Source organism: Melozone crissalis, unplaced genomic scaffold (genome assembly GCF_028551555.1).
Source record: "Melozone crissalis strain CALT ecotype California unplaced genomic scaffold, PUWL_Pcris_2 ptg000081l_1, whole genome shotgun sequence".
Lineage (NCBI taxonomy): Eukaryota > Metazoa > Chordata > Aves > Passeriformes > Passerellidae > Melozone > Melozone crissalis.
The window spans coordinates 15,333,418-15,404,106 of record NW_026535858.1 but is presented as its reverse complement, the minus strand read 5'-3'; the positions used below and the strand labels follow the sequence as shown (position 1 = coordinate 15,404,106).

At 42.0% G+C, this 70,689-nt stretch overlaps 2 protein-coding genes across 6 annotated transcripts; both read left to right on the top strand.

The window, feature by feature from the left end:
* Positions 1-15,840: 15,840 nt before the first annotated feature.
* GPCPD1 (glycerophosphocholine phosphodiesterase 1) lies at positions 15,841-58,393 on the top strand. 4 transcript variants are annotated; one of them, XM_054290169.1, is made up of 21 exons: positions 15,841-16,020; positions 24,306-24,391; positions 27,864-27,948; positions 28,868-28,961; positions 35,314-35,389; positions 37,183-37,224; positions 38,214-38,337; positions 40,736-40,970; positions 42,009-42,171; positions 42,263-42,395; positions 42,612-42,666; positions 44,219-44,311; positions 45,383-45,460; positions 46,275-46,314; positions 47,096-47,157; positions 48,028-48,093; positions 48,933-49,069; positions 49,850-49,985; positions 50,291-50,451; positions 53,186-53,286; positions 56,770-56,842. In XM_054290169.1, exons 2-20 carry the CDS (start codon positions 24,343-24,345, stop codon positions 53,238-53,240), a joined length of 1,884 nt encoding a protein of 627 aa, XP_054146144.1. In that variant the 5' UTR covers positions 15,841-16,020; positions 24,306-24,342; the 3' UTR covers positions 53,241-53,286; positions 56,770-56,842. The 4 variants fall into 4 exon arrangements, with proteins under 4 accessions (XP_054146144.1, XP_054146140.1, XP_054146142.1 ...); XM_054290165.1 differs by lacking the exon at positions 53,186-53,286 and having other exon boundaries at positions 56,770-58,393; XM_054290167.1 differs by lacking the exons at positions 15,841-16,020; positions 53,186-53,286 and adding an exon at positions 17,208-17,261 and having other exon boundaries at positions 56,770-58,393.
* A 4,261-nt stretch (positions 58,394-62,654) lies between these two features.
* MAL (mal, T cell differentiation protein) lies at positions 62,655-68,327 on the top strand. Of its 2 annotated transcripts, XM_054290216.1 has the most exons (4): positions 62,655-63,421; positions 66,554-66,724; positions 66,840-66,974; positions 67,203-68,327. In XM_054290216.1, the coding sequence occupies exons 1-4, from the start codon at positions 63,335-63,337 to the stop codon at positions 67,275-67,277; spliced, it is 468 nt and encodes a 155-aa protein (XP_054146191.1). In that variant the 5' UTR covers positions 62,655-63,334; the 3' UTR covers positions 67,278-68,327. The 2 variants fall into 2 exon arrangements, with proteins under 2 accessions (XP_054146191.1, XP_054146190.1); XM_054290215.1 differs by lacking the exon at positions 62,655-63,421 and having other exon boundaries at positions 65,976-66,724.
* The last annotated feature ends 2,362 nt before the right edge of the window (positions 68,328-70,689 follow it).

Genomic DNA, 70,689 nt, shown 5'->3' with positions numbered 1-70,689 from the left:
TTACCCATCCAGTTGCCAAGGTGAAGGATTAATCTGAATTTACCCCTTCAAAACACTTTTTTGTGTTCTGTGAGCCTTTACAATTGCAGATAAGGTTCAATCTGTCTAAACCATGACTAGAATACAACTGCCATCTTGTAACACCTGCAGCCTCTGTAGTGCTCCAATTTCTTCCTCAAAGGCCTAGTGTGCTTTAAACTAAATTATTCCACTTCCCCTGCTCCCCACCACCCCACAAAATAATTGAGATATTGTTTACATGTTCTCTTGCTCATTTAGCTTTTAGGTTGTACGTGCTGTTTTCTTTCAATATTTCTCAAGACAGTAATTTGTACTTCCCTGCCAAGAAATAACTGATCACTGATTCATCACAATGGATGCCAGAGGCTAGCAATCTGAATATTTTTAAAAACACATTTGAATACATTTTTTGAGTAGTCCCTAAATACTGTGCTACATGCCTCTAGGGATGGCATCCCATTTCTGGAGGTAATACAGCTTCTCAGTTACTGCAGCCTTGAGCAGCTGTAGTACTTATTGTCACACCTCTGCACAAGCTTAAAGCAAGTACATCTGCATAAGTTCTGGGCAGAATTAGGTAAAGACAGAGAGAATATGGGTTTTAATCAACACTTGGGCTTTCACAATGATTTTTAACTAGCACAGAAAGTCAGACTCACTAGGTTCTTCAGCTCCATCCTCCCCCTGCCCCCCATGACAGCATTAGAAGTGGGCAAATGTCTGTCTGCTTATACCTTTAGTGGATCCCCTGCTTCAAGAAGTGCTTTCACACCACAGAACTGTCCTTGCAGCTGCCCTGTGTCTGGAGAAAGGCCAGAGGGGTCACTTGGTGGTGGAACAGCATGAGAGCTGCCCGGGAGCCAGCTGGTCACCTGCTGCCATTTGGAGTTTCCTTCCTCCCACTGCATGGTCAGACCTGCAGTTACAAATCCACAGGCTCTGCCCTGAATCTTCCCACAGCAAATGCCAACAGGGAGATTGTCATCCCATGAGCATTTGGCTGCAAGGGACCCTTGGAAGTCACTCTGGATCCCATCCTCCTGGGTGACTGCCAATGCTAAATTGGGTCTGCTGTGGCTTTGTCCAGCAGAAATTTGAACCCCCTTCAAGGGTGGAGGTTCTCCCAATCCCTCTGGTGATCTGCTCCAGGGCTGCACAGTTTCCCCATGATGAAGTTTTTCCCAAACCACAATTTATGGATTTTTGCCTCTTGTTACACCATCTCCCACCACCAAGGAGAGTTTGGCTCTGCCATCTTTTCAGCTGCCCTTCAAGAGACTGGTGGCTACTGTCACATTTACCTCCTGGTCATGCCAGTACTTTATTGCTGACACTAAAGATGTAGCACCATTCACAAAGGAGTCACCAAGAGGATCCTGCTGGAGGGTTGTGAGCACTCTTGGCACCTCTCAGCCGAAGTTGCCAGTATTTGCAAACAAGCCACGTAACATCCACGCCAGTGGGTGTGTTACACAATCATGTGCCTTGAGTCAGAGTGCCAAGGGCAAGATTCTGTGCCAGGAATCTCTAAGCAGCTGCTCCTTCAGTCCCCCTGCATCCCTCGTGGAGGGGAGGGATAGGAGATTGTACTGCCTTGAGCTCAGAGGTTCATCAAGCACCGCCATGTAAACAAAAAATACAAAACACGTAAAAAGGACAAGAAGGATGTTTATTTCCAGGACAAGGCCCAGCCATATTCATAGAAAACTTGTGCAAGGACATGCCAAAGGAGATTGCTGTAGAGCTAAGTCCAAACAAGCATCACAGCCAGTGTTCAGGAGGTGCCCATGTGGGCATAATCACCATCACTCAGTGCTGTCCAATTTTAGTGACAGAGCTCCATTCCAGTACATTCTACATTCAGTACAGAGGGGGAAAGGGAACCTCAGAAATATTTGAAATAAGAACAAAATAGATCACTGAAGGTGGGCAGCCCAGCTTCCCTACAAGCCAGCACCTAAGTCCTTCAGGCTCTTGTTTGAAAGCCATTGGTCCCTTATTTAGAACAAAATCACAGCAGCAAGAAGCTAAAGCTTCCGCCAGGCCAAAGCTGCACATGAACACCGATCAATTCCTAGTGACAGCCGTACCTGGCTCTCCCTTCTCTTGTATGTACAAACTGCCTCCCCAACCCAAATCAGATGCTGGAGGCAGGGCACAGTTCATTAATCCTTTCCAGCCCTGATGTTCCTTGAATGCCTTATTTACTTGTTCCTGCAGAAAAATGGGAGATTAGGTATTTGGTGAGTCCTTGAGAAAAAGAGGTTTTAATAGGATTCAGAAAAGTTTAAAGATATTCCCCATGCAGGACTGGATTGCATTTTATGGAGAAGTCAGATCCCAAGGGTGTGCATTTGTCTCAGGCTTCCAACAAAACATTACATTGTGATTTGCAGAGGGTGAATTTTATGGGATTTTAGTGAAGTGACCTAGAAAAGGCTGTGAGGCTCCACTTATCTCTGGATACCTAAACAGGGATGTAATGCTCAGCTGTCAGATAAGAGTTTGCTTCAGTGATTCATTGATTTGCAGTGACTTAAACAGAGCTGCTTGCTTTGTGAGTCAACATTTCACAATATTTGGGTGCAGAACCTAACTCCCAACCACCCTGATGAAGTCATTTATGGATAGGAAGAGATCCTTACAAGACTGGAGTTTACTTGATACACTAATATAAAAATAGTTTCTTTCTGTGACCTTCTAACTGCAGTAATCCTAATTGCACTTTGCCAGCTGGGAGATTGATGTCACAATGCTGACAAATGGGCAAAGGATGGGATGGTTTGACTGCACTGCTGTGATCTTGGTAAATTAATTGCAAGTCCTTGTGCCTTGTATTCCTGCTTGTGAAAGTGGAAGGAACTAAAACCTCATTTCTTCCCCAATGTGGTTATGCTGCCTGTTCAGATGATAACTTTTCAAGAGAGGACAATGCAAAGCAAAGCACAACCCATGAAGAATTATAAAGCAATAATCAATGTCATGCATTTTTTGGCATCGGTTTGCAAAAGTGATTTGGTGGTTATAAATTGCTGTGGGCCCATGGCAAGAATTGCAGAGAACTCTGGTTTTCAGAAATGAGGTAAAATCTGCTTTTATAGGAAGAATTTACAGATGATGAGTAAGTGAAATCATCTTTTACTTCCCAAAGAAACGGAAAGATTAAATAAAATCCTGAAGTGCCTTATTTTCAGTTATGGGAAAATAAATCAAAGTGAGAGTTAATAATTTGAGACATGTAGGATTAAAACAAATTTGTGAAGACAAAAGGAAGAAACACAGAGATAGTTATAGTTTGGTTAAAACAGCAGAGTTTGCGTTACCCATCACATGCCCTGAGCTGAGCAATAAACCAGGGGCTTGGTTTGAGAAAGAGGGACCTTTTCCTTTTCCAACTCAGGTGTGTTAATAAAGAAGAATATATGTTTGCCTTGGGAATTACTTATTTCTGCCATGCTCACTAAATTAGTTTAGGTTGCCAGTTGAAGTGCTGTGGATCACATGGGAAGACTCATTACTTGTCCGGTAAAAAGGATATGAAAAGATCCATAACTGATTGATGTCAGCTTCCCCCCAATTTCCACTTCAGCAACACTTTAAACTAGGTCAGAGCATTAATTAATCTTTGTATGAAATCTCTTCTCAGCCCACCCAGCCTCCCATTGGCTAGTTAATTAAAATCAGCACCATTATTTGGCTGCTACTTTGCAGCAAGAAAAAGAAAAAGCTAGTAATTATCCACTGGGGGAATAATTAATTAGGTTACTATGTGTTAATGCTCAGCAGCTCTCTTGTAGCTGGAAGCCAGAGTTCTTTCTGTCCTGCCTGGGTTTCTGGAAGGTAACTGGGTCACAGGAACATGTGCCTTGGCTTCAGCCTTCGCTGTACTTCCTTTTGACAAATCTTTGTTGAAGATAATCTCCTTAAAATAGAGGCTGTTTCTTCCTGCTTTTTGTTGGAAGTGGCTCCCTGAGCACCTTAGAAGGACCTTGGAAAAGTTGGACTTCATGCTGGCAATGAGCTGGGCTTTCCATTCACAGAGCAGCCTCCAGAGAGCCAGGCAGGGTTTCTCATGAGGCTTTGCTGGCCACCCACTGCAGGTTCTTGCACAGGTGTGCTCCAGATGCTGATCACTCCCAGGAATTGTCACATCCAGGTAACACCCACAATCACACCTGGCCTGTGTGGAGTGGTAAACATCTGTGCAACAATGTTTAGGCAAGGATCTGATTCCTGTTCTGGGATAGGTCTGTGCTGCTCAACTGGCAAAGTCCTGATGCTCACCAGTTCTTTAAAAGAGAATCCAACGCCAATAAAACGTCACTTATATCCTGCATGGTGAATTTATACTATAAAAATGCAATTTCATGCTTTGGATGTATGAGGAAGAGGTGAAGAGATCAAACAAGATAATTGCCAAGGTAGTAAAATCAGAGAGACCATGGCAAACAGATAGGCTGAACTAGGGATTAAAAGGATAGAGGTTCTCCCCTAGCTGGCCAGCAGAACAATTTCCCTGCAACAGAAGGAACTTGCCCGTGTTGCACCAGGAAACTCCTGATGTTTGAAGCTGTGCATTTTGTGCTGACAATACAGTTTTTAAAATGACAATACAGGTTTTGGTACAATACAGGTTTTAGTCCTAAAGCCAAGCACCATTTTCTCAGTTATTCACATTACACCAGCAGTATCCACAGGGATATGCCATTGTGCAGCACCTCTGGGACGAAATGCCACAAATTTGCCAGCAAATCCTGTATTTTTGTCTTTGCAAAACCTTTCTCTCTCATAACTGAATCCCTAATGCCAACATTCTTTCTCCCTTCTCTGGAGGGAAAACTGTTGGCAGTTTTTTTCAAGCCAGCCTTCATACCCCATGGCTCCTTTGCTATCTCTAAGATACTGCTGCTGTTAGAAGTGCCAGACATGGTGCAGTATTTTGTCTGGGAAAATAATAGAGTCATGCCTATTCTTTGCAATCTGAGTATGATAAAAGTCAAATTAGCCTCCTTCCAAACCCTCAGCTCTCATGAACTCTTCATCTGTCTTCCAATTTTGTCTTCCAGATTTTATCTGTATCTATCTAAAGTTTATGTGCAGTTTGTGCAAGATGCAATCACACCATGAGATAAAGAAGACACAATGATTACATACTTCAGAAGGAAAAAGCACAGCTGTAAAACACTGATTTATCCTAGAATTTGTTCTCTTAACACAACAGTTGAAAGGTAATGTCTGATGTAAACAATGACAATTACTTCCTCTTGCCTTTTGAATTCTGGCAATTGCAGTAAAAGAGGCTTTTTACTGCTCATAAAGTAGTAGTAGTTTACTGTTTATAAGGTAGCTGTGCACACTGAGATATAAAGCAGCCAAACATCAGAAAATAGAGTTAAGGTCTCAAACATTCTGAATTTGAAGTGTTACACACTCATACTGGCCCTGTAGGCTTTGCTGACCTGCAGTGAGGACTGGCTCCTTTCCTTCCCTCACACCAGTCTCTACAATGCTCCCAGCCCTTGCCCTCCTTTAGAGAGGCATTCAGTGGAGAAGTCACCAAGTCATTGATGGATACACATGCTGGATCAGGCCTTTAGCAAATAAAAAATCACTTCTTGGGCTGGGGACAGCTGAGTGGAGTGTAGGGGACTTATGGACATGCTTTCCAGCTAATAATTTATTCCCATGGATAATCTTCCATTGTGCAAACAGTCCCACTGAACACAGGAATTACAGATAAGGCAGCAGGATGAAATGCTCAGATGCAGAGTAAACAAAGTATGACATTAAAGCTATTAATGTGTGCTAATAGGCAGCTAATGAAGTCAGGATGGCCATGAGTCACGAAGCTTCACTGCTTCCTGAGCTTATCAGCAAAACTGTTCTCAGTGCAAAGCCAGAGTGCCATTTTTAAATATAGCTACTGTCCATAAGCTGAGGCTGTGACCTCTCTGTGACTGGGCAGCTAGAGGTGACAATGTCACCCTGGGCCTGAAGTTTCAACAGGAGTTCGGTGTTTTCTGTTAAAGTCATTCTCGCTATCCTCTCAGCTAGCAATAATTTTGCTTTATGTTTTTATCACATTTAATTTCTTTTGCCCTGTACCCTGAGAAAAGTCAAGGTTTACTTATCTAGGCAGTGTGTTTATGTTTTCCTATTTTCCAATACTTTCTGAATCCATACACTGGTTTAGGACTATATTGACAAAGGGGCAAGGCCATGGGAAAACACATCATGAGGCCATCCCATGGCCTTTGCAAGCCAGACTCCCAGCACCTGAAAGGATGCAGGACCTGCTGTCTATCTTTATTCCTATTTTCATTCTACTGTGTTACAATATCTGTTTTATCATGCCACTTGTTCTTGGGGTTTTCTTACTGAGATCTGGAAAAGCCATGCACCATCTTGCCCACTTACCTTCCCAGGGGTGCAGAGCAGGATCTTGGTCACATTGGACAGAGGGTGCACAGGCAGGACAGGAGAGGCAGAGCTCATGTGCCTCTTCTGAGGGAAAACCTGCCGAACAAAATTAGTCTTTAAAACACACAAGTGGGAAGGAGATGCTGACAAAATGTTTTCTACTCCAGAATCTGTAATATTTAATTTTAAAACATTTTGTGAAAGGTGCTGCAACTCAGTTGATAAATATAAAAACCATCTCTGAGTGGTGGAGGAGTTTTGTGCATCAGTTGGAAAAACAAGATATCTTTGTTTTATTTCTACAGTAGTTTGAAAAACACTTTTCTTGTTGAAACAAAAAAGATTTTCCAAATACTTATTTTTGTAGAAACATCTGCTGTGGGGGAAGTTATTTGACCAAGAAAACATACCTCTTTATTTATACTAGAAAGTTCTAAAAGTCTGGAGCATGTTGCAAAACAAAGCAAAGAGAAATAAACAGGAAATAAGGGACCAAGTAGTCACAACATTTTAAGGTCAGTTTCTGTTGCTTTGGATTTAAGTTGTACTCTTTCCCAATGTGTATTTTTTTCAAGGAATTTTCTCTCTGTTTGCCTTTTTTTTTTTTTTTTTTTTTCTCCTTTTCCTTTCCTGCTGTAATTCAATTACAGCAGGAAAGGTCCTCTAGAGGGTTTGAAAACAAATAAACTTGATTTCTACTTCACACTGGGTGTGACAATGCCTATGCACAAGTCACAAACTGCTTCACAATATGTCAAACCCTGGTTCATTCACTGTCTTTTCAATCCCTTTGATTTGATTCAGCCTGACCTTTGGTGTGCCTCAGGATCCTTTGCAGAAGATCTATTGGATAAAGGAATTGGAAAGATCACCTAACAGTTTGTTGAGACCAGGCAGTCTCCTGCCTCAGAATCAGCCTGTTCCATTCAAAATCCTCCCAGTAATTCCATCCCTGGGATTTTGCAGGTACCTCATTCACCCATTCCCTAGAAGAGTCCTCATTTCAGGCAGCATCTAAGAATCTCCACAGATTTTGACTGCATGCACACAGTCCTGAGATCTCCTAAAAAAAGAGGTTTCTGCTCTTGGATGCTCAGTATTCATTAGTCTGAAAGACATTATTGTGGCCTTTCAGTACTTGAAGGAGGCTTGTAAGAAACATGGAGAGAGATCTTTTACCAGGGCCTGAAATAACAGGGCACAGGGTGATGGTTTTCAGCTGAAGGAGGGTGGGTTTAGATTGGACATCAAGAATTAGTGAGGCACTGGAGCAAGCTGCCCAGAGAAGCTGTGAGTGCCCCATCCCTGGAAGGGCTCGAGGCCAAATTGGATGGAGCTTTGAGAACCCTGATCTAGTGCAAGGTGCCCCTGCCTGTGGCAGGATGAGATGGTCTTCAAAGGCCCTTTCTAACACAAACCATTCTGTGTTCTTTAAAGCTTCCTTCCAACCCAAACCATTCTGTGATTCTAGTTCCAGTGAACAAGGGTGAATATTCAGTCTCCAAAAAACATCCTTTGAGTTTCTTATCCTTTTACACCTGTTCTGATCCCACAGGGTACTGGAAATCTGGTTTAAAAATGTTAAAAATTGGTTCAGTTCTTGAGGGCTGCAACTATCTGTGGATCAATACTTTGAAGGAAAACAGCAGAAATAATTACAGCTGCATCTTGTTCTAGAGGAGAGCAGGAAAACACCAAAGGCATGCCATTAACACTGAGATCATTTCAATGCTCATTTTACTCCTCAATGCTACCCATTCATCTGTACTTTAGAAATGTGGAAGTTCTGTATAGTGCCTAACTGGCCATAGTTCAATACTATCAGAATTTAAAGACATACTATTTCACCTTGGGAATAGGTGGGTGCTGTTTCTGGGGCAGCCTCTCTCTGTAACACAGCCTGAGCCCAAGGCAATTGCTGACAAAATTAGTGAGTGCCTCAAACCACCTCCCTGCAAACCAGAGAAGTTTATTTGGCAGCCTAGAGAGCTGCAAGGTGCAACAAAAGGATACTTTCTGCCACCTCAAAACTGTGCCCCCTTTCCTGCCAGTAGCACCCCCAGGGAGCCTGCTGTGTTCTGTGCTGCTCTGGGTTCAGGATGACCCTGAACAGCCTGGGGCTGCAGCACTGCTCCTCCTCTCCAGGAGCCTTCCCCAGGAACTCTTTTAATCATTATTTCACCCCACAGGGTCAGGTCCCTGGAGGAAGAGCTGCAATACAGCACGGAGCTTTTGCTCATCTGCAGTTTTTCCAGCAAAAAGCAGTTTCCCTGGATTGTGAGCAGCAGCTGAGCTCTGCAGCTGCAATCTCACTGGCAGAGCTGCCAGCAGCACCAGGACAGAGGCTCACACACTTCAGTTAATCAGTCATTTATCTGTCTGGGGCATGTCTGTGCTTTATCTGTGCTGCCCATGCACACAGGCTTGGGACCAGGCCAGTACTCCAGCACACTTGGATGCCTTTTGCTCCCATGGCTGAGAGCAGCTGGGCAGGATTTTCAGTGCTTTTCTGTGGGCCTTTTTTTTCCACATAAAAGAGTGTTCACATCAACCAACAGGCTGGCTTTGAGTTCTCACTGCCTCACACCAGTTACAGCCTAGACTTTGCAGCTCTTACAGCTCTTACTTTGCTGCCTTTGGTCCTGATACTAATTTTTTTTTTTTTTTAGTGAGAATATCCATTGAACACTCCAATAGATTTTGCAGTTCCAAGAGTTTATCTATACTTGTCTGCAGTGAACCTGATAAACCAGTTTTTGCTGTGACACAAATGCTAGGCATTGTTCAGCTGCACAATGTGTCTTTTATCACTGATCTTGCATTTTAAGGCTTTGACTAAAAGGTAAATGGCAAACCTGTGAACAGCTTCACATGGAGAACTGTCAGACTCAGCAAAGGATGCTGACATCTTTAAAGTTACATATACCTGTATCTATCCTCAGAAGCTTGAAAATGAGAGTTCTTTCTTCTTCCCAGCAAGGAGAATAAGAGTCAGAATTACTCAAAAAGTTGTCTTAGCTTGTGTCTTATTAACCTTATTAAAATTTTTTTAAAAATTAGTTTTTTGGTATTTCCAAAGCTGTGGGCAGAATAGGAATGTTTTCTTTACAAGAGTTACTGGCTGAGCACAACAGAAAGAGCTAAGAATACAGAGTTAGTGTAAAGTGACATGTTCTCACATTTCCCCTCACAAGTCCACTTTGAGGTGGCTCACCCTCTGTTTTAAACATAAATTGATAAATCTGCTTGAGCTGCTCTTTGTCACAACAAGCAGTTCCCTAAAAGCTAAGGACAGCTCAGCTTCTGCTTGCTAGTGTCCCCACTTAAACCAAGACAGCTCCAACATTCATCCAACCTGAACTGGAATTGTTTCAGCCCACTGACTCAACACAGAACTAACCTCACTAAAAACCAACCAAATAACAAAACAAAACAGAACCCTAAGCAAAACCCCCACTTTCTGACTGAGAACTTTCCTAGTTCAGTGGAAGGTTTCACAAGGGCCAGAGAGAGGACAAAGGGCAGGTAGGGGTGCAGGAGGAGGTGTAGCAGAGCCAAAATGCTGCAGCCAGATGTTAGGTTGGCTTAAGGGACAGCCTCAAGTTCTCCTCAGGCTGACCTTTGCCCCCAAGAAAGAAACAAACTCTCTCTGATGTGTCTGCAGTTCCAGGCACAACAGCACAGTAAACTTTGGGTGCTGCAGTAAACATGGGAATTGTTACTATTTAATAACCATAAAAAGGAAGATGATATTTCAGTCTACTTTTAAGGACTTTCACATAAATAACTGAAACTTAAACCACATTTCTCTATCATTAGGAGTATGTGTGGCAGATGGAGGAGAACTGCAAGTGATGGAGGACAGGAAAAGCTAACATTTCCCCCCAGTTAGATTTGTCCCATTTGCTTTCTCCATATTGGTATATTCAGTAGAGGCACACTTCAAGAAATGTTGACTCTGAAAGTACAACAGACAATAAGTAGCAAATTTCAGGCTCCTTTGGGCCCTTTGGTGTTCACACAGGTCACTGAGAACACAATTTTCCTTCTCCCCTGCAAAACAAGCACCACCACACCACAAACCCCACACTGCAGCTACTCCTTACCTGCAGAATTCAAAGGAAGCACTCACATCACTACTGCTGTTATCTGGCAAAGCATAAAGGTCAGCCTCACATTTCATTTAAAACACAAACATGACCTTTGGAATGGGATTTTAAATGACAGCAGAGTCAAACCTTCCTGCTGTCATAGGAAGCTCTGTCTCTCCTTATCTTAAGGTGTTCCTCCCTGTTCTAGAGATAAAAAAAAAGGAATAAACAAAGCAGTATCTGTGTCATGTTCCATAACTGCTCTTCATTTTCTGACCATTTTCATTGTTTCTTACACAGTAAAATGGCTACTGCTGGGAAAACTAGCACAGAGCACAAACCCAGAGATAACAAGATGGAGACAGTAACACAAGAAGATTTTGTGCAAGAGCACAAGAGAATGGCTTGGCACATAAACAGAGCTAGGAGTTCACAAAAACCACACATACATGAATATTTACAAATGTAAATATTTGTATTAGTATTAAGTTATGGATAAAACCTCCGTTTTATGTTTATATACAAAAAAACCTGAGTATAAAACTTATTCTAGTTGTATTAAAACCTAAAAGGTTTCCCATTTGCAATTGACTTTGTCAGTTTAAATGTGGTGCTGTGATTGAGTGGTACTTGAATCTTTCAGGTGTTTCACAAACAAATCTGCCACCACAAAACCAAACAAAAACAAGGCCCCCCAAAAAAATCCAACATCAAACAAAAAAATTCACAAAACAAACCCCCCCAAATTATATATGTTTCATTTCAGAAACTATAAAGATCAAGAAGCAAATCATGCTGGAACCCTCAAAACTAAACCATAGCATGTCTCATTTCAACTCAAAATTTAATGCCTGCAATATTCTATTGGCACTTGGGGTTTTGTGTTTTTTTTTTTTTAACTTTTTGTTGTAACATTGTCTATCACCAATGCCAAATTATACATAATAATTAAGAGTGTTTGAAAGTGACTGAATTTTTGATTGAAGAAAGTGAAACTCTTCTTTTTCCTGTTATAAATTTGATTATTGTTAATAATAGCCATAAAAGGGTTTCATCTTATGTTTATGATACTTTATACTTTGTTACTTGATATTTAGTGATTCTCTCATAGCCCACCTTGCAGAGCTCTACAGAATATGACAAAAGCATTAATTCTCACTGAAGGATGTCTTAGCCTTCCTTTCCACATAAAAATTGGGACTGGGAGGATGAGAGAGAAGGTAGAGGAGAGGAATCAAAATTGGGAAAAAGCCCCTAAGCAATCCATAAATCAATGTCCCAGCCATAGAATGGTTTTGGCCATGAGGGACAAGGCATCCACAACTTCCCCCAGCATCCAGTGTCTTGCTAAGTTCCAGGTAAAAAATTCTCTCCTAACATTTGTCTGAATCTCCTCTCTTTCAGTTTCAAACCACTCCACCATCACAAAATGCTCTTGTGAAAATCCCTCTCCAGCTAGCCTAGGCTCTGAAGTCCCTAAAGGGCTGCATGGGAACTCCTTGGAACCTTCTTTTCTCCAGGCTGAGTGACTCCAGCTCCCTTACCCTGTCTCCATAGCAGAGGTGCTCCAGCCTTGTGAGCACCTTCAGAGCCTGCTCTGGACTTGTTCCAGGGGACCCCAGAGCTGGACACAGCACTGCAGGTGGGGTCACCAGAGCAGAGCCACCTCCCTCAGCCTGCTGGCCTCCCTGCTTTTGATGACAAACTGCTGACTTGTCTACAGAGAAAAACACATTATTCTGTACTACAGTAAACATTACTGAAAATGTTTACTGTAAGAAAAAAAACCATTGTGCAATGGGAAATTTTTCTCACAAACCTATCTCATCATTCTCCATGAGACTGAGAGGCTTTTGCCATGCTGACAGCATGGCTCTTTCTTGCTATTATTTCATATCCCTTAGCATCACTTTTCTTTAATGCCCATAAACTGTCCAGATTTCCCATTAGGTAGTGATACAGCAATATTCTCAGTGCCAGAGAAAAGGTCAGAAGTGTATTTTCAACCATAAGTGGTTCTACAAAAGATCAAAGAACATTAATTTGACACTGCATGCCTAATGCTGTGCCTTCATTTGCACAGCTTCAGCAGCTATTTTTATTCCCAATTACCCACCAGACCCAGAACAAGTGCAGAAAGATCAAGTGCAGTAAAATGAGGAGTGAATTCATCTGTACATGCAGCTTTCATCAGCTGTGAGCACTGGTGTCAGTAAAACCAGACCACTAGAACTCAGTGCAGGCTGTGACAGAGGAAGCACAGCTGTAATTTGATGTTCACAATCTTTATAGCTACTTGTAGCACCAATGAAGCTTGATTATAGGCTGAATCCATAATTCTGGCAGCTGAAGGAAATATTCCATTGGCTACAGAAAAGGACATAAACCTTTGAAGGCCTTCCCTAGTGCCTTTTTAGTGTGGGTTTGCCAGTGTATTGTAAACCTATTTCCTGCACTTGGGCAAGTATTTGTCTTGTCACTTATAAAAATCATTGCAGTCCCACTGAGCTCCACATCCCAGCCAGCGCAGCCTCAAGGCTGCTTTGATTTTCCACCTACAGCACACAACACCTCCAAGCAACTTCATTCCACGTTGTCATGGCAGGGAACGAGACACAGTGAGAGGGCAGAGTCCCTATGGAGCTTCAGCATCTTCCTTTGGCTCTTCCACTCCTGCTCAGGGACTTCAGCACTACATTGACACTGCCAGCACAAAACTAGAACATTTTACCCTCTGGTTAAGTATTTAGCAATTCTCATTCACCTTGTTAAATTTTTATTCAATAAGAAAATATGTTTTCCAACAGGTGCACATATAGCTTAAATAGAGTTAGTGCTTGGGCACTGGAAACACATCTTGTAACTTTGTCTTTTTTGGAGCTCTTTTGCAAACAGCACCTCAATTCAATTTATATTCAACTCAATTTATATTTTAGAATATAAAACCCCATTTCTCTTGTTTTGTTTCTTTTTTTTTTCCTGTATAAAAAAGGAAGGCAGTCCATCAACCTTAACTTTTTAAACATACACTTAAGGAGAGCTCTATAAACTGATCTACATGCTCTAATTCCTGCATAGTTTTATATTCTCTTAAAGGCTAGCTGAGACTTGTCTGCTGCAGCATGGCCAAGCAGGAGTTTATCTGACTCAACCATATTGAAGCAACTCCTTAGGGTGGAAAAAAAAAGTGTGCTGTCAAGTTTAATTAAATGTAGATTTTTCTTAAGTCAACATAAACCAGTATTTTCCATTCCACCCTTTTCCTACTTGCTCCACACTGATGCACATCTTCAATAAAATGAACACATGAGTATTTCTTGAATCTATTAAGGGTCTAAATTATAATTTTTAGCTACAGTGAATTAAATGCAATATTAGTTTGACAAAATAAAGTCTTTTTTTTTTTTTAATTAACACTAGGGCTGAATAAAACCAAGTGTTACTTTGCTAATTTTTAACCAAAAAAATTAACGGTACAATTTTATAATATTTCTGCCATGACATTAAATTTTTGTAAAGTTTAACACAGCAAACCATGCTTGAAAGTGGTCAATTCTATTCCTGCTTTACAACAAATCTTAAAAACAGGGAAGAAAAAACAAGTAGACAATTGCTTTTCTACATACTGTTTTCCCTGAAGTTTTTTTATCCTCTTTCTTCCCTCAGTAGTGAATACACCGGGGGAAGTGATGGCTCCTAACGTTCTCTTAAATACCGAGGGTTTGTAATTAGAGTAGCTCACATCTGTGTTTAACAAGGAATCCGCTTTCCACCAGCCTTCACTCCTCCTTACCCAGAGGAATTCCTCTTATCTTTTTCACTTAAAAATGAGCTGCTTTCAGCTATAACTTCTTTTTGTTGCATGCTCCCCCCTACCTTTCTTTCCATGAAGCTTGAAACACTAACACAGATACCTCAGCAGTTTAAATGCATTACACACGTTTCTGATATTAACATTAGTTTTGCCTACAACACCCAGTGGAACATCACAAATTGCTTATAAACACAGCTAGATCTGCAGGGCAGGAATAAATGGAAAATAGCCCTTTATTTAAATGGCAGATTGAGGGATGGCATTGAGAAGCATTCCTGTAACAGCACTAACTCCCAACAGAGGATAAATGGTTTCTCTGCACACAAAAGCAGCTCTCCAAAATGCAGTTTATTCCATCCAAGAGGTTCCAGCAGTCCAGGGTGGTGAGTGACAGAGCTGTTCCTACAGGTGTCAGCTCCAGCTGCTGGAGACCCTGAGTTTAGGTTACAATGCATTATACACTTTTTTTTGCTGAGCATCTTAATACAGTAGAGCCAATCTATACCTTAACTATTATCTACAGCCTATCATAACTACTATAATTACCATATTCATGTTACTATTCTCCAATCACTAAAATCAGTACATTACAGTTTAAGCTAGAAGTTGTTATTCAGTTTTTTTGCAGTGGAAAATTCTGAGACCTTTTTTCTACTTGCAACATCGGCAGGCTTCTTTGTCTGTGCTCTCTTCCTGCTTGGTAAAAATGTCTTCTTGTTTGAGGTAAGCTTATTCTTTGCTCTAGGCCATAAAAACCCCTTCTAACATACCTTTTGCCTTCTTGGTTATCCAGTAAGACTGGCTTAGCAAATCTTTTCTTCTATATAAAAACTTTCTTCCATCTCTATTCCTTCATCAGACTCTACATTTAAAAATCTTTCTGCTAAGCATACACATCTGTGAGACTTTCTTGTCAAACTTTCATCCTTCCCAACACATGTCCTTGGTGCCATAGGCTTACAGCCAGCTTCAACCATGGTAAACCTTTAGGAAGCAGAACTCCCTATACTTAGGGTAACCCTACCCAGGTTGGGTACAGAGGACACGGACTGAGGTAGGGGTGACCACAGAGAGCGTGTGGGTGGCAGCAGAAGCTTGATTCGCCTCAGCAAAGGCACTCTCCTGCCCTCACCCCCACTGTCCCCCAAGGCCACTCGCCTGTCCTCAGCCCCACTGTCCCCAAGGCCACTCGCCTGCCCTCAGCCCCACTGTCCCCAAGGCCACTCGCCTGCCCTCAGCCCCACTGCCCCCCAAGGCCACTCGCCTGCCCTCAGCCCCACTGTCCCCAAGGCCACTCGCCTGCCCTCAGCCCCACTGTCCCCCAGGGCCACTCGCCTGCCCTCAGGGCCCCCTGCGCTCCCTCAGCGCCGAGGCTTTCAAGGGAACGGCGCGCGCCCCTCCCGCCCCGCCCCGCCTGGCCCTGATTGGCTGCGGCGGCGGGAGGGGCGGGGCCAGGCCGCAGAGCGACGCGTCAGCCGGGCGGGTCACGTGGCCGCGCCCTCCCGGTGCGCTCGGGGGCTGCAGGATCCGGCTGCCGGCCCCGCCGCCCCCTGCCCTGCCATCCCATCCCTTCCCTGCGCTGTCAGCGGCCCCGCCAGCACCAACAGGAGCCCGGCCAGCGGCACTCGCAGCCCCGCACCGGGGGGTGGGCAGTCGGCTGCCGCGCTCGGCCAGGTCAGTGCGCGCCGCCGGCCGAGGGGGCGCGGGGTCGGCGGGAGTGCTGTAAGGGGTATGGGGGCGACGGCGGCGAAGGGCGGTCGGTGCGCTCTCCTGGGGAGGTCTTGGTGGCTGGAGGAGGTCGGGTCGCGCTGCGGTGTCGGGAGAGCGCTGGGGGAGCGGCGCCGCGTTCTCAGAGAAAGGTACCGTGGGAGTGGCGCGGGGAAGCGGCGGTGCTTAGCCCTCGGGAGAGGCGGGTAGGGCAGAGAGGCCGTGCGCTGGCGGCCACAAGCCGCCCCCGAACCCCCCGTGCCTCTCGGAGCCCCCCTGCGCCTGCCCCCGCTCCGCGCACTCCCCACGCCTCCCTCAGCCCCGCCCCGGGCCCGCGGCTGTCGAGGAACGGGCCCGCCCCCCGGCGCTTCCCGCGCTCCCATTGGCGGCGGCGGGGCGGGCGGGGCCGCGGCCGCGGTCACGTGTTGGCGGGGGGCAGCTGGAACCGGTTGGGGCCGCGCCGCCCCCTCCCCACCCCCGTCAGCGGCCCCGGGCGGCGGCCCCGGCAGGAGGGGCGGGGAGCCCGGGCTTTGCTGTCTGCAGCCCCGCACAAAGCGAGCGGGGAACTGGGAGTGCTGCGCCGCTCCGCCAGGTCAGTCGGCGCCGCCGGCCGCGTGTGGCGGTGGGAGCGCGCGGTGGCGGAGGGGGCGGTCGGCGCGGCTGAGCGGGGTCTGTCAGAGCCTGTGCGGAGAGGGCGCTGAGGGAGCGCTGTGTTATCTGAGAGGACGTGCGGGAGGAGCGCCTCGTCCGGGCACCGGGACGTCTCCTCGGGTTCCTGAGCGGCGGGAAGAGCGCGGCTCCGTGCGCCCGGGGGCGGCCGCGGCGCTGCCGGCCCGGGGCTGGGTGCCGTGCCGGGAGGGCTGCGGGCGCATCGCGCTGATCCGCCGGGCCCTGGCTGGCACCCGGTGGGCGGCGTGGCGGGCGGCGGGCCGGGCAGCGCGGGGCCTGCGGCTCTGTTTGTTTACGTCGCCGCCTAAAGCCCTGGCCCGGGGCGGTCCCGCCGCTGCCGCATTATGCAAGCGGCCGGACCGGGGACGTGGCGCGCCGCCTCCCGGCCGGGCTGGCCCCGCGGGCGGTGCCGTGCGGGGCGCCCGGAGTCCGCGGTCCGTGTCCGGGCTGGGCTCGCTGCCGGGAGTGGGCTGTGCGCTGCGCTGCTCTTTGTCTCGCTCTGCGCTAGAGGAACACAGCGGTGCTGCTGCCGGCTCCAGGTTTGATGTTATTGATCGCTGGTGAGGCAGCTCTAGCTTAAGCTTAATTTAAAAAATTAATCTGTTATCTGCACCCGAACCAGGCACAGATTCTTTATTCCATTTTTCTCTTTTTGCTTTTTCCTTTAAGTTAATAGCTTGTCTTGTTAGTATTAGTGTTTTTATTTGTCAGAGCACGCAGTGTTAGATGGAGGTTAACCTCCAACATATTTTAAATGTTAATGGTAAGGTGAAATGGTGTATAAGTGGAATTATTTTTATCATATATATTTCCATTCTAGCACTGCTTCCTGTAAAATAACTATATAAGATGTTAAAAAAATAGGAGATTGCCATTGATTTTGAATAGACACTGGTAGCCTAAGCTGCCATGTAATTAGTCTTTCAGAAAAGCACACAGCCTCTCAACAGAGTGGATCCAGCCTTTGGAAACCTGTTAAAAAGTGGTTTGTTGAGAGCTGTGGGGAGCATTATACATGTTATTTGTCCAAGTCATTCCTTAGTGAGGAACGTTAGTGTGATCACAGGGAGCTAAATTACTCCCTGCCTAAGATCTTGTCAGCGGTGTGTCAATAATAAGCAACAGTTCACAAAAGAGGAATCAGACTGGTGCTGCTCTGTCTCGCTTAAAAACGTGCCCCAGCTGTTTCCTGTGTGCTTCAAGAACTTCACCGAACTGCAGTGGCATGGCTGAGGTGGAAGGGTCTGTCCCATGGACAGGTATTTGCCAAATGCTGAAACAATTAACTTGTTGTTACTTGAAACAAAGCCGATACCTTGCGGGTGAGCAGAGGGAACCACGGCTGATGTGGCCCCTCACATGGGGACCTAAATTGATACTGAAAATGCAATCCTCAAAATATTTTTCTCACTTGCTGTGTATTAGTGTGATGCAATTTCAGAGGTGTCACTTGGGCTTTCTAAATGTCAGCATTTGGCTGTTGGTAAAATTTCAGCCTTTGAATCAGAACAGCATGTCCGAATCCTCTGTGCAAGTTTGTTTGCTGTCCAGTGTTAGCACTGCAATGCAGAAGGAGAGACCTGCTGAGTTTGTCCTTGCTCCTGCAGTCAAGGTGCAGTGAGGGGAGAGGAGGGGGCAGAAGAACCCTCTTGTTTGGTTGAACATGAAGGGGTTGATGCTGTAATGCTGTTTCTAAAAATTCTCTCCCAGTTGTTAAAGGGAATGCCCTGACAAATATATCCTCTGACGCTGTTCTAATACCCAGGTGTCGTCAGCTACTGTTACATAATTTTCTTGCATGTCTAATTTGTTGCTTTAGATGTATGCTGTAATATCTGATACCTCATTAGGACCAACCACAAACAACAAAATCTGTTCATCATACTACAAGGTTACCCAGATACCACTTGGTATCTTTGGAATATCACAGTGTGTGTCTTAGGCTCGTGCCCCTTTGTTCAGCACCGCAGTAGATCTGATGTGTGATGGATTTTCTATTGCTGTGTGTAGCACATCTTTTAGGAAGGTAAAATCTGAGCACAGTACCTTCTCCCACAGGGCTGGGCTGTGCTCAAGCTCATGGTTCATGAGGGAGGCTGTAATGGGTGCTCTGTGTCAGCCCCAGTGCTGCCTGTGTGTCCTCCCAGCTGTCAGATGACTTGGCTGGGGCTGTGGAACCTTTCCCCTGCTTCATTGTGGAGTTGGACTCTCCTGGGTGTTCATACAGCTCATGAGTCTCTTCTCTTAAGGTGGAAAGTGTCAGCTCAAAATGACAAAAATAAAACCAAAAACACTCCGGCCTTCTAGTCCTTGCTGATTTTATCTTTATGTGGAGTAAATGGAGAGATATTTTGAAATGCTTGAGCCTGTTTACTTTTAGGATTGTGCACTTGTAGGCCTGTGCAGCAGGATGTGTGATGAAATGTGTGCTAGCATTATGAAAGAGCCTGTTTGTGCACAGGAGGTGCTCGTGGGTTGATCTTGGCTGCGTGCCACTTGCCCACCAGGCAGCTCTGTCACCCCTCTCCTCAGGGAGAAAAGGTGGAAAAAGCCTCAGGGGTCAAGATAGGGGCAATTTAATGCAGCAAAAATAATTTCTGCAGAAGCAAGGGGAAACAGAAGATTTTATTCTCTGTTTCACCATTAGGGAAGCAGTGCTTCCATATGGATAGGGGCTGCTCTGGAAGACAAAGGTCTTAAATGCCAAACACCCTCCTTTCTTATAGCTTTTTTTTTTTCCCTTTCTTTTTTTAATGTATCAATCTCTGAGCTGATGTCATGTGACCAGGAGTGTCCCTTTGGCCAGTTTGGTCACCTGTCCTGGCTGTGTCTCCTCCCAGGATGTTGCCCACCGCAGCCTCCTGGTGACAGTGGGGAATGTTGGAGAGACAGCCCTGATGCTGTGTGAGCACAGCTGAAACTCTGGGTGTTATCCACACCTTTCTAGCTGCCAGTACAAAGCACAGCTCTGTCAGGGCTGTTGTAGGGAAAATTAACTCCCTCTCAGCCAGACCCAGTACAATGGGCTTCGGTTTTCTGCAGCTGAATAAGCAAATTCGGTAATAGAGCAGGCAGAAGTAATCTGACACCAAATATCAGATGTTTGAAAGTGCTAAAGTGCATTCCAGGAATTTTGTGGCACCTGTGTTCTTAGTTGTCTGTGAAAAATCCCATTAAGTATCTATAAAATTTATTAGTTTAAAAAAAAACCCCAGCCATTAAAATGATGCTTTGTGAGCTGTATTTTTTCATCTCATTGGAAAAATCTGTGCTGCTTATTATCCTGTCATTTTAAAATATAATGTTACCCAAGAGAGTTTTGGGTTGATACCTTTCCATCAGAATTTTTTACTTTTAGCTTATTGGATTGATATTGGTGGCTTTTTGTGGGGAGAGAAGGGGAGAAATGTGACACTGGTGTGAGTCTGATACTTTTTTGCTTTCTTACCAGCGTGTTGCCAAAGTCTGATTATCCATAATGGATGTGCTAAGTGTAACCAGCCATTCTGCAGTCCTTACAGTCAGTTTAGAGTTGATAAAATCAGCTTTTCATTCAGGTCTGTCAGGGTAGTTGCTTGAAGTGTTCCCTGCCTAATTTTGAAAGCCCTCTGTCCGTGCACCAAAGTTCAAGGCCTTCAGGCTTGTAAGTCTGCACAGTTAAAAAAAAAAATCCCATTGTACTTCAAGCCTGCCCTTGGACCACCAGAATCAAAACCTCAATACCTGTTCAAGTTGCTATTAAAAATATTGGTTGTGATGAGTAGAGAGCAGCTAACCTGGCTGCATGGCTGCTGTGAATTTTTATGACTCTGGAATTTGTTCAGTGTTTGTCAGATAGACTGTTATATTCCAGGATTGCCCCAGATTACCTGGTGTGTATTTAGCTAATCCTGAAAAAACATATAAGACGTGGTACAGCAAGCAGCCAGCACCTCTTCAATCATATTGGAAAGGTTAGGGAAGTTAAGGGTGAGGCAGAATAATCCACTAAAGCTGAAGGCTTGTGAAGGGCTTTAATATATCACCAGACCTGTAAGCCAGAAGGTTCAAATGAACTTCAAGATTTGAATTAATAAATCAAATCCCTGTCCTGGTATATTTCTAACTAGAACCAAAAAATATTTTGGTCTTTCCCATCCAGGATGACATTTATTACCTCATTTTAGAGGAAACCTGTGATACTTTGTGACACTTTAACAGTTGATTGTATTATGTCATCTTTTATTTCTTGCCTGCATTTTCTAGAAGTTCTCTTTTAGAATCAGGAAGAAGAGAGTTTGGATTTCCTATTCTTTTCTTCCTATTAATGTTTCATGTTGAGCTTTTTTGTTTGTTTTTTGCTTGTTTGTTTGTTTTTAGTGAAGTGCAGATAAGTCTCTACCAGTGTGGTTTGTCTTTCCCATGAGGAGAACTGAGATTCAGGTGTTCACTGCTTTCTTGCACGTGGTTGTAGTGTATAAAAGCTGACCAAAGGAAGAGGAGCAATTGTTTGCACCCAGGTTAGCATCTGAATGCCTGTAGCTGCAGCAGCTGTGAATTCAGCTTTGTTCCTTTTGGACTCAGAGGTTGTTGCACAAGGATTTCTAGTTTATAAATCAGCTCAATTGATTTTATAATATTTGCTGATTAGGAAATACTTATCATTTTTAATGTAGCTCTTCTAGTTTGCTTCAGTTCCCCATAGCAGTTATGATGTGACCCCTCTGAGCTGAAAATTCTTTGCATTCACCTAAAAGCCCATCATGACAGGAGTGGGGAGCAAAAGAGGATTTTGTTAATTCTTTGCCAGCTCCTTTGGTTAAGCAGTGCTGAAAATCTGAAGGAAGGAACATCCTGTTTCAAGGATGCCTGACACTTAGAGGTCAAAGGATTTGATTGTTAAAGCTTTTCATTCCACTTTGGGAATTAAATTATTATCTCTTTTCAGGAACCATCAGTAACTAGACAGCTAAACTTAGCTTGTTTGGCTTTTTCCCTCCCCCTGCAGTAAAATGTTTTTGTATCATATCTTGAAAACACAGACTCCTTTTAGAAGTGCATTATAATATACCTCAGAGGTTTGATTCCTTAGCAAAAAGCAGAGCTTGTTTTTCCTTGCTGTGTGTTTGCATTCAGTGCAAGAAAAGATGTTTTTTTCAGAATGAGGGATGGTACTTTGACCCTAAATATAAGAGCAATGCCTGTACTTGCAGTTCTGCTAGTAAAAAACATGCTCTTGCTTGGAGAAGTGGAATTTTTCTTTTCTTCATATACATCCCTTGGGTAGGCTGAGTAGGTTTTTGAGATAAAATGCATTTTGGGTAGAATTTTGGCAATTTTACAAAGTCAGTTTATCAAAACCTCCTCACAACTGGCTACTCCTATATAGAAAAATAAAATTATTTTACTAGACAGTTTAGAAAAGCCCACACTTGTCTGAAAAGTAGGCACATAGAATTTTTACAAGATTGGCTAAAAGCTTTGTAGACTTAGGAGGATTTTGGATGATTCTCTAGGAACAGTTGGGTAGTTAGTTAATTTGCAGTAGGACACATGCTGGGTTTTGTGAAGTTTAAATTTGAGTCGTTGCATTGGCTCTGGAAACAGCTTTTTTGGATTTTTTTGGTTTTGTTTTGCTTTGTTGGGTTTTTTTGTTTGGTTGGTTGGGTTTTTTGTTTGTTGTTTTTGGTTTGGTTTTTTTTGCAAGCCAAAAGCACATTCTTATTTTGGGGAACTGGGTGCACATATCCGCTTTCACTTTCCTGCTTGACTTTTGCAAGGCATTTTTGCCTCCTTCATTTCCCCTTTGGCTCCTCTGCCCTTTCAGTTAAAGGCTGTCCAAACAGGCATTTGGTGTCATCATAAATGCACACTAGTAACTTTAATTCTCTGCATTACACTGAGGTTTTTTGTCACATTAGACCAACTTTGTGAGTCCAGTCTTAGCTTCAGCACTGAAAAGTGCTGTGCTTCTCTGTCTATAAATAACTGCTAAAAACAAGTGCTAGAATGTGTCACTTAACATACACAGGTGAGAAAGTTCCTAAGGGGCATGCCCTTCATGGAATTCCTGTTTATCAGCCGTGCTTATTTCTAGCTTCAGGAGTCTGGGATTTTATCATTTGAGAAAGATAAAATTTGTGAAAGGCAAATGCAGAATTGGAATATGTGACCAGAAACCTTTATATGTCTACTGTTTATTTTTGCTCTCATTGTATTACTGAAAAGTCATCTTCCTTGGCATGGAGAGGGAAAATAAGGGAGGAGAAAAAGGAATGAAAAGTAAAGGCAGCTGTAGTTACAGTGGGAATAGAGGAGGAGGAGGAGAAAATCCAGAAGAAACAGTTCTGAAGGTTCAATACCTGCAAAAACATTCTAAATGCCCACAAAGAATGAGGTTTGATGATGAGCTTCTTTTTCCTGTTTGGTATCTGCCTTTTGCTTTGAAGGCATATTTAGCTGTCCTGTGCCCTTTGAAGGCAAGGGCTTCCCCTTGTAGTAGTAGAGCTAATGAAAGGCAAATTTTTGTTCAGTGTTGTTAGTTCCTTCTGATGTTGTTATTAAAAGATTGCTGACCAAGATTGTACTGAAATAAAGTGCTATTTGTCCTGTTCAAAAATAGCAATAGTAACAATCTACTTCCTTAGTTAAAAAAAAACCCAACCAAACAAAACACATGCAGAACAAAAAGCCCTTCACAGTCATGTAGAGAAATGGATTAATTGAAAGCATTGCAAAATTCATTCTGCGCATAATAATTACAATTATTTTGTAGCTCATGTCCAGATGGATATAATTGGGGGATGACAGTCTAGCAACATCCATATGTGGACTTTACTATGACTGCTGCTTTTGTAAATAATATAAAAGGATGTGATATATCAATATTGTTTCTGCTGTAATGGTGAAAATGGGCTTCTGCCAGGTTTTTTTCAGTCAAGGTGTTGTGCATTGGAGGAGAAAATTGAGGCAGAGTCAATCTTCCAGCTGCAGTCCTGGCTAAAGGCAGTCTCGTCCTGCCGGGCTGCTTTGAAGGCTGCTTGGTGCTTCCAGTTGCTCCTGGTGCTTCCAGTGAAAGCCTGGAATTGGGGGAGCAGAGTCTGCAAGAATGGACAAGTGACAGCAGGGAGCTCTCATCTCTTATGGGTTGTTCCCCTTTCCCTTCAGGGTGGTTGTGCTTCTCTGTGGAAACTTCCTTGTGCTTTGTAGAGCATGCTGAAGAGTAGCACTGATGAGACAGAAGTTACTGTTTGCCAGGGGTCCTGATCTTAAATCCCTTAAAACCTTCCAGTGGCCTCCTTGGAAGCAAAATTAGAGAGTTTTGAAAAATCTCTGCTGAAGACTGATAAATACTGCAGCATACAATACTTGCATATGGTATTTGATTTAGTGGTCTTTTTCTTATGCCAGTGTTGCAGCTGGATGTTGTTTTTTGGGTCTGCAGCTGCTTTTAAAGAGCTTTCTACTTCTACTGCTCACCCAGGCAGTAATATCACAAGTGGCTTGCTTCCCTGTAGGTGGTGGGATTTCTGTTTCCTCTTACTTAGAGCAGCACCAAATGAAGTGATTGTTCCTCAAATTCGTTCTCTTTCTTCCCACTCTAGGAGATTTCAACGATCCCAAGACAAAAGTTCTGCAGAAATGAGCTCTTGTCAAGTCACTTTTGAAATAAGGGGGCCATCAGCACCAGGTACTCAAATCATACTTTCTCCTTTCTGTATGGTTGGTGTAGGAGAAAACTTAAAAGAGGAGTGGTCAAAGGCTGTCTTGTCTGTTTATCTCAGAGATAAAAGAACATATTAGATCAAATATCAAGATGATAAATTCAAGATGATAAATAATTTTAAAATATATTAAGACATTTTACCAATGAATTTGAAAATGAGAGTTGGGAAATAAATTTTACCTCTTTCTCCAAACAAAAATTTCATAATGTGCTAGGGATTTTGATGCTAACTGAGATGGTTATGATTGGCTTAAAATCTTCTCTCTTTAGTACCTTTTTATTCCATGGAAACAAGCATTTGTATACTGACCTGTGATACTTAGGCATGCACTGATGTGTTTGTTCTGTTTTTTATTCTCTCTGCATCCCTGTTGAAAGTTCTCACAAGATGTGACCTCTATCAGAAGTTACAGAAAGAATATGCAGCTTAATTCAGTATTCTGTCTATGCAAACAGAAAAAAGGGTAAAATAACTTCTTTTATCCAAATGAGGAACACAAGGTACCACATCAGGTAGAACATGAAAATCTGGTATTGGTTAATTGATCGTATTACATTGACTTTAATCTTCAGGAACTTGGGAGGAAGGAAGGTTTAACCACAGCTGGTAACTGAGTCCACAAAACTGCTCCCAGCCATGTTCCTTCCCAGCTTCTTCTTTCCCAGCCCCCTCTCTGGTGTGGAGAGAACAGAAAAGGCCTTGATGCTGTGAGCACTGCCCAGAAATAACTGAAATATCCCTCTGTTATCAGCACTGCTTCCAGGACAAATTCAAAACACAGCCCCTGCTGGCTGTTGTGAAGAAAATTAACACTACCCCAGCCAAAACCAGCACAGAAGTTCACCAAAAAAGTAATGGATTGTTGCCTTACAGAAGCAGAGGAATGTGGGAGCAGATTGGCAAAATTCCTGTGCCAGGCTAATACCAGATGGCAGAAGTGTCTCCTGTAGTTGTAGGGGAAGAAAATGATCAAACATTGTACAGGTTTTGACATCTGCCCTGTGTTAGACCTCTCCTGTGTTTCTCCCTCGTGATTTGGCATTTGGGAACTGAAAACTGCTACTCAATGTCAACATAAAGCTGTTAGTGAGGAGTAGAGTTTTCTGTATCATTCTGGAGAAAATTTTAGAACTTGAGAGTAAATTAACCTTATCTCAAGACCTGTGGGGCTGTACCATGGAGTGTTGCAAGCTGTGCTCTCTTTGTCCTGCTTACACTGTTGCTTCCACAGCTGTGGTGGCACTGTCACTAGCAAAGCTGACTTTGGATGTGTAACTTCTTCCTGTGCTAATAATATCTGCAATGAAAAGTAGGATTAGTGAGAACCAGATCCTGCCTCAATGGCTGCTCACAAAGAATTATCTGAAAATACAGCATAAAGAGATGGCACAAAAGGGTGCTTCTGCTTATGACAACATTGATATTATTGGGGGTTTTGTTATTATTGTTGGATCAGTGAGGCTGTTGCAAGCTTTGAGTTGGGGCAGAAAGCTTAGATTTACCTTCTTTGCTGAAGGAGCTCTGCCAGGAGCAGCCCTGAATTCCATGACAAGGAGAGGGGAGAAGCTGAGAGCCCCTGAGCTTGAAATGCAAACCCAACCCAAACCCCCTGAGTTCAGAATGGCCTATGGGGAGGCAGTTTGCCCTGCATTTCACTTTGGCTTTACTGGGATAATTCAGGCAGTGTTTTACAAATCCTAATTCGGCCTCACTGCAGTTGCTGAAGGGAGTTTAGGGTGGCTGCACATCCTATTCCAGCATTGCCTTTGGTGTGTGGTGCCTTACTGAGTGAGAGGTGGTCACTGGATGTTCACATTTTGTTTAAAATGGGAGCCCAGAGAACTCTCCCAGCTGGCGCCTGTTAAGAGGAATACAATTATATGGCACTTCAAGGTTGGCTGTGTGTACACAAAGGTGTATTAAGTACTGCTGTTTTAAAGGGATGTTAAAAGAATTTTAGCTTCTTTTTTAATATCTCTATTCAGAAACTCTACCTGTGTGCTGTTCAGGTGGTCTTCCCTCCCCACTTTATCTCCTCTCTGCAAAAACAAATCATCACATGCCTCAGGATAGGGTGGAAAAGGGAAAGCTGACATAGGTAATTGCATACTAAATATACTCATAATGTAGATTTTTACCTACATTTGTGTGCTTACAGTGAGCATCCAGAAAGCTCAGGCTTCTTTTTTTTTAATGAATTGCAGCAAAAGATTAAAAAAAACCAACAATCCTGTTGAAGTTCAAGGTGTTATGTAAAATGATTTCAGAATGATTTCATTCAGAGAAATGTTGTCTTTCTATCTTCTGTAGATTTTTTTCCAACCCCTGGGTCTGCAGAGGTTTCTTTCATAAGCAGGCCTGTGGTATCCCTTAGTAGTTTAACTGGAGAAAAGGGACACAATTTTAGAGACCAAAGGGCATCCTCAAAACTGTAACTGTGTACTTTGAAGTGTCAGCTGTGATTTGTGGCTTAGGAAGAGGTAATGTACACTTGCTGCATACAACTGGTCTACTTTGTATCTTGGGATTATTGTGTCCCCCACACTACTCATTTTGGGAACAGGAAATAAGTCAGAGATGCTTGTATCATTCTTTTGTGGTGCCTAACTGTACTTTAAAACTCCATATTTTCTCATTCTGCAACAGCTTTTTATTATGTCTAAAAATCTTGTTGAAACCCTGTGAAAGCATAATTCTAATTAGTTCTTTCCATTAGCATTTATCCTTGCTGTTCTTATAGTCAGATACATACAGGTTTTATATTAAAAACAAGGGTAAGTTGCAGTGGTCACTTGGGATATCCCAAAATTAAATATGCTGTTTTGACCTTTTGGGTTCTGTATGTATGTATGCATTAAGAGAAATGTGACAATTTCATGTGGGTTTTTTGTCTAACAATGTTATGTTTTGATACTCAATAAAAACTGAAAGCATAGCAGCAAAATTAACTTTATTACTTTTGGGAATCAAATTAATTGGGGATGTTGCCTTGGGAGTAATGATAGCAACCTCCTGTTTGTCTGTGCTTTCTAAGTTTTTGGTATGAATTTGACGGAATATGGACATACATTTAAAAATACAGAATATTTAGGGAAATAACAGTGTTATCTTGAGATTAAACATTTTCCTGGGAATATTTGCCTGCTGCATTTCCAGAGATGTTTTGAACACTATTCCTTAAGAATGGTTTGGCAGCCAACCCTCTTAAGGGCTGGGGTTGTCATTAGTCCCTCTCTCTGGTCCTTGGGATGGTGAAGAAAATGCTGTTGTAGTTTTGGTTGGGTAAGATTCCTTTCTGGACAGGATGGATTTTAAATGAGTGATTCTGGTGTATATGTTTAAAATACTTGAAAGTTTGACTGTGGCTGTACTTTCTAATGCCATCTAGCTTGGAGTAATGATGATTGTGGGTATTTTTCTGTTTGGATTTTTTAGGAGAGGTTTTTGCAATATGTGGGAGTTGCAGTGCTTTGGGAAATTGGAATCCCCAGCTTGCAGTGGTCCTCCAGATTATGGATGAGTAAGTTGGTTTTGAATTTTGGTTTTTCTGGGGGGATTTTTTTCTTCTGTTTTGAATTTGTTTTACTTATTCCATTTGAAGTAGCTGGAGTTCTGGAGCAACAAATTTATTCTGTCTTTGAGTTTGTAAACTCCTTCGCTGCATATACTGGTAGTAGAACTCAAGAATTTCCTGTGTTGCCCCCGAACACTTTGAACACCTAGGAATATGTTTAAGGAAATATAAAACTTGGGTGTGCTTTTCTAGTTACAGATGATGCTTCTGCTGTTGTGGTTGGCATTGCAGTAGTTTAGCTTTAGATACTTGGAGTGTGAAACTGCTTTAGGGCAATTCTCAATCCCATGGCTGTGCAGCAAGTTGTAGGAGATGTATAGGATAAAAAGAAAGTAAAGACTATAAAAAAGTTATTATTGTGCTAGAAAGTGATAGGGAGGAGATTATTTAAACTGAGAGTTGCATTGAAATTCTTAAGGGGGAGGGGATGTATGAGTGTACACAAAAAAAGCTTAAATGCAGTGGAAAAATGCAGTATTTTCTTAAAATGGTGCCAGCTTATGGCAGCTCTGTGGTGAAGGAAAATAAGGTTTGCAGGCTGTGTCTGTAATTCTGTCAGTGACTGGCTGTGTGATCTTGGATGAGTCTGAATCACTTCACCATGTTTTCCCCATCTGTTCAATGAGGATGAGAATTCTTGCTCTCTTAGAGCATTTCAGATCTGTCAATCAAAAAGTTCAGTGTCATTTCTAAGTACATCTTGTGTTCTGTGCATGTTTGGCTAAGGTACTTTGTAATAACTTTCCTTGCAACAACACACTAGACTTTATTTTAGAATATTTCTTAGACATGTGTCTGAGGTGGCTGTTAGGCTGTACTTTGAAACTTATTTTTTTGGTTGGCTGTTTTCTTTTTTTCTTCACAGTATGTTTGAGAGAAGATGGAGAACTACTGTAGAGCTTCCTAGAGGAGTTCCTGTTCAGTATCGGTATTTTAAAGGATACTTTCTGGAACCTAAGGTATGTACAACCTTGTCTACTTTAAGTTGGCTCATCCTTAGGAGAAATTCCCATACTTGAAATAAAAAGAGGATTTCCTGAGTTAAATATGAGTTTTTTTAGAAATAAGTCTTGAATTGCTACATGTGAAACACTAAAACATTTGTGGAAATACAGTTCACTTCTGGAAATACATGACCATATGCTCTTAACTGTAATTATATTCTCTTCTTTCTTTTATCAGTGTTAGTGTTCTAGAAATATCAGTGGTAAAGAAATCCCTGACATTATTATAGAGCTTAAATAGTATGGTGAAGTTCTCATAGTTAGATTATAGTTGCATATGGACTTCAGCAGGACATGGATCTCAAGTGATCCATGGAAGGAATGTGATAGTATCTCATATCTGTCCTGTATGATAGCATGGAAGCAAGTGATAGTAGGAGAAAAATGATCAGTGTAGGAGGTGCATTAAAATTTTAAAAGTTTTTGATATCACTGCAGATTTGTTTTTGTGACGCATGAGAAGTATTAACCAGACTTTGTGCTGCATAATTAACATAAGTTAATCTCTTGAAGCGAAAAGGTGAAACAAGGGATGAGGCATCCCATTGTTTTCTGTATGTTTGTATGTAGGTATTTGCACGACTTGGAGGGGGAAAAAAGAGCCAAGAGACACAGACAGATGTGTTTTTACAGGTATTGATGTCAAAGTTGGATATGACTTAAAGTTACATAAATTAGAGTTTAATGTATGTGGCAGTGTACTGGTTTGTAAACATTGCACTAAGGCAGGGGGAAGTTCTTCAGATGGGAAGAGGCTGCATCCAGGAAAAAGTTGGACTAAGTTGGGAAAATAAGCAGCTACTCTTGAACTGTTTTTCAGAATAACAACCTTTAAGAAATTTAATGCTGCCTTTGCTGTCTTTCTTATTCTATTAATATCCTGTAGCTGTTCACCCTGGGCTTTAGTTCCTCATTGAAACTGGGATTATGAAGGCTGTAGCTAAATGTGCAAAGGAGTTACAGAACCATCTCATCAATGCCTTTTAAAAATTTCAAATTACTGTCAAGAGCATGTAAGTTTTTGTCAGCCTTTTTTAACTAAAAAATTCACATTTGATGGAGGTATCATTTCAGTGAAGAGTACTAATTTCAAATGAAACACAGTTCTGGTTTTTTCATTAGAGCATGTGGAACAGTCTAGTCAGAAACTGGTATTTAAATTGCTACTTTGAGGCAAAAGAAGGGAAGGCCAGTAATAGATTTTGCTGAGTTCAAACTGAGGCCAAAAGTAGATTAATTCTTACAGCTTAGCAGCTCTGATAGGACTCTTGCATTTTGTTTTGTTTTTGCAAATGACCAGAAGTTTAAAAGTCCAGAAGTTTAAATGTAAGCAAATGTAACACACTCAAGAAGCAGAGTTAGTGAGCAGAGGCTGAGCCATGGTTGATACACAATACAGTTTCTGTTTTACCATTTGCAAAAGTTTACCCTCTGTATTGGTGAGTGTGTTTCTTTGAGTAGGTGCTCTGTATCTGCACCCTTATGCACCGTGTGATGCAGGGTCTGCCAAGGTAAGTATGAATTTAATGCAATACCAGCATCAAGAGCAGGAGAAAAGGAAACCCCCCTACAAAACAAAGTATGTGAATTCCTGGGGTGCAGGTTGTCACCTTAGTGGTGTCTGACTTGTACCTGTTAAATGCACAGGACTTCTTATAAAATAGTCTTTTGAAGGAAAGAAATCCAGTTACAATGTAGTTTTCTTCCTCTTTTTGTAAACCTCTTGCAGAACAATGAAAAAGTAACAGGAATGTCATGTACAGTATAGTGCAAGTGAGACAGTACATGGAGAACTTTAGCATTAAGGAAATGCTGATAAGGAAAATATACTTTTAAGTTAAATTATTCTGCCTATTTTTATTTCAGAATTTTTTTCGTTAGGCATTGCATGTGATTAATCTCCTAAATTTGACAAGCTGGCAATATATGATCTCTGACATTTAATTTTTTATGTCAATTTTATGTGTAGTAAAACAACAGCGTAATCTTAACTATATGTTCAAGTCTGAGATATGAATTTGACATCACATAGTTATTAAATCATGCTGAGGACAGATCCACCTGAAGTCAGCAACTTCTACAGCAGCTGCATCTGTGAAGATGCTTGAGTTGGACATGGTGGCAAAGATGGGGCTGATATGTGTTTACGCAGAGAAATGGTAGTTCCTAGATGACCCATAGTAGTGCTACAGGCTAGATGTGAAAATAGATAGAATAATTGATATTTTATTAAAAAAAAAAGTGATGTCTTTTTCTCCCTTCCCTTTAAAAAGATAATAATTTGATCTTAAATTTTTTTACTTGAAGGAAAGTATGATTTAATAGAAAGTCTTGTTTGTAGTGAAGCATATTGCTGTTAACATAATTGTGCTTATGTAAATAGAGCAGTGTTTTTTAAAAATACTCAATATATTGAAATTCATAGAATTTTTGCATGAATACAAATATATATCCAAAGAACATTTTCCTGTAAAATTGGTGTCAGGTCTTGGCTCCTGCATATCAAGAGATTTTACTGTGTTGCAAACATTTTGAACTTAACCATTTAAAAAGAAAAAGAAATATACACACTAGGATGAAATGAGACAGAAACTATTTTGGTTGAGGTTGTTCTTTTGTTGAACATAGTCTGGGACCAGTGAGCTCCCTGTGAGGATCTTCCTGGCTTTTATTCTACGCTCACTTTCTGTTTGTGGCAGTGGGTTGTGAGGGGGTTTGTGTGAGGCACACCAAAACTCCCTTGGCTGGAATTGGTCTTCTATGTATCTTACATTTTAGAAGAATAATTTTACATGCCTTGTTTGCATGGTGCATATTTGAAAACCTTGGTAAGGAACACACCTTAATCTGTTCAGCTGTGTTCTGTATGTGCTTTTAAAACTGTAAATAAACATGCAAGTTCCGGGTTACTTCTTTCAAGGCAAGTGTGAAATAACTAAACTGTCTATGCATGTAGCAGGACTTTAAAAACTGGATTGGAGGACATTTTTCACACTTAATGCTTGATTACAGAGGTTTCAAATGAGAGTTAGGTTTACTTTTTAAAGTGCAATTAAATAAATCCATTTAGTGTCTGGACTGTAGTAATAAAGATGAAACTGAGACCTAGACTCAGTAATTAATGCCTTAGAAAAGCTTTTTGTAGATTAAGAACCTGTGGTTGTCACGATAGTAACAGAGACATTATTGTCTGCTGAGATAGCAGATTATGTGAGAAACTGTTACTGGAAATACCGGAGCTGTAAAATCTCTACTGAGCTCAGCATTTCCTGCCAGGTGACTTTTATCTGCTGCTGCCTGGCAAGTTGGATGTGATGGCTGAATGGCTTTAATTATTCAGTTTAGTGCTTAATTATTGTCTTCTACATGGTACAGAAATCCAGAGAGATTTTGGTCAGAAATGCAGCTTTAGCAATTAAGTCTAATTTAGCTGTTTCATATTATTGAAGTAGATTATTTTTCTTGAAACATAGTTTTAATTAGTGAAGTGCACTTGGATAAATATGTTTGTGTGGCATTTTTAAGATTTGGTTTGGGTTTCCCCCCCTCTAATGCCTACTCTATTGTATTGTCTTAAAGCAGGAAGCTTGGAACTGATCTCCTAAATTACCATTTAAGCATCCACAGAAGTGTTTTCATTATTTAATTGTATTGAGTACCCAGGCACTTCATGGAAATGGTGCATCTGCTTTGAACCTCAGAGCCATTATGCTAGATAGGCATTTTCCCCTTCACTTCAAAAGTGTCTAATGACTGCTGGGGAGGGAGGCCCCAGCTTCTCATAACAGAAGAAGACTTGATTTTTAAAGAAAGTTCTTGAATGTTCTTTAAAGACTTGAAAATTGAATCAGATGTTCAGCTAATCGGGATCAAGCAACATAATATTTGTGTTGGCTTTTAAAAAAATAGCAGTGTCTGTATTAGTAAAAAAAAGATCCACAGAGCCACTTATCTCAGTGTACTGCCCATGAGATGCTTGATGTGACATTTGGATGGATGCCCTTTTAAGACTGTCCTCTAGAAACTCTCCTTTTAGGCAATGTTTCCATACTGTTAATATTGATGACACCTCATTTAGTTCTGCTGCTCAGCTGGCTGCTTTTCAGATGTGGTCAGTATATGCCACAGAAATGACATTACTCTTTTGACCTCATTGTAACAATGGCTTCTGTTACATGTAATTGAAACGTTTTTTAAATGCCTGTAAACTCAGAGAGGGTCTGAGCAGGGATTGAGAGGGTTCTTAGTGATATCTCTGTCTGTTCTCTAATCAATTGCCCTTTTTTTCCAGGTAGCTTTGCTTGGCTCTTCTTAGTATGGGAAGTGTTGAGGGTTCCTGGGATTAAATGCACAATCAGTCCATTGTATTCCTTTCATGAAAGGAATTTATGCTGAATGTATCTGGCATGGTGTCCTTATTGTTGGGATAATGTTATTCAAATTCATTCATCATTTTAGAACCTAACTTGAGAATGGACAGTTACAGTAGTGTAAGAAATAAATTGACATTTTCATACAATACATTGGGGGTTTTACAAGGAAGAACCTTGGCTTACCTTGTGAAGGAAGCAGCTTAGTCCATGTTTGGAAGATTTGCATTGCCCAGGTTCACAAACTAAAGCTGTACACGTGCTCATGGGAGCTGCTGTTGCAGATCTTGCATGCCTGCATGGTGGGAGTAAATGGCAGCCTCCCTGCTGACAAACAGGGTTTGCAGATTTAGAAACTGTCATTGTGACAGGCAAATGTCACTGTGCTGTCAAAGAAGGGGAAAGAAATTTCTCATTATTTACTTTTCTGGAAATCCTAAGTGTGGTCACTGTGGCAGCAGTGAGAAGTTGTGAGCTAAAACTGCCCCATAACAGGAATAAACTGGAAGCAGTAATATAATTGTATTTATATTTTACATGCATTCTGTCTTTAAAACATAACTAAGCATATGTGGTTTATTCTGACATGACATTTAAGTGTGGATGCCTCTGAACTCATTAGGAACATTGCTTTAGCTGAGACTCACAGAGCAAAGCCATCCTACTGAGCTCTTGTTGAATGTTTGGTGTTTGCTTGCTGTTAACTCAGCCAAAGGCTTGGGAGATTAAATGTGCTCAGTGTATGTCAAGAAATCCCATCTGCATGTGAAGAATTTGTTGGGTGAGGTGTAAAGGAACAAAACATTTTGGTGCTGTGTAATTACACTGCTGAGTCTGAAGCTTGTCTGGATGTCCCTGTGGCTCTGAAATCTCTTCAAACAAGAACCTGAACTACTGGGATGAGCTGGCATGGAACTTTCCATGTCTTTGGCAATAGTAGCAAATTTTTTTGGAAATAAGAGTTACTTAGGCCCCAAAACATCAAAGTTACATATTGCAGCTATTTGACAGTGGTTTCTACATCTGATGGTAACAACTGTGCCATGCTAGGGGAACCTGCTCAGGGTGACTGAACTGGTAATCAGGCATGTTCTCTCTGTTGTTAAGTTCTGGTTCCCTAAAAGCTTTTTCCTAGAAAGCTATCTCAAAGTTAAATTGTTCTGAAAGGAGAGTTTGTGTTAATGTTCTGGTTATCTGAGTCTTGGCTGTGTTTGTCAACAAATGTATTCTTTTGGTGGACAATATTTTCTTTTTAATGACAGTATCTAATTTATCCTGCTCCAGCTGGAATAGCCTGCAGGGTCTTCATTGCTGGCTGATTGGATCAATTATTTATGTTTTAATTAGATGATAAATAACTTGCTTTTCAGTACCACAACTAAAATAACTGTGTTTTATAGTCTTTGAATTTAGCAAGGCAAATTTTGAAGGAGAACTCACCCCTGCAACTGCTATGTGCATGATTAGGTGCTGAATGCTGTTTGGAATTAGAGATGTGGGGTATGTTTCTCATAAACTGTTGCTGTAGCTTGAGAACAAAGTGAGCACTCTTAATGAATTTAGAGATTTTTTTTTTTGTATAAGAAGGAAACTAAAGTAGTCCAGCAGAGCATCTGTTAGCAGTAAAGGTTTAATGATTCCATGTAACTTCTCTGCCATGTCAGACTGTCAAAAGTTTTGTCATATGTATTCACAACACATCAAACAGAGTCATCAGCAGTTGCAGGGGTAAGAAGCCTCATCTGTTTCTTCCTTCCTTTCTTTCTTTCTTTCTTCTTCAGTCTTTTTCTCTCTCTGTTCCTCTCCCTTTCTTCTCCTCCTTCTTTTACTTCCTTAAATCTCTACGTTTAGTTCACAACCATCCCAACCAGCTTCATGGGTACAAAGTCAGATCTAACAAAAGAAATTATTGCAGACATTTAACTTTTAAATTACAGACTATCGATGGTCCCTGCGAAGTCATAGTTCACACGTGGGAGACTCATCTACAACCACGATCAATTACCCCTTTAGGTATGGGCATCAACTGCATCTGTTTGAGGCATATGCATAAGATTGCTGATATGCTGCACACTGGTTTAGAGGGATTGATAGCTATAGTTTTAAAATACTTAAATTGATTAATGTGTGGGAGGTATAGACTTTTTCTTTGCACAACATGGGCCTTACTCTCAAAATATGTATGTATATATACGTAAGTGGCTTCAAAATGGAAGTGGATGTGAAATTATTTGCTGTCATCCTTCAAGATTATGTGGGTTGGTTTTTTACTAATTTGAAATTTTAATAATTTTCTGTAAGCTTAAGTCTTTGAGACTAAGGATCCATATGATCTTTTTTAAAGAAAATGAGGGGAGGGTGTGAAGTCACTGCTGTTTTTTATTTAAGTGCTATTTAATTAGTAAAATTTTAAACAAAAATGTTTAATTAGGCTTCTATAAGTAAATGGATTAATGAAAATAGAAACATGAATGTACTTATTTACCCGTCAATTGAGCAGAAATGTATTTTGCTGAAAGAAAGGGTGGCATGCAGACTTGCATATGAGTTACTAATGCTTTTCTGAACAGGGAAAAATTTGGGTTTTAAGAGTGACTGAAATAACCTTTGAATGTAGCTTGTAGTTTAGATCTCTTATGCTGCTATGGCATGTTTTATGCACTGTCTTTTCTAGCACATAAAAAATACTATTTTGTCCACACTTAGAAGTTTACATTTGTTAAGAAACTTTTTAATTATTTGAAAAAATGTCTTTTAGAAAGAAGGTGGTATCAAAGAATCTGTTAGTCATGAATAGTGCCATGATCATGTTCCGTTCTCCCTTTGCCTTTTTTTTTTAAATTTCAGTTGAATTTGTAGTGTTTCTTTTCCTGTAAGAAGGTTATTTCTGTATTTGTCAGTAACTGATAAGAGAAGCAGCCTATCCTCTGCTAGGGCCTAGACTTTAAATTTAAATTACCTCATTCCAAGTTGAGATTTTTTACCCCAGGTAATACTCAATTCTTCATAAGCAGTCTTTTAGAAAATGCAGCAATGCACAGTATGTTAGCACTGGGTCATTTTGATCCTAAATTGTTGCCTGTGGTCATTAAGAAATTAGGTTAGGAGCCAAATGATTTTTAGGGGGAAAAAAGGGATTAACCACTGTAGAGGCAAAATTACGTGAACTTTTATGTTTTGAGAAATAGATGGTTTGTTTAGACTATCTGTTCTGTTCATGCTGATGAGTTTACTTAGTGCCTTAGGATTTCAGTTCTTAAAGCTTTGGAAAGAGTGAGGATAAAAGTAAGTGTGAAGTGAATGTTTTCAGTATTCATGCTAGGTTGGTTTCTGTCACGTGGGCAGAATAAGCATTTTAATTGTGACTGACTCAATTTGAAAGCTTTAAATGTGCAGCAGGACAACTTTGTTGTATATTTGCAAGAAAATTTAATGTCTTTGACACTACTTTGACAAGTAAAACATCTTAGATACTAGTGGGATGTAGTCAGCAGCAAAATACTGCAGCAGGCCAGAAAATTGTGCAAACTTTTTACTCTCAGTTCAGATTACTTGTAGTGAAATGTGGTATTTTGTGTGTTGGTTGGTTTTTTCATGCAGAAACTGAGAAAAAACATAAATTGAGATCAGTCCTTATAGAAGGTTGCAAAAAACATGCTGCTTTGTCTGATTCAGTTTTCCTGCGTTTTTAAGATACACTTTTTAGAAGTGAAGTGGAGAAGTAGAATTAATTTAACTTGGCAATGATTTTTAAATGTGAATACTAATTACTTTTTTCCATTCTTTTCCATTCCTTTTAATTCTAGAAAATAAAATTATTGTCGATGATGGAGACTTTGGAATCTGTAGTAAGTGAGATATATTAACCTTTATTCCTTACCATGAATTTAATTTAAACAAGGTTAAGTCTTGTAATTGAAAAATGTTTGAGATTATAGGTTTTGAAAAGAATTGCCTATGATAGTTTTCTCTGCTTTTATAGTTACTTTTGTATGTAGCATTTGTGAATTCACACTCAGGCTGTTATCCCTTCTAATGTTAATAAGAGAGTGCTAGGAAGAGTTGAAGTCGTGTCGCTCTGATGGTGTTAAAGGTTGAAATTTGGGAACTATAAATCATGAGCATGCATTTTTTGAAAGTAGAGAATAGGCTTAGCTTTCTCTTAATACTGAACTTTAGAAAAACTCTTCATGCCTGGAAAAACACTGAATTTACCCACTCTGCCTCTTCAGTCAGAGATGCAGCTGCCAAAGGGTTGTTGTAAGCCCACACCTCCTGTTCTTGTGTGTGCACAAATGTCTCACTTGTGACAGTTCTGACCCACCTCTCACTTAATGTTCAATCCTCTGACACTGAAAGTAACTCCTTACTATACCTCATAAATCTTGTCTTCAAGCTTTTCCATTTCCCCCTCATATCCTCATCAAATGATGGGTTTGGCTTTTTAAGAGCTCTTCAAAACTGTGGGGTTTGCTTCAGCACCTGGTTTGCAGCTTGTGCTTCTGGTCCTCCTCCTTGTTTTGGTGTTGAGGGTGAGGATTCTCCACACTTTTCATCAGAACTGTTGCTGTACCCTGTCCTGCAGACTTGCACTGCTTTACTGGCGCTGATTGTGACGGGCTAATGGATACACTTGTTTGATCTCATTAAAATCCTGTTGGCTGTTCTGGGTGGTTCAGAAAGACTGGGGAAAGGCTGCACCCCACTTCTTGCATTACTGTAGATCAAGGCTGGTGATAAGGAGGATTATCTGGAAGGTGATGGCAAGAAGAACTACCTAGATCTCCCTAAAATGAGTTACTAAAATGTCTTCTCCTTTCTGTTTGGCTTTTGATAGATGGTATTAAAACTGTGGATGCTGGTTGGCTGACATGTCAGACAGAAATCAGGCTACGTCTGCATTATTCTGAGAAACCCCCTGTACTGATTTCTAAGAAGAAATTTAAAACATCAAGGTTTAGGTAAGAGCCTGCTCATCTCAGTATGCAATTTACCTCATCTTAATTGTCAATACTAGGGGTATTTTTTTTACTTAATTGATGTAGCCTTTAAGTTCATTTTGGGTTACTAATAGCCCAGTTTCCAAGGGTTAAAGCACAAATATTTACTCCATAATTGTCTTGGTGTTTCTTGCTTTTTGGCTGGAGCTGTAGTATTCTTAGGTTGCTATTTAAATCAGTTTGGTGCTTTTCTCTGCAGAGGTGCCTCAAAAATGAGGCATTTTTATAACTCCACAGTTCATTGTCAGAAATGGGTATCTTAGCCCTGGTGTTTAGAGGACTGCACTGTTGCACACGGTGGATAAGGGTTTGGCTGGGTGGTTGCCCTGGATGTTGTGGTGCAGCTTGATGTCCCAAGTGAAAACCAGGGATGAGGGATGACCCTCAGGGGTTGATGGTATGGAAAATAGGGCTGAGTGTCCCTTCAGTAGTTTGCTGATGACAGCAGCCTGAGCGGTGCAGTCACACTGGAGGCAAGGGATGCCATCCAGAGGGAGCTTCAGAGGCTTGGGAGCTCAGATCTCACCAAGGTCCTCCACTTGAATTGGAGCAGTCCCAAGTGCAAGCTGGGTGGAGAATGGACTGAGAGCACCCTGAGGAGAAGGACTTGGGAGTGTTGGTGATGAGAAGCTCCATGTGACCCAGCACTGCACACTTGAAGCCCAGAAGGCCAAGTGCATTGTGAGCTGCAGCTGCAGCAGTGTGGCCAGCAGGTGAGGGAGGGGGTTCTGGCCCCTGCTCTGCACTGGTGACACCCCACCTGGAGAACTGCATCCCCTGCATCCAGCTCTGGGACCCCCAGGCTAAGTACATGGAGCTGTTCAAGTGAGTCAGAGGAGACCATGGAGGTGCTCAGAGGGCTGGAACACTTCTTGCTGTGGACACAGGATTAGAAATTCTGTGTTCTTCAGCCTAGAGAGGAGAAGACTCTGGGGAGAACTTGGAGCAGTCCCTAAAGAGAGACTTTAGACAAGAGCCTGGAGTGATTGGACAAGGGAGAAGTGCTTTAAACTGAAAGAGGACAGGGTTAGATGAGATATGAGGAAGACATTCTTTAGTGTGTGGGTGTGGCACAAGTTGTCCAGAGTTGTAGGTGCTGAAACCCATGAAGTGTTCAAGGCCAAGTTGAATGGAGCTTGGAGGAACCTGGTAGAGTGGGCATCCCTACCTGTGGTAGGGGGGTTAGAACTAAATGATCTTTAAGATCCCTTCCAAACCAAACCATTCCATGGATCTGTTATACTTGATTTATTTCTTTTTTTCCAGTTTTGATTTGATTTGCCCTCCCATCAATTCTGAATTTGCTGGTGAGGGGAAGATTTATTTAATATGATGCTCTTCAGTGAGATTTAATACTTACATTGTGTTCTCTACAGCTTTGCCTTTTTTCCTTGCATGTTATAGCAGATAGAGAGAGTAATTTCTGAAGCCAGCTTCTTGTCTAAGTTAAATGGTTGAAATAAAACTTGATAAGCTAGATGCATTCACTAAACACTCTGTCCTATAATGTTGGATCTGTCCAGTCATTTCTGTGACTGTCACTTGCTATGGCAGTGTCATTTTTCAAGTTTCTGGAGTACCTGTGTTGTAACTTCTTTTCTTTTTTTTTTTTTATGAGGCTGTATTTCAATGTGGACTTGGTATAATAGATTTCCACAATTGTAATTATTTCTTTGAGATATGACATCAGCTTTACTGGTGACTTGGCATCTATAAATGATAATCCTGTGTCTCATCTGCTGTGTCTGTGATGCAGGAAGGGATTTGGTTTACTCATGTGTGCTTAACTTCACTGACATAACTAATTTTGTCTGGAAGGTTTGCTCTGTATGATAAAGGACTCTGAGTCTTATAGAGAGGCTTATGCTTCTCAGTCCAGGATTTTTTTTCAGAAATCCATTAATTTAAATGCTCATTCAGGATTTTTCATGGAATTTAATTACTTCAGCCTATATTACTTATGTCTATTAGAGTATACTTGTCTGCCTTATCAGAGGGACATAGCAGCAGCCACCAATGTTCAAGGCTTGACCTTGATGATGACTGCTGTTTTCAGTGCTTTTCCTTAGCTTGTTGGCATTATGGGTGTACAGCCTGTACAGGAAGGCTGTCTGTTTGGCAGCCCAAATAGTCTGGTGGGAGTGCTGCTTCTCAGACCCCTAGTAGAGTTCTCATATTTACCCATGTTCAACTTCTAGCAGTGACTTTAGCACTGAAATCTGACTAAAATAGGATTTAGACAATGGCTGCAAACTCTTGCTCGTGTGAGGAGCCTCTGTATGCAGTCCTGTTCTAAATCTTTCTCATTTGTAAAGGCTCTGCAGTGACTTAACCATTTGTTTTGTTTCTGGATGAGTAGAGTAAAATTGACCCTAGAAGGCCTAGAGAAGGATGATGATGAAGACAAGACATCCCCTACTGTTCCCCAGAAAATGGCGAACACGGTGGAGTTCTCCTTGATCAGTAACGACGACTACAAGTGTCGGCACTCTCAGCCTGACTGTGGCTACGCCTTGCAGCCAGACCGATGGATAGAATACACAATACAAACCATGGAGCCTGATAACTTGGAGTTAATATTTGATTTTTTTGAGGTATGTCTCTTTACCCCTAAGAAGCAACTCCAGTCTGCCTTTTGGAGCCCAGTTGTTGCGAAGATTTCGCTGTGGAAACAGAGCTACTGCCTGATGTTCTTTATATTTTGGATTTATTTACACAAGTGTGAGATTACTGACTCCCAGCCCATTGTAGAAAGGTTTTTGTGAGCCTTCTTGATGTGGCACAGGAAGTTTTTCAGTTCTGTTTATTTAGAAGTCAGTACAAATTAAACTTGAATCTGTGTCTGTGCAGTATTGCATGCTGTTAGGTTGGCTTGATATTAATCCTTTATCAGAATATTAATCCTTTATCAGCTACGTTATGCTTCCCCTGCTTCAGCCTGTACAATGTGTATATAAACTGATTATATCACAACTATTGAATCTAAATTTTTATATTTATAAGCAAAAGACATTTCTCTGAACTAACTCATGCAGACTAAAACTGGATTCTCACTATTGTGTCTCTTATTTTACACTGTTTTTTCCCCTGAAAAGTCTTAGTGTTTGAAGTTCTTTTTAAAAGAAAGCAACTTACACAGAATAAGGTTTTTTAAGCTTTCTCTTTTTAGTCTGAAAATGCCTTCAGGATCACTTACAGTCATAATTGTAAAGTGTCTGCATAGTTCCTGAACTTGACTATGGTCAAGTGCACATTCTGTATATTAATTCTTCTCTGCAAATGCATACCAAGTTTTCTAGCATTTGAAGCATAAATATTATTCCAGTTAATTTTTGTCCTAAACAAGGCTTGGGCATTTTAGAATATAGACTACTCCATGCATGCTATTTTGATGTGAAAAGTTTGAGATATAAGGGGTGTCAAAGAAAAATGTGAGTTTTGTAGATTTCTGTTAAAGTTTTAATTTTCCTAATAGTAATTCGTAACTTGCTGTTACATTAAACAATTTTAGCTGAAATTAGTGTTTTGTGTAACACACAAGAAACCTGTGTCATGTCAAGCCAGAAGAGTTTGTTTAGAATTCTCACTCACATCTAACAGTAGGGGTTCTGGGTTTTTGTTTTTGTTTTCAGGAAGATTTAGGTGAGAAGGTAGTACATGATGATGTGCTCCCAGGTCACGTAGGCTCTGCCTGCCTCCTGTCATCCACAATTGCAGAACCTGGAAAGAGTGCTGGAGTTCTTTCACTTGCCATTATGAGCAGAAATCCAAGGAAGACAATTGGAAAAGTTAGAGGTACAGTTGATGCCAGCAACAGATGCAGATAACTTTCCTCAAAGCCATCTGCTGTTTACTGACATGGGAAGCATTGCTGTTTTTCTTGCAGTGGACTACATAATTATCAGACCTATCCAGGGATACACTTGTGATATGCAGGCTTCATATGCAAAGTACTGGAAACCAAGAACAGCTCTGGATGTTGGACACAGGGGAGCAGGGAATTCTACAACAACCACTAAGTAAGTTTGTTTGCATTTTAAACTGGGGAAATTGTTTTCTGTCACTGACATTAGTTGAGGAAGTGGACATTTTGAAAAGCTGCAACCCATAGTCATTTACTTCAGTATCAACTTGTGTGTAGTCTCTAAAACAAAAACTTCTGATTTGTGTTTCTGTTGGTTCAATTCTGTGCTATGCTGCATCTAACAAACCCTTTTTCTTGGCTGTTGTTTCAGGCTTGCTAAAGTTCAAGAGAACACCATTGCATCCCTGAGGAGTGCTGCTAGTCATGTATGTACACACATTTGCATCACACAGCACCTGTCTCATGCAAACTAGGTTGGCTTGTGTACACTTAATTTGCATGATTCAATACAGTGAATGGTAATTGAACTGATGTAAATTAGATGAACTCACTGTGGAAATGGCTTGAGTTAAGAGAAGTTAATAGTAGGTTAGACTCTTCTCAAGTCCCTTAAAAAAATAAAAATTTCCATTTAGTGTATTCTGCTGGTATTCTAATACAGGGAGAATTTTAGTCTCAACCCTCTATAGACAGTTTGAACAAGTGAATGAAATTTTGGCACTGCTGGAGTCTGTCAGCATCCTCCCACGTGGCAAAGGTCTTGCTCAGGGACTGCTGTGTACTGAAACTTGCTCTCTGAAAATGTGACTTGGGAGCTGAGCTGGTAGAATAAACCAGTCCTTGTTTTGGTGCTTGCTGCAGTGAAGACTTGAAATCCTAAGACAGAAGTTCCAGTTTGGGAGATAATAGCTCCACATGCCTAAATTTTGTGATGGAGATGGTCACTTCTATTCCTTCCAATAATCTTGATCACTGAACAAAGCTGTAGCTGCTAAATGACTGTTTTGAACAGTAGTTCTTAATCCCTGAGTGGACACCACAGGTTTATAGACAGGCTTTTAAAATACTCACAAGAAATATGCATTGAGGCAGAAATTTGCTGTGGAGTCATCAGCAGCATCACTAGAGAATTGCTTTCATCTATTTGCAGATTGAAAAGGCTGAAAGCCACCAAAGCTGAGAAAAGGGCTGAAAAAAACCCATGTCCTATTTTCTCTCTGTGCTGATTGAAAAAGTGGGTGTCAGGGTGATAATTTGATGAATGGTATTCTTGGAGGCCTTCAAAGGAATGACTTGCAAGCAGTCAATATATGTAAAAAACCCCAAACCTGTTACTGTCTTTTTCTTTCTGGGCCTCCCTCTTTTCTGGAAGACTGTACTTCCAGCTTTTGGATCTTTTTTCCTTTTTTAAAGCCTAACAGAAAACATTTACAGCTGAAAAGGGCAGGAAAATGCTGGATGCAGCTATTTCTCCTCTTGCACAGATATAACACACTGCTGCTGTGTTACTCACTAGAGACTCCAGAAGTTTGTTCCTATATGGAATATCTCCCTAAAGCCTTGGCAATATGGAGCCATCACTTGTCTCTTGGTGTGGTGATGGGGAGGAGGGAGGAAGATGCCTCAAAGTTATCTGTGTTTAAACATTTGTGTCTAAAAATATTGTCTTGATCTTTCTCTGTAATCAGGTTCACAAGACTTGAACCTTATTAGAGGGTTTTACAAGATTAAGCAAGATTTATTTATTTATTTATATGTCAATATTATGGTAATTAGGATAATTTTCCACATATTTTTTCATCTTTAATAATCCATTGCTGAGCATGATTTAACTGGCAACAGCCAGGTGTATTCAACTTCTGCCTGATATCCAGGACCTTGAATACTTGACAGTACTTGCATGCAGTTCTGTTGTCCTTGTGCATAAGTAGTTAATGGACTTTTGTTTTGTTCTGTGTGATTTTCAATTTTCTGCAGGGAGCAGCATTTGTGGAATTTGATGTACATCTTTCTAAAGATCATGTGCCTATAGTATACCACGATCTCACGTGTTGCATGGCCATGAAAAAGGTAAAGAAGATAATAGCGGTATTTTATGTGTAGATATGCCCATTCTAGAAATGTAAAATATTAAGCTCTCACAGAAATAATTCTGGGCTCTCGAGGGATAGAATGGCAATAAATATGCAGCATTACTTACTGCATAGATCAGGGAAGTTGAATTTTTTCCTTTTGATGTTGTAGCAACAGCATTTCAGATGCATGGTTTGGCACTCTTCAAGCTGACATTGTAGTTACTGTTTGGCTTCTTTCTGACTTAAGATTTGGAAGAAAAAAAGCAGACAGCTCTGCTCTATTCTGTGGTGCCTATGGGGCTCTCTTATACTGAGGCATTAATGTATGCATTCTGTCCTGTTCTGCTTATCTTCCCTCCTAGTTCTGGCAGTGAATCCAGAGAGAGATTGCAGAGCACACTGCTCTGTGTTCTTGGCACTGGGTCTTGTGGCTCAAACTCCCACACTCACTGCAGTATTGCACTTTTTAAGAAGCTTGGTTTAGAACAGTGTAGAAATAGAACTTTGACTGAGGGGAATGAATATTCAATGTATCTTCACTCAATATTGTCTTTCTCAGTAAAAATTTCTTAGTGAAGAGGGGAAGTGAGAAATGGACAGAATTTTTTTGACACCAGATCTTTATTTTGGGAGTGGTCTGTGTGTGTGAATTTTATCCCAGGACATTTATATATTTTATTAGTTTCTGAGACATCGGGTAAACAGCAGTAAAGTGAACTGCCTTGGAATATTTCTTACTGCATTTCTTTACTTGTAAAGATCTTTCCTGAATACATTAACCAATCAAGTTTTTACAGAATAATTATGCTACTGTTTTGGGGGGGAAAGAACTTTAAAGCCTCTGACTTGCATGAAGACAAAACACTGGGTTTCTTTCAGATTGTTTTATGCTTTTAAGTGCCTGTGTTGTCTTGTGAAAACTGATCATCTTATGAATAAGATATCACTTGTATCTTTATCAATAAAATAGGAAGCATTAATTGCCTTTATGGCTACTTCATGAAGGGTGTGTAGGCTTTTTGGTTGCTTTCAGTGATGCTTAATTATGTGTTGTTTCTCTTCAAAGAAACTGGATACAGAGCCTTTGGAACTGTTTGAGATTGCAGTCAAAGAACTCACATTTGATCAGCTGCAGTTATTAAAGGTATTGTTTGCTTGGCTACTACAATATGCTGTGTGTAGAATTTTATGGAGCTTGGAGGTTTTGGGAGTAAGTACAGATAGTTCTGGAGAGTACAGTTTTAAAAATTGTGCAAACAGAACGATTAGGTAATTCCAAGAAAAATACTTTTGCAATGTTTTTATAACTTGCATAAATGTCATTACTTTTGTGCTTTAGAAATATGGTATCTAATTTTTGAATGATAAAGGGACTGTGTTGAACTGCTCTACCTTCCAAACAGAAGGGCCTTGTCTAGATAAAAAAGGGATGAGTGGGCTACTGAAGACCCTGCTGAGATACCTGCCCTCAGTCAAGGGAACCATCTGGCTGACCCAAGAACCATATGATTCTTTTTACTTAAAATTACTTGGTCTGCTCCTTTTTGTGAAGAGAGAATTTGAATGGAGCAAGGGAGTTGGCTGTGTCTGGCCTGATTCTAGCTCAGTGTGTGTGACTGTAATATAAAACAGATCAGCAGGATTGAAACACAGGGGAGAGATTAATGTTCAGACTTCTTCACATCTTGATGTTGAATTGTAGTTTGTATGGGTTTACCCTTAACATGATTCCTGAATTTTCAGTGAGCATGTTTTCAGTTTGGTTTTGAGCTTTCCTCAAAATAGTTAAAAAAAAGTTTGAAAGAAAATTGTGATGTGTACAATTTGTCTTTTATTCTTTTACAAATTATATCTGTAGTAGACTTTTAAATTGTAAAATTATTTGCAAGCAAAATTAGTTACATTTTACATGTAGGAAGATGTGGGTAGAGTGTTAATACTGCTCTTATGCTCTTCAGCTGGCTCACGTGACGGCCCTGAAAGTAAAAGATCACAATGGTATGTACTAGTTTGGAAGAGTGTTGGGATTGATTTATTGCCATGTAATGATATAAATTCTGTGGTTGCAGCTGCTTGTTGTAATCACATTTGTCCTGAACATTTCTAAATGCTTAAATAGTTAATTTTGTGCATGCTGTAGAGTTCTTTACTGGGAAAGAAATATCTGAACAGAAATTACTCCCTTGGGAGGCAGGGACAGAAGGCTAGAAGGCAAATATATGGATCAATATATATTTCTGAATAATCATAACAAAATTGCCACTGATGTTTCCATCTTATGCTTCTCCAGCTGTACCTTCAGCTCTTCAGACTTGCTGACAAGAACTTTGGTAACTGCTGTAGGATGTCTTATCAGTGCTGTAAATTTTTGGCCTTAATTATGCCTTTTGTATGGACAGCAAATTATCTCACACATCCTACCTGTATAAGAAAAGATAAAATTCAAAAAAATTCAACAAATAAGCTTTGATAGCCAAGGCTTATTGTGGATATAATTCACTGAGTGAAGTGGTGAGGGATAAGAGAAGCCATTCTGAGATATATATATATATGTATGTATGTATGTATTATGGCAAGGGTTTAAATTCCAAACCAGGAATTGCCAACACCAATGGGAGTATGTCAGTATTAGAGGAAAAGGTGTAGGTAATCAAAAGGGAGACCTGGTTTCATTGTTCACTCCTAAAGGCCTTATGATTTTGAGCCAGTTTTTTCTTGCTGGCATTACTGGGATTATGCTTCTGTTTGTTTTAATTCAATATTTCATCTTTCTTTACAGCATCTTTTAGCGATGAAGAGAACTCTGCTTTTGAGATGCAGCCATTTCCTTCTCTGCAAAGAGTAAGTGGTGAATATGGAGCAAGATGATTTGGGAACATGAAAACCTGTGTTTTACTTTCAGCTTTGCACACATAGCAAAGGGGGTATTGATTTTTGGTTTTAGGCCTCTGGTATCAATGCTGGAACTGAGAACAGGGGTTTTATTGTTGGACACTGGAGGGTTTTCAGTGCTCACAAGTAACAGTCTATGTATATTTCAAGCTTCTGAGTTCATGAGCCCAAGCTGTGTAGCTCAGAGTGCACTCAGTTTTACAGCTGGTTAACATGTGGGCATTGCCTGTTAATGCATTGATAGTTTCTAATTTTGAGAGAAACCACACCTGCCCTTTGGCAGTTCCTCACAGTGTCTTGGCCATCTCTCAGAGCCAGACACTGAGAAATGTTGAGTGAATTTCCAGTGTGTTTCCATTTAGGACTGGTTTGTGTTAGCTCTACCTTTTGAAATCACCTTGCAAATAATTCTTTACATGAAAGAACTTTTGTTATCATGGTAATGGCAAGCTCCTGGATTTTGTACTGAAGATGCATTTTGCATTTACAGGAACTTCCTGGAGAAAGAAAAAATGTTTTTTCTTTAGGAGTACAAATGGGGCATTTCTTACATGTGTTAAGGTGAATTGACTCACATTTGTACCTTGTCAAAATCTTGTCCTTAAGATTGTATCCACCTTTATGTATTCATTAAGTTTAAACTGGAGTAGAAAAGGGTGTATACGTGTGTTGTACAAAATGTTAAAAACCTAGGGTTTTAAATTCTACTGTTAGACACCATTAGCATTAAAATCCAATGAATTCTCCCAACAATTACCTTCCCAGTGCTTTGTTGTACTCCTTTGCTGTTGGGTCTCTTCTTAGTAAAATTTTTTTCAGGTCCTGGAGTCTGTTCCTAACGATGTTGGGTTCGACATAGAAATAAAATGGATCTCCCAACAAAGGGTAAGTAAACATACATGTGATTTACTTTGAGTGTTTGACATTCTTATGGCTAAAGCTTGTAATTTGATGTGACAATTTATGAGCTGCAGAGGCATAATTTTTGTGGGAGTTTGGGCCTTTAAAAAAAAATACTGCATTATTTTTAAACTGGGAGTATAGTAGCACCACTCCAACACATGAACAGTCTTATTCTTAAAATAATAAAATTCATAAGATTGAGTTTAGACTGCTTTTGGTAGGAGATTCTTTTTAAAGTCAACAGATCACAACAGGGCAGACAGGAAAGTGCCAAGAAATTCAACCTCTCCTGGCCCTGTGCAGGAGCAGCTACAGCATGGTGCAGTAATGCAAGCAGCTGCTTCCTTCCAGTCAGCAGGGCTGCAAACTCAGCTGGATTGTGCAGCACTCAGTCCAGAGGGAAATGGGTATAAAGGCTGGGATTGGAAGCCTGGAGTGGGGGAAGGAAGCTGAGGACAGTGGTTGGTGGAAATCAGTATGCTAGTAATAACAGCAGAGAGTAGCTGCAATAATTACTGGTCTTCAGGGAATTTCTTTGTGTTTTTGTAGCTGTAATAGGCTTCCTAGGAATGTATTCCTTGGATGGGGAGACAGGGGATTTTTCAGTGAATTTTACTGCTGTGAGAATTCAGCTGCCCCTCTCAGGCTGTCAGTCCTGGAGAGCTGGAGCCAGCACTGAGCAGACTGAAGGATTGATGCTGCATTCAAACTGGCCAGCTGAGTTCTCACTTTGCTCAGGTTGACTGAGAGACCATTGCTAGTTAAAATAATTTTAGTAAGCATTCATTTAAGTGACTCAAACTTGTGCTTTCTTTTTCCAGGATGGACAATGGGATGGCAACTTGTCAACTTACTTTGATATGAACCTTTTTCTAGATATTATTCTGAAAACTGTTTTGATGAATGCTGGACGAAGAAGAATTGTGTTTTCTTCTTTTCATGCAGATATTTGTACAATGTAAGTTTAGAAGAGAGAAATAATGTACTTTGGTTTTGAAATTTATTTTTATTTGGTAAAATTTACTTTGTATTTTAAAATACACAACAGGAAATAAGTAACAGGTGTTTTCCTTAGACATAAAATTTGGGTGCCAAAGTAGTTGGGAACTGAAATGAGACCATTTTGCTATCTGGAATGAGCCTGAAAAATAAAAATAGATGAACAAAGTCATAGTACATATTTTTGTCAAGTGCCTTTCTGGATGCTTCACTCTTTCTTAGCTCAACAAAAATGTCAGGGTTTCTTCTGGTATCCCAAAGTCTCTTCCAGTCATACTTGAGGGGTGTGCAAGCCTAACTTAGGAACAAATACTCTTGTTACAGTATTCAGCTTGAAAAATGCATTAGCAAGGCTAGAGGCTGTGTATTAACCATATTTAGAAATTCCTGTCGTGGATCTTCATGATCATCATGAATCTGTGCATTTAAGAAGAAAATCACAGAATTAAATGGCCTTAGGGGATTATATATAAACATACTGAGGATGTAAGGCTGAGTTCAACATCAAGTCTAGCTTCCCTTAACATGTGTGTTAATCTCCAGTAGTGGCAAAAGGACTCATTGGAGCAGTTTGTCAGCCCAGTTTGATGCTAAGCTGTGGGACCATCTCCTTGCACCAGCTAGGAACTAGAAGGATGTGCAGGAAAGAGAGGAATTCCCCTTGAAACAGTGAGATCAAATCTTTGTTCTTTCACTTGTGTTTTTCTCATGTGCTACTTGTGGACTTTTTTCCTGACAGGATCCGACATAAGCAGAACAAGTATCCTGTGCTGTTTCTCACCCAAGGGGAATCTAAACTCTATCCTGAGCTCATGGACCTCAGATCTCGCACAACTTCAATTGCCATTAACTTTGCACAGTTTGAAAACTTGCTGGTAAGCTGACAAGTTAAAATCAAACTGAAGTATTACTGCTTGTTTTAAATCTATCATTTTTGGCACTAATGCTTTAAATTATGGCTAGCCTCACAAAAGTAGTACACTAATGTTGGGCAACTGTCAAAAAAATGTCCATTGTCTGAAATGTTTTTTAATACAGTGTTTTAAAAAAGCACTCTAATTGTGTTAAATATGTTTTATTATTATGGATGACACAGTAAGGAGCTGCCTGTGTTAAAAGATTAAAAAAGCTGATGTGTTTCAAAGCCATGGATTTTTAATTGAAGTCTTTTGTATTTCAGGGAATTAGTGTGCATTCTGAAGACCTTCTGAGGAATCCATCATTTATTAAACGGGCCATATCCAAAGGCCTGGTTATTTTTACGTGGGGTGATGATACAAACGACCCGGATAACAGGAAGAAGTTGAGAGAATATGGTGTTCATGGGTTAATATATGACAGGTACTTAGTTGTGGCTTTTTAAAAGAATGATCATAATCACCACCATCATCAAGCTTAGAAACTATTGGAAATTGATTCTGGTGAAATTTCATGTTGCTTCTTGGTTGACTGGGTATAGAAAGTAGAAGGACCCCATAAACCCCGATCAAGAATAAGTCTTAACACCACTTCCCACTCTTTCAGCTGCATCTGTGAAGCAAAATAACTTTTGTTTTTCCTGAGATCAACATAAATGTAGTTAGATCCTTTAAAGAACAAGTGTATGGCATACACGTTTAAGGTGCTACTAATATTCATGATAGTAATTTTTAGGTTATGTAAACGTGTTACAGTGAGGAAAATGTCATTTAATTGTTTGACTGGAAGTTTCAGTATTCTACATTGAGCTGTGGAAATAGTTAACACAACATTCTCTTGTGTTTCAAAGCTGTGAATTCACATTTTTCGTATCAAAATTAGCTTGGAGTGACTCCAGGGCAAACTGCCAAATTAGTAATTTCAGAAAGTAGCTGTTACATCAAAAAATTCAGGTAGAAACATCAGAATACTGTGTTAAATATTTTAACAAAAGCATTGTTGTGTTATTTGGTTGCTTACAGCATCCCAAAGTTTTAGGTCTTTTGTCTTTGAAGATGAGAAATTCATCATTATGAGCTGAAGTTTAATTTGAAAAACTGTATTAAACTAGAATTTCCGATAGAGAGTAATTGGGAAAGCGTTAAGTGTAACTGAAGTTTCAAATTACAGAAGGCTTTCAAACCTTCTGCTTTAGCAAGAGTATTGCTTTGTATATTGTTTTACCTACAAAAAAACCCAAAACAAAACAAAAAAAGCCAACCAAAGAAAGAGGAATCAATTGTCAAAGGCTCTGTTTTATAAAGTGAAAACTGAGAGTCAATTTAATCAACTCTAGGGGCAGGAAATCAAATATGTTTGTTCCTAGGGTTCTAGGCTCTCAGTATAAAAAAATTAGTTAGCTCTTTTCAATCTGTTGTTGACTGCTGGGAGTCATTTGTCATTTCAAGGTCCATTGCTTCTCAGGTTTGCCAGAGGTGCCCCTTCTTGTGCTGTACAGAAAGTCTCCCATTCATTTGCAGTAAAAAAAGGAATAACTAGGTTTTTACACTGGGGATCAGCTTCAGACTGAGGACATGGACACAAGTCCTCTTTCCTGCTACAGCAGTGCTGTGTGTTGCACCTCTCCTGCAGCTCAGGACTGGGGCCCCTTTATTCAATGAAAAATACCTCTGGAGTAGAATGCAGGTGAAAGAATCATCTAACTACTTAGTGTGCAGTCATAGGGTAATGAAATTTTATTCTGTGGTATGCATAAGTTAAAGTGATATATTATTGGTGGGGTGTTTTAATCAAATTCCACTGCATAAAGTGTTTGTGGAATGTCTCTTCATCTCATGTCTACTAATCCAATCTTCCAGAGTTGTTAATTACTCCCTGTGCAATAGATATTCACTACTGTGGTAAAACAGTAAAGCAGGGGCCAGCCTAACTTCTGACTTCATGTTGCTTTTATTGCTTTAGATACTCCATGCTACTTAAATATTGTGGCATTTATGTTGAGGCTGCTACTTGTCACCCTGTGTGTCCTATTTGGTGTATTTTAAGTTGTAGTAGGTCAGTAGAACACCTTTCATCTCACTTTCTGATAACCAGCCAGTTTGTTGGAAGGCTTAATTCCCTTGTGGATTTAACTGAACAAAAATTTCTTGACCTTCCTTCACTGTTTAGATAATCTGGATTCTTAATAATGTTTATCTCTCCTCTCACTGCCTGCCTCCTCTGTCACTTCCACTTCAACATCTTCCCATTTTTTGGAGAGGAACCCCAAAATTAGTATTAACTCCAAAGTTGTTATTGCAGGCTTGTTAAGTGTAATTTCTAAATGTAATTTCCCTTTTTTTTTCTGTAGGCCAAAACAAACAATGGGATGTCCCTTTGCAATTCTTAATTACTTTTCAAGTTTTACTAATTGTGTGAGTAAAATTAAATTCACTCTTAATGCAGGTTAGGGATATTACAGTTTCTGAAAGTTGCATCACATGTCTCAAGGTGGACATTTTGAGATGCAGGTGGTACCTGCAAGTCCTGGAATGTAGGGGTGTAAAACCTGGCAGCAAACATTTCCACTCACAGCTGGAGCTGCTGGGTAAAGAGCCAGTCTTTCAGATCACTTGAGACTTGAAGTTGATATTTAGAGTTTAAATAGGTATGGTGTCAGCATCCATATCCTGTGCTGTTTGAGTTTAGAAATAAATGAATGTAAAACTAAATTTAAAAAGCAGAACTCAAGAAAGAGAGATATACATGATTGTTTCAATATCTAAGTAATAAGTAGGGACTGCAGTAATCTGTTTTAGTGTCAAGCCAGTTCAGGCTGTTGTTGTGTCTTCAAATTCCAGAATATTTCCTGGGCTGAATTAAGATGGTGCTTCTTCCATGGTTTCTGTATTTTTGTTCCCTGGATTTATGGCCAAGTCCAGATATCTATCAATTATGGTATTTTGTGTTCCTGTTTACTAGGCCTTTACTTACACCATGTTAAGTGCTAATTATCTGAATAATCTAGGAAGTGAATAGAGGAATTGTAGTGAATTTTAGGTTGCTTGTGTGTGGCCCTGAGTTACTGTGTGCAGTAGTTATTTCTGAGATTATGAACTGTGTGCATAGAGATGATTTCTGTAAGCTATTTTTTTCCAAACTTTAATCATCCATGTAGAATTGACCAAAACACTGTAGCCAGTTGTGAAGATGGCAGAAAAACTGTGTCCTGAATACCAAAAGTTGATGATACCAAGCTCTGGGAAAAAAAAAATGCAGGTAGGGGGTCTGGCTTTGCTTTGCATGGAGAATAACTGCAAGACTAAATCTGGGAAGTTTACAATGCCAAAAATATTAAAAGGCTGATCTCACTGGGGCAGAGGAAAGAACACAAATGCACTCCCTCCCCCCATCCAGGCCTTTCTCCACTTGGGCTGCAAATTATTACATACACCCAAAGTCAGTAATCCAAGCAGATGTTCTGGGATGATAATCTCCTGTTTTCCTATGTTCAACTACCATTCATCTCAGTGTTTAACCAAATTATTTGAATTAAAAGGGCAGCCTCTACAGAAAGGTGCCATGTCTGCCCTCAGGCTTTTATTTGGGCTCTAAAACAAGAAGGTACTTTATGTGCATGACTGGGTATCTTCTGTCTGCACAGAAATCACATCCTCAAAATGCTTTATTAGTCTGATATTCAATTTTAATTAAAGAAGAAATTTCAACCTATTGTGAAATTACTCTGGCTTGGTTAAAATGCTCATTTGTAAAGCATGATTTCTGAGGTGATTGATCTGGTGCTTTTTTCCTGGATAGGCTTTGGAAATAGTCCAGAAAATATTTCTGTATTTGAAGATACTTAACTCAGTAAGAACAATGCAGCCTTGTATTTTTATACCTGCTGGCTGTATATTGAATACCAATGTGGAGAGGGAGTGGGTGCTAGCTTACACTTGCATCATCTTTTCTCATTCACTTTACATGATCTGAATTTTGTTTGTTGAATAATACACAGAACTGCATAAAAATACGAAATCACTATTTCCCAAACATGGATGCTGAGAGCTTTTCCATGAGAGCTTTGTCCAAACACTGCAGTTCCTTAGGCTGCATGTTGCATTTGCAGGCAAAAGCTGTGCTTGACTGGTATTAGTAACTTCCCAACATTTACACAAATTTAACTGGCAATCAAATCAAAAGTGTTTTAAATACTTGTCAAAAGCACAAGACTGCTGAAATCTGGGCTGCCCTGTTTGCCTGAAACTGCATGTTACTTAAATAACAGCATGGATATGTGGAGGAAGTGTAGTACAAGTTGATTTATAACTTACTCAGTAACTGAATTAATATGTTATGATGGTTGTTAAGACAGTTTAACTCTTCCCTATTTTGTGAATTGCAAAGTAAACTCTAAGTTTTTCCTCGAGATCTAAAGAAAAGTGAAAAGCTTTAATCAAAAGCTTCAGAAAATCTTTTGAGCATGGAAACAGTATTTCAGTGCTGCTGCCTTTTGTCTTGTATGTGTTTTCAAAGGTTGCAAAACACCTTTCAGGAGCCAAGCACATCAGTTTTACACCCACTGCAGAGCCCTGCAATGTTCTGCAAGTCTTTTGTAGAAGGTGCTTACTTAAAAAAAAAAAATGTTTAAAGGACTGCCCAGTCTTCTGCAGGGCTTGCTTATTAACAGGAGGTTGGATGGAGAAACTTTGGTGCATGGTTGCTTACAAATTATTGTCCTGTTGAGGAAAGGAGGATAGGGAGATGAGAGTTTATTCCTTATCTTTATAGTGATGTTGGAAATAATTAGAGAAGTACTGGAGCTCTGTTGCTGCAAACTGGTGGTGTACTTTTGTGGACCCAAACAAAAAGTAGGGTCAAGAAATTCTGAAGTGTTGCTTTGAGTTGTCTTCTTTGCCTTTGGTTTAAAAGAAACCAAATACCCACATTGGAGTGGACTGGCTCTAGTGGACAGCCTGAAAGGAGCCTGGGGGGTTGAATCATCCAGAATCTCAATTGAAAAGAATTTAGAATGGAGCAGGAATTAAAGAGTTTATACTTGTTGTAGTAAAGAACTAGTAATAAAATACTTGCCAGAAGATACTTGGAAACATACTTAGCCATGTTCTAGGAACAAGGGCCTAGAAAAGAACCAATCTTTTGCTGTTCTGACTGATGGGAAAGACTTCAGCTTCTTAGTTCCTAACACGTGTTTTATATAGAATACTATCCTCAAGTTTCAGTGTTTTGTGTGGAATTTGCAGAGAAATTCATAAGGTGCCAGCTGACTCAGCTGAAGAAAGCACAGGAAGGAAGGAAGGTGGAGCTGTTATTTTGCAGAAAGCTTCCATTGGGCAAATTTGGGTCATACCTTAGGCCTGTATTGGATTACAAGTGGTGTGCAAGTAATTCAAATGCTGTGCCTTCTGTTTGAATTTCATCAAACTGGACATCTATTCTCACTCCTAGGAGTTTCTTCACAGAAATTGTCCTTGACCTTACTGTGATCCATATCAGTATTTCCTGTGGAAGTGTTTCCTCACCTGAATCCCATTATTGTACCCATCTTTGAGCTGCATGTTGGTTTTGGTGTCTTGGAGTTGCCAGCAGTTCACAAGTTGTCTTGTCAGGGTAAAAGGGCACCTTGCACACTTGAGCACTACTACATTGTTTTGTTGGTGCCATTGGTTCCTTTTGGGCTTAACTTGAAAATGTGTGAGAGACAAAGGAGGATGAAATAAAAGCAAACTACTTTCTGGAAGGAATCATAAGTGAAGTATGATCATTCTTAAAGACTAAGGGAGAAGCCATGGTAATTTCTTGAAGACGTTTTCATTTCAAGGAGAAAATCTTGAAGACCTGCAATACCTGGAACTGTGTATGTGCAACAACTAAAAGTGAGAGCAGATGGCTTCCAGGATTAAAATTTTGAATATAAACATGCTGATATAAAAATGAATGTTGGGAAATCAAGGTATATCCTTGTTATAATAGGTGTTGTACCAATGTTAGGTTACAGGAGCACCAATGCTTTTTCTTTGTAATGAATTACACCAGAATGGTGTTTGAGTTGTGCTCAGTGCTTGCTGAAAATTTGTTTTGATTTTTTTATTTTACTGTCACTCAAAATGTGGTTTGGATTTGGACAATCTGGGATGATGCTGACATTTCCAATCTGCAGCTTTGTTTCCATGTGTGAAAACAAGAAAGTGAGAAGAAGATAGACTTTTTAAAGTAGTGCAGATGGTTAATCTGCATTAGGTGTGCAGAGAGGTCAGATTTTCTATTTTTCACTCTTCACATCGTATTGTGGTAATGGTGGTAATTTAAAAAAGAAAAAATTCTGAATTGGGTGAGGTGAAATACTTCTTGAAACAGTAAGTACACACTCAATGCAGTATTATGTGTAAACAGTATATTACAGTCTGTTCAAATAATCTCTGAGGTTTCTTATGCTTTGAACTGTGAAGCCTGGAACACTGCTCTTGTTTCACTGCTTTGTGCCACCTGTAAAATCACATTTGTCAGGAGATTGAGTATATGCCAGTAGGTTTTTAGTATATCCAATTAAACACTAACCAATCTGTGTAAAGGGAATACCTTTTTATATTGTGAGATAAGCAGCAAAACTCAGGGTACTAACCTGACTTTGGCACCCAGTTTTGCTCTGTTAAGGAAAAAAACCCAGGTGCTTCATCTGGTACATTTCTGTGGACTGCTAGTTTATACTGATCAGTGTTTTTTCTTTTCTCATTTATTCAGGATATACGACCAAAATCCTGAACAACCAAACATATTCCAGGTGGAGCAGCTGGAACGTCTCAAGAGAGAGCTGCCAGAGTTGAAAAGCTGTGTGACCCCCACAGTTAGCCACTTCAAAGCCATAACTCCATGTAAATGCCATCATTGTTGCAATGAAGAGAAACCTGTAGATAACTTGAAGTGTTTTCAGATGAAGAAGGACTAATTTTAGGCAGAGTGCTGTTTTGTATCTATAGAATTTTCACCATTGGAATAGTTCTGTCTATGCTTTCAGGTTGGTTTGGTTTAATTTTAAGTCTTCAAATAGCAATAACTGTGTTCCTCCTTCCTAACAGTACTTAGTAAAATTTCAAGCAATGTTAAAATATTCAACCAGTTACAGTTATTGTTCCAAATTACATACACAGTTTTAACTTTTTCCTCACATCATATCAAGTCTTGAAAAAGAAAATTATTGTGATATTATTTTGCTTTTAAAAAAACCAAAAATTAAGTAGTCTCAGTAGTGAAAGCTCAGAAACTAAATTGTAGAGAAATTACAATAATCTGGTATTGAATATGCTGAAATTTTGTTTTAGTTTTGATTTTACTTACAGGCTGACAAGCTGTAGCATTTATCTGACAGCAGGAAATTGAGTGATTTTAAGATACATATAAATAGATCTGGCCTATACATGATCTGAACAAATTGGTACCTCATGTATATGTATTTGCACTGGTAGATCCACCTGTAGAAAGCTTTGTGCCATTTTAAAATATTTTATTTTTTAGCAAACTGCAGCTCGTTTTCCCCCACTTGATTGGAATTGAGGCTGCTGCCTTTGTTTCCTCAGCCCCCAGTTGAGTGGTGCAGCAATCAGGGGGGAACCACGAGTACAGGTTGTTCATTAATCACACACAGGCCTGCTAAACTTTAAAAATGTTGCTAATAATTGTAACAGAATTACAGAAACATCTTCAGTGGTCAAGAATCTTTTTTGCACAGTAACCTTAATGAACAGAGTGTGTACCCTGCACAAACTCTACAAAATGCATGCTTTATCTACTAAGCATGAATTTTAGGTGTTTGCTGAGGTCCTTGCATCTTTATGGTGCTAGTTATGTGTGAAGGGTGCAAGGACCAACTCAACAACTTAATCTCCTTTGCCTGAGAAACCACAAGCCTGTTATTCACAAACATTTGGAGAAGAGGCTCTACCATACTTGGTATGTATGTGTACCCTACATGGTTTGTCTGTCTTACTTATAATGCAAGCTACTGGCTTTTGTATTTTGCAAGATTTTTTGGCTTTTACCATGGAGCAAGAATCACAAATGTACTGGATTCAGATAATCAGTATTCTGTTGGCTGGTATCTATCCTCTGTAATTTATTACAAAGTCATAGTTTAGAGCTCTTAATAGATAAGTATGCATGTCCCTTCTCCTCCTGATGTTGCAGGTCATGCCAACACAACAGCTGTAACTTTCTACTGAAATGTTAATGTATAATAAGAATGGAAAATATTTATTTTTTTTTCTCTTGTAAATTGACAATGAAAACAATAGTATGTACTATATTCTTTATATACAGTCATTGCTACATATAGAACTGATTGTACAAAGAGTAAAGCCATTGCAAATAAGTGTTTGAGCCTGCACTGCTGAGCAGTTCAAAACAGCTTGTTTTGACTTGTGCATTTTAGTATTTAAAGTTTGTCCTGCACAAACAGCAGAATAGTATTAGGTATCTGGAAGCCTTCTTTTATTAAAAAAAAACAAAAAAAACCAAACAAAACCACAGAACATCCCTAAACCAAAACTGGAAGTGTGTGAGCTGTTTTTGAGAAGGGGAGGGGGCACTGAACCAGAATCTTGGCATCAGGAACCTGTGGCTGTTACTTGATACATTCCTCATTATGTGATTAATTCTTAAATTTTTTTTCTTAATTTTTTTCCTCCTTTGTGTACCCTGTGGGATCCTCTTGGCAGGTCTTGAGGGCTTTGCCAGCTGTTACTCAGCTCCTGGCAGAGTTTGTGTCACTGCTTGTGAGAGGTGGGCAGCACATCCTCAGAGATGCTGAGACACCTGTTCTGTGCAAAGGGGGCTTAAAAGCTGTGCTGTGTGAAGCACCTCTCAGACCTATCCCAGTGAGATGCTCAGGCACCCTTGAAATCTTTCCCAGCCTTCAGTGCATCTATTACATTCCTTCTCTGACCTGCTGGGATCTGTCCAGCAGGTCGGGTTGTGGCACAGCCCCTGCCCTTTGGGTGGTGTTAACTTTTTATAATAAGAACTACATGTACTTGTTTTACAATAATTTTCCAATACCTGTCACCTATGTTAGACAATCTGTCTCTATTCTAAAGCAATCCAGAAGTGCCACCATCACAGCAGAAGATGGAGGACAAGAAGAAGGAGAAGAAGGACAGGACACAGATTCCTCCATCTTGCTTCTTGAACTCCCATTCTAAACCCCCAAAATTCTACTTTTTCACCCTGTGATAAATTGACCATCATTCTACTCAAACTCTTTTGGCTTGTAAATCTTCACACAAGGTTGGTAGTTTTTTCCATGGACTAAAATTGAAGGCACAGGTGTTTTTGAATCTGTGCCAAGGTCTCTGAGCCCCTTGCCAGGGTCTCGAGTCATCCAGGGCAGCCAGAGGAATGTCCTGGGTTCCAACATCCACCCACTGTGATGATTTTACTGGGCAGTTCTGAGCAGTGTTGGTGTTTTCTTGCTGATTCCTTTTTTTCTGAGTAAGTTGTGTCAGCAGCTTCCTCCAAACCTGAGGAGCTTCCACAGCTCTGCTGCTGTGCCAGTTCTTGGAGCTGAGCTCACGGCTTGGGCATGCTGAGCAGCTGTCACTCAGCCACTGGCAGTGCAGGGGGGATAGAAGGAACCAAAGAATTTGGGATCTGACAGGGGAAAGTGCCCCCTCCTGCTCTGGAGTGCTTGTTGGGAAACCAGTGTGGTCCAGGGCAGAAATGGCTTTGCTCCAGCCAAGAGACTGCTACAGAATTTTAATCCAGAGATGTGGGAGCTATAGTGGGGGGAGACAGAATTTCTCTCTTGATTTTGGAACATTTCCTTCTGGCCCACCCAAAGACTGGGCTCTGCATCTGTAGTATTGGTTGCTGAATGACACTCCCACATGATGCCTGTACTTGGGTGTGTGCATATGTATATTTATATATGGATGTTGTATATATATTTATATATGTAGCTGGATGGTGGGGGAGCTGGCCATGACAGAGCTGCTGTGTTATGATACACAGTTGGATGCTCCCTCCAAAGTTTCTCCAAATAACTGGGCCTTCATGTATTTTCCATCACACAGATCTTGTACCTTAACTGTAAACCTGCAGCAAAGTCTTGGTCACAGCAGCTGCCAGCTGAGCAAACACTTGCTGACTCCACATTTGTCTCACACCCCTGGAATTACACCCCACAGCCTGGAGTTTGCACTTTGCTTCTCAGCTGTATCCATTATATCAATCTCCCAGATCCCAGCTTTGACACTTTGAACAGCCAACAATTGCTTCCATACAGTTCTTGGGGAAAAAAAAGCCAGCCCTGGCCTTCCCCTCCCTCTTGCAGCCTGTAAACTGCACCACATGCAGGACTTTGCTCTTTCTGTGTGCCCTCAGATTCTCTCTCAGAATCTATGTCCAAAATTGAGAAAACTCCAGCAGCTGCTCCCTCGGAGAAGGTCCTGGAAGAAAGAGCCAATGCTGGACTGTACCTTTCTTTTGTAACCTCTAAACTGCACTGAGGTGATGCACTTTCCCTTCTTCAGGATCCAAACCTGAAGCCCTCCCTTACTTGCTCCCACTAAAGGTGCCAAGGACAAAAAAGATGTTGGCTTTTAGCTTCCCACTGTCACCATTCAGAACTCCACCCTGTATCCCTGTGTACTTCCTAGACAATTCAATGTCCTGTGGTACTGCCTCAGAAACCCAGAGGGCAGATCTGAAACCAAAAGTGTCCAGACTCTACTGGCAACATGTGCCAGGACGAAAAGAAATACATTTATTTTGAAGGCAAGCAGCTCTCCCTGGTGTTCCTGGTGCACATAAGAGGCTCCCCAGGGGAGGTAAAGGCCAGCACCTGCTTTCTTTCATGGCATTTCCAGTGTGGGAGCAATCCCCTCCCACGAGCCCTGCACTGAAATTTGAGTGCTGCCTCCAGTGTTGAAAACATCCACCAGGGACTGCTCTAACACAAGTTCTCTCCAAGGAGCTGCTGCTGCTGCTTTGTGCCTCCCCGGGGCAGCACCTCCTGCACCACCAGCGATGGGGTGAGGTGCTGTCCTCAGCAGGTAAAGGCATCCTCATCCTCTTTCTGGAGCTCACCTCCAGTATTTGGATACCAGTTCCAAAACTGTGTGTATCCAGGGATCTCTTTCAGAGAAGCCTTTCCAGAACAGAAAGCTCAGTGGTTTATACCTCCCTAGGGAACCCTGTAATGTCATCCTTTTCTTTCAGGTGGCCAGCAGCTGACAAGGACAAGGATGGATTAATTACCACTTTATTTAAATTGACAATGATTAGATGAAAATGTAAAAAGAGAAAAATGCACAATGGCAAAACTCCAATCTGGTCAGAGTTATTTACTACACAATTAAGCTGCTGATACAGTGCTCTATTTATTGCACCAATAACATAGCCAGTTTAATATTAACTATTAATCAGAGATTGATGTTACATATGTCACTGATCATGGGCAAGCCTCTCACCCAGCCTCCAGAGCTGTCCCTGGGGGATGTTCCCACCCAAGGGAAGGATATTCTTGCATCTCAAGGAGATATGCTGGGGAAACGGGGACTGATCTTTTCTAGTATGAAGAGGTTGATTGTCCTGCAGCTTTTAGATTCTGTGTTGTCCTCAGCAGAACATGTTTGAGTCAGGTGTTACCAGCTCTTTGGTTTCTGCTCAAAGCTTCCATCTCTCACTTCCCTACCAGGCTCTTCCTCATTCCTGTTGATGCCCACCTCAGTCAGGAGGGGCCTAATTTAAGAGAGTTTGGTCAAGCTGGTCTCAGCATTCTTCACCTCTGAACCCAGTGTTCTACTAAACCCCCTGGTTTTTAATCCATCACCAAAAATTTGTAAATAGGACAAAGAAGGGGTTCTTTAAAGATGTCCCAGCCCTTCCAAATGGAATAGCTCCAGTGCCCCTGCCCCTCATAATGCACTTGCTTGTTCCTCACAGCAGTCCTGTGGTCCCAGGAACAGGAGAGCTTCATCTCCATCCCTTACAGAGACAGTGAGACCCCTCTGGAGCTCTGTCTGTGTCTCCAGCTCCAATGCCTCTGTTCCCACTGCTTCCACCTCTCCCTCTTTGCTGACTGGTTTTTAGGTCTGCCTCATATCCAAGGTTTCATCCATTATGTGTAGTTCTGTCACCTTAGGGCAAATGGAATCTCTCTGGAGAAGTGGGAAATCAGGTGGATGCAGCAAAAACACTCTCCCACCTTTGAAGAAGTCATGAAGGTCAGCATGGACTCTGCATTTAAGTGAGAAAAGGCCTCTAGAAGAAAAAGGATGGCATTATCTACTTAGATGTTTTTGCTTCAATTGACTGGAAATAATAGAGATCAAGGTCTGGGTAAGAGGCATCCATCCCACCCCTTCACTGCCCCACCAGCTCTGCCATGTAACCCTGCCCCTCACTTAATCTGCTTATTAAAAGCATTTCCCCAGTTTTTCTGACATTGCAGGCTCCTCCACTCATCTGCCTCACTGCTTTCTCCAAGGGACAGGTTTTACCCTGCCTTCCTTTCTCAAAGTCCTTTTTCTGCACTTTTTGGCCTCAGTTTCTGGAGTTCTGTGGTTTTTGCTGTGTGCCCAAGTGTGTTTAAGAGGAGTAAATATTCCATATGAAGAAGAAGTCCATTGCTCCCATGGACTACAGACAAAAAGGTAAAATTTAAAAAATGAAACTGCCTGGGAAGTGTCATCATTTTAGGTCATTTATGTTACCTTGGCATTTCCAATCTCCTTCAGATGGTGGAGGTGGTTTGCCCTGCAGTTTGATTGCTCTCATCCCTGGATGTCTGTGGGACTTTTCTAGGCCCACTGGTTGTCCCCTGTCACATCCTGGCCTGCCTTGGCCACCAGCCGCCCTCGTGTCCTCTGCTGTGACCACCTCAGGTGTGGGTCACTGTGGCTGGCTCACTGTGCAAATCCAAGGGGACTCGAGGCTGTGCAGGTGGATGGGCACAGGTGTCCCCTGCTGCCCTGAGCTGTCACCCAGTGCCACTGGGCCCTGCCCAGGAACCTGCCTGGCAGCTCGGGTGCGGGGACAGCCGAACTCTGCTGCCAGTGCCCCGGGGCTGCCCCTGCATCTCCCGAACAGCTCCCATGTGACTCCAGGTCACAGGGTTTGGCCACACCTGTGCCACTCACAGCTGTCTTCATCTGTCAGCAGGAAGGAAAGGAAAGGGCAGGAAGGGGAGGAAAGAGGAAGAAACGAGAGCAGGAAGGGCAGGAAAGGAGGGAGAGAGAGAGGGAGAGGTGAGTAGGCTGCATTCAGCAGTGAGGAGCAGAGTGGCCGATAAGCACCGCGCCAGAGGCTTCCGATGTCTTCCTCAACTTCCACCAGCACTTTGCCCAGCGGCCTGGCCGTCCTGACGACCTTCCCAGATGTGCTCTTCATCCCTGAAATCGTGAGTGCTGCCTTGTCCCTGAGGGGGGGCTGTGGCTGCTGCTCGGGCACTCAGCACAGGTTGTGCTGCAGGTGTCCGAAGGGTGACACTTGTCCCACGCCAGGTCCCTGAGCCACAGGGGGCTGGAGGGCATCTCATCCTCGGGGAAAACCACGGGCTCTGAAGCTCTCCTTTAGTGTGCAGTGGGATTTTTCTGGAGTCCTTGAAAAACGTTTGAATTTCCTGCCTGAAAACACAGCAGGCGCTGCCGGTGGGTTTAAGCAGGTGCCAAATGGAGCTGGTTAATGACCGGAGGTGATTTTAGCGGATAGCACAGGCAGAGGATGAGCTGCTGGCTTGGAGCAGGGGATTAGGGAGCGGGGGGAATTGCTGGCAGCAGCCGAGGCTGCGCTTCCATGGCGGCATTCCTGAGCCGCAGGTGCGGAGCTGCTGGACCCTGGGCGTGTGGGAGAGTGAAAGGTGAGCAAAGGGTGAGCAAACACCTTGTAAACTCTGTCCACACTGTAATTTCATTGAGCAGGAGGAGATCATAATCTTAATGGACTTGGCGCTCGTGGTTTAAAGGAATTGCTCTGAGCATAGGTTATTGGATACAAAGTCTCAGCCTGAACTTTTCCCCTGTCCTCTGCCCCACTCATGAAACGTACTCTTTGCACAAGAGCTTGGGAGGCTTTTTTCCAAATTCCCAGCGCTCTGGTTGAGTACTGTAGAATGGCATGCAGATTATTTCATGCTAAAAACTTCAGTTTTGCCATCTGGCACCAAATCTTTTCCTGTCACCCAGCCTGCTCCCCCACTACTGGGATTTACAGCGTTTCCTTCATTCCCCTGGTGATAACAATGTAGCAAAGAGAATGTAGACCTGATCTGTGCCCAAGAGCAATGCCCAGGTTTCCTGGAGCTACAGGAGGGAGGATGTTGAGTGCCTGTGGAGATTTTGGCTGGGCTGACACTTGCCAGCCACCTCGGCCCCTGAGTTATGTTGGTCCTGTTGGCCTCAGAGAGCTCGTTCCCCTTGAACTGTTTGTTTGTAATCCCTGTCTCCAGGGGATTTGCCAGGGCAGCTTGCTGAAGTGAGCACACTATCCTTGGTTTGGGTAAGATCTGGAAATGTGCATCCTGAAGGCCCAGGAACCACCTAGGAAGGAGGAATGCTGCATGACTGGATTTCTCCATCTCCAGGCAGATTCTGGGCTATGCAGCCGTGTGACCTCTGCTGTGTACAGAGGAGGTGGCTGCCTTGAATCAGAGGGATAAAGAGTTTCTCATTCCTTAGTGGAATCTCAGGTTCCCTGCCATGGGCTGAGATGGTAACATAACAAAACAAAACAAAATTGGCATTTTAAATGCTAAGATAGTTGTGAAATTTTCAGAAGATCCTACCTGCAGCTCAGATGATTGCCACATTTGTATGGGCTGATCAAAAGTTACCATTTTTAATCTGTGAGGCTCAGTTTAATTCTTGTAATCTATTTAATTTGAAGAACTTTCTGCACATATGGATACCCAGACCTATGTGAAAAACCTGAAACAAGCTGAAAGCAGATATGTTTGCTTTGTAAAAGCTATTTAAAGGATGATTTTTTTCCTTAGACTGCTGTGTGCATCCTGCTGTGAGTTATTGAAAGCCTCTCAATCCTTCCTTCCTTTTTATGAATCTTCACCAATAATCAAACCAGGTCAAACAGACATTTCTGAGTGGTAAGCACAGCCTGCAGAAAGGAGAGATGGTGAGTGGTAGGAAGTGAGCTGTGGTGCTTCTTTCCCCAACCTTGTATCTCACCACAATTTGTGCATGATTTTAATGGAGCAGCCATAACGCTTTTTCCCAGGATTTTTAGCTGCAACACACTCATTGTGTCAGCCCATGAGTGATTAAAAGGACTGGATCAGTGTTCAAGGCTCAGCCTTTGGTTGTTACAGGAGGGACCACAAGAGCAGCACTTTGGAAGACCCATTTTCACTCAGGTCTTTGCCACATCTCAACCACATAATTGATGTCATGTGTCAATTTGCGTAATGGCACCAACAAACTTTCCTACAACTGCGGGGTGACACAAATGATGTAACATTTTCTGAGTTAACATAAATCAGAGACTTTCTTTCCACTTGCAGAATGATTGGAAGGAAATGGAAATGAGTATGAGCTGGCACTTGGATGCTGGCTGGGATACACTGGCCATACAAGGATCAGAATGACCTCAGAGTCAGCAAGGCTCTCCTACCTCTGGACATCTGCCTGAATCCCAGACTGGCTAGTGGTGAGGGATAGATCCCCACAACAGCACAGATCCACAGAGTGTGGGCTCAGCTGTGGAGCTCCTCATCACAGGATGCTGCACAGACTGAACTCTGCACAGGTCCAAGGAATAACTGGGCTGATTTGTGGCACAGAAAAGCTACTGAGGGCATTTCAGTGCAAAGGCACCACTTGCACTCCAGACATTCCACAACACTGAACATAATGCTCCCATCCTCTTGTGCAGGAGTCTGCTGGTGAAGGGATGGAGCCCAGACATAGCTGTCCCTGTGTACCACCCATGGCAAAACCCATGGCAAACTCCCAAGGCTGGCTGAGAAGGTCCTACCCGCTCTCACACCAGCAGCTGGGACCAGGCACAGCTCTGATGTAGGCAGTGAAGGATGACCCAAAGGACTGAAGCAGAAATATGAGCTTCCTTTCGCAAACAGGAGCTGGGAGCCTCAGGCTCTTTTCCTCTACCCAGAGAGTCAAACCTCTCTCAGCGTGATATTTGCAAGTGACCCTTGTGAGGGCAGGTGTCTGTGCTGCTTGTGCAGGTGAGCTGGGTTTGACACACTGGGTGTGAAGCAAAGATACCTCTCCTAAGTCAGCCTCCCTGTTCATTAAAGCCAGCCCTCAGAAAAGTCTGAGCCAGCCTCCTAAGCACACTGGTGTAGGGAGGGTGTGAGTGGTGGTGGCACCAGTGAGGAATTTTTTTGGTCAGGATCAGTGGCAGATACTCCCAGCTGAATGCCCATTTTTGAGTGGAGGCTGGGAAGAACTCATGGGCTGCTGCCATGTGCAGTGCCAGAGGCGTGAGTGGCTTTTGGCTCTGCTCTAGACAAGTCACTTTATCCCATACTCACCCTGTCCCCCACTTTGACTTGCAGATCTTTGGGGGTCTTGTGTGGATCCTGGTGGCATCCTCGAAGGTCCTAGTCCCCATGCTGCAGGGCTGGGTGATGTTTGTCTCTGTGTTCTGCTTCGTCATGTCCATCTCCCTCCTGTGCCTCTACTTCTGCGGCGCTCACGGCGGCGGCGGCAGCTGCTGGGTCACCTTGGTACGTGCCTGTGACAAACCCTAGGGGTGGCTTTGTCACCAGCAGGGTGCTGCTGCTGCTCCCCAGCCGGCAGTGTGACTCCCTTGGAGGTGACGGTGTGCTCCTTGTTCCTTAGGATGCCATCTGCCACAGCACGGCAGCGCTGTTCTACCTCAGTGCCGCGGTGCTGGAAGCCTACACGACCTATTCGCTTGGCTTCTCCTTCTCCATACTCCTGGCACAGGAGTACAGGGAGAACATTGCTGCTGTGGTGAGTGCCTGGCAGGAGGGCAGGGAATGGCAGCAGGTGGCTCTGGAGTGGCCTCAAGTGCAAATCTGTGTTTGCACCAACAGTTTGGGGAGGGGGGAGAGAAATCAGTCACCGTCTCAGCATGCACGGGTGTCCCCAGACATGCGGCACGTCACGAGGCGTGGGCTCAGTGCTGGGGTGGCACTGTGCCCCAGAACACTGACGGGCTGCTGTGTTTTCCCATCCCAGGTATTTGCATTCGTGGCCACCCTGCTGTATGTGATCCACAAGGTGTTCTCGCTCCTGCGGTGGAAATCATCCTGAGGGCCTGAACAGCTCCAGCAACAACAGCTGCCCTCTCCAGGCTGGGTTTGGGGTTTGTTTTCTAATGTATAGCCTAGAAACAAGTAGCTTTTTATGTGGGATCTTGGTGATGAAGACAAGGAGCTTGCCAGAGAAAGGAATATCTTGGCACAATCTGTTTCCCTTCAATATCTTCCAGGCTGGGTACAGTTTGATGCTGGGGCCAAAATAAAAAAAAAAAGCCATCCAGTTTTAAAAAAACAGTATAGTTGGGTTCAAAGGGCTAAAATATCCCTGGACTTGACCTTTATGTATCCAGAGTTGTTACTGGTATCAGGGGAAAACGGAACAACAAACACCAAGGAGTACAAGTGTGAAACTGTGTCATTTTAATTGCTGTGTGCCTATTTGAATGTGTTTCCCCCCTAAAACCACTGTGCAAATTAATATTTTCAAGCAGTTCCTGAAAAAGCCTTCTCTGACTTGCAATGAACAATGGGGACAATATGTAACTCAGCTCAGGAGCAATGTGGAGCTCCTGTAGCTCCTGAAGGGTGCTGCTGAATTCTGAGGTATGACTGTAAGGCCAGGAATTACCACTGCCCTCGATCCCAGCCCTACAAAGCACAACCTGGAAGGGGCCCAGTGGGCTGTAGGAGACTTCTCTGGGTGGTCAGAATCAAATCCTCAGCAGGCAGAGGCAATCAACTCCTGCATTTGGTGAATGCTACTCTCTCACACTGCCATGGTGTCACTAATAAAGATGGGTTTGCTGTGATTTTGAGAACGGGTGAGTCCTTGCTGCTCTTTTTCCCTTTGCTGCACCCAGCCCCAGGAGCTTTGCACCCTGACAGGCCAGTGCCACCACGGGGCTGAGTGAGTGGCTGGGTGGAGCTCAATTGCCAGCTGGGGTTAACCTTGACAATGAATTAATTCAAATGGGGTTTAGACCCAGGAAGGGATGTTTTCAACATCTTAGAGGTGCCTAAGAAACAGTGGTGCTAAATTATCTCTTCCACCTTATGGGGCAAAGTATGCTTCCATTTTTAAGTCCGAAGTTCCTGGATAACACTGAGGACTAGAGGACAAGAGGGAAATAAAAGTTGACTTGGAGGCTCCTCTGTTGATTCATATCTGGGCAAACTTTTGACCTGTGACCATGGGTTTGGTTTGAAGCTTTTTAATTGCAAACTAAGGAAAACATTTGTGGAGATTTTTTGTCTTTGCTGAAAACCAGCCTGACTTGTTTTGCTTGTGTTACTGTGACAACAGGGAACTGCTTGCAACAGAGGTGGAAAGAGAAATCCCTTTTCAGGGCAGGGAGGGAACTCAAAAGCCACTTTGGACAATGGCACATGGCTCTGAAGTTCCACATCCACCTGTTGAAACTGGTTTCACCATCCCATCATCATGGGGTGTGTGTGGGGGTGTTGGTGCCCAGGTTCTCTGAACGCCCCTGAATGTGACAAGGGAACACAAAGATGCCTTTCTGCTTGGATGTGTTTACAAAGGCAGGGATCTGCAGCCCTACCCTGGGCCTTGGCATGAGCTGTCTCTGTTCCACCTGTGCCCCGCACCCGTGCACCCAGCAGTGCTGCCTGTCCCCTCACCTCCCATCCTGTGCCTCATGGCCATCCCATTTACAGCCCACGCCTTGGCACAGCCCCAGGCTCCTTCCTTCTGCTTTGCTTTGTCCTTTGCTTTCCCCTTGCCTGCCACACACCAGTTCACACCAGTCTGCACCAGTGCCCCTCTGTGTCCTCTGTCCCACCCTGTTTGCTGAGTGCCTCCCCCACAGCCTCAGCCCAGCCTTGCTGGGAGCCAGCAGTGGGGAAAAGCAGCCGGGTGCTGCTGGCACGGCAGTGTCCATCGGCTGGACGGACACTGAGGGAGGCTCTGCGGCCCCAAGGTCACCTGGGGAGGGCTGGGCATATGGAAGGGACCCCTGCCCCCACCACTCACAGAAAATGGAGCTGGAAATTTGATACCCTCCTGGTGTGACCCCAAGTTCAACCCCAGGCAGGGGAGCAGGGGGAAGGGGGGTCCCTGCTTGGCACAGGCTGCAGGGCCCCAGCAGGGGACACTGGGAGGGCTGGCTGCTGAATTGCAGCAATGTGCACCTTCCCTGCACAGTGGAAAGAAAATGACACAAAAGAGGTTAATCATATCCAGCTTTCCTGTCATCTCAACACCACCCCAAACACTGCCATCCGTGCCCTGGAAGCTGGGCAGCCCAAGGGAGCTGTCTGGAAAATGGCACACCCCCAGCACTTCCTGAAGGGAAAGATGCTGCCCAGAGCTCTCCCAGGACCTCCAGACCACATCTGCAGCACATCTCTTCCCCACAGAGAGCCCTGAGGGCAGCACTGACCCCAGAATTTGCTGACACGGCTGGAAACACGGGGCACAATGGACACTGCAGGCTAGCAAGCCTTTTCCTTCAGGGACACTTCCATGGGGCCAATGGCACTCTGGCAGGGCTCCCCAGGATGAGGGAAGGCTGGCCCTGCAGTTTGTTCAACACAGACACTGCAGTCCCTGCCTGCAGAGCTGGCCTGGCCCAAAATCCCTTGCCCTGCACTTGCTCAGGAATTCCCAGATCCCCCCCAGACCGGTATCCCTCCATTGCTGGGATTCCCTTGCAGATGTAACTGCCAGATGGAGCAGCCCATTTAAAAAGCCACAAATCAGGATTTTTTCAGAGCATTTACAAGTGCCATTCACACTGTTGAAACACTGGGCCTATTGTGCCCCTGCAGCCACCACCAAGTTTCATCTGCTTGTGTCAGTGGAATCCTCATCTCTGCTCTTCTCCAGCTTCCTCAGCAGGACAAGGAGGTCTGCAGGCACCTGCTCTGGAGAGCAGGCAATTACATGCTAGTTAAAGCAATCTATGCACCTGAAGGCAGGCAAAGCCTCAGTTCCTAATAAAAACAAGATTGCAGACATATTCATTAACTATGCCCAGATCGTAATCTTGGTTGCTCTTGCTTAACTAAGTGGTTTAACCACCCTGTTAACTATTCTCCAAATATTTGCATACTGGATACCTTGCCTCCAGCAATGCAATGAGTTAGGAGAACCTCCATCTTCTCCTGAATTGCAGGAGAATTTGATTTTTAATGGAAAATTATGACCAGCTGCATGGAAAATGCAGGAGTTTCCCATTTTACAGCCAGCTTTGTCTGTGAGCAACGAGCAATCCATATGCTGGGTAAAACATCTACACAAGCCCCTGTGTTAATATGAACAAACCTGTGGGAACAGTAAAGCCACAAAAGGTTAATTTTATGTAGGGACCTAAGCTCAACAGCAGAGATGCCAGCTGAAGGTGAGCACACATTCCCCAACAGCAGCTTGATGTGCTGGGATAAGAAACTTTGCAACCTGAACACCTGGAAATCCCCACTGAAGGTATATTTTGACTGAGGTA

Bases quoted from the DNA above. Each gene is read 5' to 3' on its own strand.
- MAL (XM_054290215.1), top strand. From the start codon at position 66,461: ATGTGCAGTGCCAGAGGCGTGAGTGGCTTTTGGCTCTGCTCTAGACAA. The intron at 66,725-66,839 runs GTACGTGCCTGT...CTTGTTCCTTAG, and splicing joins GCAGCTGCTGGGTCACCTTG to GATGCCATCTGCCACAGCAC. The intron at 66,975-67,202 runs GTGAGTGCCTGG...TTCCCATCCCAG, and splicing joins GGGAGAACATTGCTGCTGTG to GTATTTGCATTCGTGGCCAC.
- GPCPD1 (XM_054290165.1), top strand. From the start codon at position 24,343: ATGAGCTCTTGTCAAGTCACTTTTGAAATAAGGGGGCCATCAGCACCA. The intron at 44,312-45,382 runs GTAAAGAAGATA...TTCTCTTCAAAG, and splicing joins GTTGCATGGCCATGAAAAAG to AAACTGGATACAGAGCCTTT. The intron at 50,452-56,769 runs GTACTTAGTTGT...TCATTTATTCAG, and splicing joins CATGGGTTAATATATGACAG to GATATACGACCAAAATCCTG.